This window comes from Rhipicephalus microplus, chromosome 8 (assembly GCF_043290135.1).
Source record: "Rhipicephalus microplus isolate Deutch F79 chromosome 8, USDA_Rmic, whole genome shotgun sequence".
NCBI classification, from domain to species: domain Eukaryota; kingdom Metazoa; phylum Arthropoda; class Arachnida; order Ixodida; family Ixodidae; genus Rhipicephalus; species Rhipicephalus microplus.
The window spans coordinates 82,676,785-82,748,873 of record NC_134707.1 but is presented as its reverse complement, the minus strand read 5'-3'; the positions used below and the strand labels follow the sequence as shown (position 1 = coordinate 82,748,873).

General features: G+C 45.4%; 1 protein-coding gene across 1 annotated transcript; it reads right to left on the bottom strand.

Annotated features, from left to right (window-relative positions):
* Positions 1 to 28,534: 28,534 nt before the first annotated feature.
* On the bottom strand, positions 28,535 to 58,091 carry LOC142769203 (uncharacterized). Its single transcript, XM_075872226.1, has 7 exons — positions 57,943 to 58,091; positions 52,379 to 52,519; positions 50,712 to 50,824; positions 47,127 to 47,195; positions 31,356 to 31,391; positions 30,548 to 30,613; positions 28,535 to 28,661 (listed from the first exon to the last, which is right to left on the bottom strand). Exons 2-7 carry the CDS (start codon positions 52,476 to 52,478, stop codon positions 28,557 to 28,559), a joined length of 489 nt encoding a protein of 162 aa, XP_075728341.1. The 5' UTR covers positions 52,479 to 52,519; positions 57,943 to 58,091; the 3' UTR covers positions 28,535 to 28,556.
* Between the last annotated feature and the right edge of the window lie 13,998 nt (positions 58,092 to 72,089).

Below are 72,089 nucleotides of genomic sequence, written 5' to 3'. Positions count from 1 at the left end.
TGACGCTACCTTAGAAACTTGTTTCACCTAGGGACCTTAAGGATCATAGCAGGCTGCTGGCAAATTCTGCAAAGCGCATCCGGCACGTGAGTGACGGTTTCCAAATCCGGGAAAACTGGGTAATCGTGCGATATCGACCACGTGACAAGCATAGAGTGGCGCCGCGAAAAAGAGGGTGATAAATGAGGAGGTTGAGGATGCAGCGAGGGTGTTGTGGCGACGATAAATGAGCACCGCTACTTTCCTACACCAAGAGGCTTTCCTACACCGAGAAGGGGGGAGGGGAGCCGGGGCAAAGTTTGTAGCGCCATCTCCCAGGCTCCTAGCGAAGCAGAACATTATCGCGCAGTGGATTGTCCCAGCGTTCGCTCACCTAAAGTATTCTTGCACTATGAGCTGGGCCCATGGTCTTTTTGGCTGTTCATTTGTGAGAACATCACCCTGCATTAACTCGCTTCAGATGATTTACGTTCACCAGCTTATCTCATGCATGGGGGCGTGTGACGTATCTGCGGGTTTCATTTCCTGGGTTGCTTGCTGATCTTCGAATAAACAATACGGACAAAACGCGCAGCCTATTCGTCTAAAACGAGTTCATGCGGGACGACGTTCCCACGAAGGAAAAGCCAAGCAAACTATGGACCCAGCTGAGCGCTTTTCCTGGGCATGTGCTATATCTAGCCCTGTTTGCAACTTGGCTCCGCTGTACGGCGCTGACGCACAGAAAAGTAGGCACTCGCGCACAGTAGCTGAAGTTTTGGGCAGCTGTACTATCGCAAGTTTGGTAACGCTGCATGAAAATGCGCACCATCCTGCGCGCTCTCAGGAAACGCCCTGGGCAGGCGCTGAGGATGACCAGTGTTGCTGTCGTGAAAGAACGTCGCTCATCAATCTTCCTACCCGACCTTGAGAGCGGCTATAGTTTTCTCATTGACAGAGATGTGGAAGTGAGGGCAATCCTAGCTTCGCCCCCGGATCACAGGCACCCAAACACGTCGCCTTTGAAAGCATTCAGCAACACGGCCATTGCCATGTGCGGCAACCACTCCGTAACCGTCAATTTGGGACTGTTATTAGACGTGCGTAACCCGAGGCTATGAGACCCTGTGTCAAAAGCCGATGTAAAAGCAGTCTTCAAGACATACGCTGCTCAGCCCAATGCTGATCAAGCCAGCGGGCCGTCTTCGTTTTACCTCCACACTCAGTGAATTTTCTGAGCTGCCTCGTTCAGCGTCCAGTCGAAGCCCGAGCAAAGGACGACGTTTTCCACCACATTACCACTACTGGGCCTACGGTTCACGTTCTACCAGGTGAATTATTGCCTGCTAAACTGGTAGAGGCTTGGAAAGAATTTGAGCACATGTTCCAACTGGGCGTCATTTGACCTTCTGGCAGTCCTCGAGTATCTCCCCTTCACATGGTCCAAAAAGCACTCAAAGGGAAACTGGTGCGCTTGCGGGGACTACCGAGCGCTTGACAGCGCCACAACGCCTGACTGGTAACCAGTGTCATATTGACGACATACTGGCAGGCCTGCAAGGGGCCACAATTTTTTTTTTGATCTCATAGGGCACACCACAAGGTACCTTTGTTGCCGGAAGACGCCCCCAAGACGGCTATCGCAACATCTTTTGGCTTATTCGAATTTGTGCGCATGCCATTCGACCTTTGCAACACATGTCAAACATTCAAAAAGTTTATCAACTGTGTTCTACGAGGCCTCACTTTCCACCATGCCTACCTGAATGACTCACTTGTCACGAGCACTAGCCCAGAATACGAAGAGCATCTGCAGACTGTTTATCGGTACCTATATGAACATAGCGTTATTCCCAACGTGGCCAAAAGTGAACTTGGCGTACCTGAGTAATTTTTTGGGCGACATAATTTTTTCTCAGGAGTGCGGCCACGCCCTTCTAATGTTCGACGTCAAGTTTTCGGATTGCTAAACATCGACAGCCAGCTCGTGTGTAAATGCGCCCTTATAATAAAGCTGCCTCGTGGAGTGCTTAAGGCGACGTCGATCTTTAAACGACCGCCCTTGGTGCGATGAAGCGAAAAGTGCTGCCAACCAAAGTAAGCAGGCTTTGACCAATGCGGCTCTTTTTGCATACCCATGGCCAATGGTTCCCCAGTATGTCCCTCACACATAGCTATCGAGAACCTACTGAAACCTATTCTGAGCACCACTACAACGTGATCGGGTGCGAGCTGCTCGAAGACTACTCAAGTATACACAACTTTTGGCATTTCTTGGAAGGCGTCCAGCTCTTCATTTTGCCTGATCGTAAGCCTTTCAACTATACTCGTCGCTCTTTGCGTTCGGACGGTGGCACACACACGGCCCGCGAACTTCACCTACTAGCGTGGATCACGAGAGATATACGCCACGTAAAATGTAGTGACAACATCGTTGTCGACGCCCTTTCGCGGTGTGCTATAATTGCCATGAACTATCCAAGAGGAGTTAACTTCGACGCACTGGCGGTAGCCCAAAGAAAAAACCAGGAGCTAAAAAGCCTCCCGAGAAGAAAAACGGCCCTCAGGCTGCAGTGTTTGCAGATTCCAGGATCAGGCGACCAGATTCTTGGTAATACTTCCAAAGGCAACACATGCCCCTTTGGACGTGCCAGTTTACGTCACCGCAATTTTTTTTCATTTCACAAGTTATACCGTCCTGGTATGAGCAAAGCTAGACAGAAGTTGCTCACAGCAAAGTTCATCTCGCCAGGTATCAACCGAGGCGTGTGTTACTAAGCAAGAGCATGCATGCCATGCCAGCGGGACAAATTTGTCCACATACCCTGAACCTGTTGGCAAAGTTCGCGCCTCTATACGGATGCTTCGACCGCATACACCTTGACATTGTCGAACATCTGCTGCCTTGCCATGAACATGCCTAATTACTGACGTGATTCACGTGCTGGGTAGAGGCCATAACCATAGCGGATATCACTGCTGACACAGTTGCCTCTGCCTTCCAGCACCATTGGTTGCTCGTTTCGATGCACCAGGCATAATAACAACAAGCCGTGGAAAGCAGTTTGAATCATCACGATTTGCCAGTATCACATGTTTCATTGGTGGTTATCGAATTTAAAAAACCACATACCACGTGAATAGCAATGACATGGTGGAGCGTATCCTACGCGAACTCAAACTTGCGCTTACCGCAAGAGAAGAGCGCAGCTGGATGGAGGCACTGCCACACATTTCCTTATGAATGCGGACAGCTGTCAAGGCATGCGTTCGCTGCCGCTTGAACGAACAGGTGTATGAACTCACACTGTGCCTTCCAGGAGAGTTTCTAACGGGCAGTCCGCAAGACGGTGGTGGAGACACCGCAGCCTACGCAACTAGGCTCACAGGCATAATGGAAAAACTTCCAACTACGCAACCGAGGCGGACAGCACCACGCGTGTTGCACATGCCACCAGAATTTGCTTCGTGCACGCACGTTTTGTACGCCATGACGTGGTTCATCCGCCACAACAACATTTTTACGACGAACTAATGAAAGTGCTACGTCAAACTCAACACCAGTTCACTATCACCGTGCGTAGTCTTCACAAAGTTGTGTCACTCGATTGATCAAAACCAGTGCGTATGAAAAATTAAAACACCTTTTCACATGTACCGTCATCTGTTATTCCCCCTTCGATACTCGGCGACAGCTTTTCTTGACAGCACTGTAGAAGCTATAGAGCCGAACCACCTGCATGCGTGCGCGCCAGGAAATAGTACCTAATTTATTTTCTGATTTTAATAGCTACTTGGCCCGGATAAATAAAACTTTCTTCATTATAAGGATAGAAAAAGTATGGGACGCTGTTCATGGAAAAGAAGTTATGGTTCGCCCTAGTTTTTTTTTCTTGGACGGCACCACGTTTTCCGCACGCCGGCTGCGTCTGCTGCTTGCTCTTTCAGCGGCGAGCACAGCATCGGCCGTGAAAAAGCTGCTCAGCGTTGGGACGCGCCGTCTTTTATACATCACGCATTGAACTTTCCAGCCTTATCACTGGTGGCCGCGCAAGCTCTGAAATAAGCTTCACTGTTCGCGTCTTGCGCGCAATCTTAACAACGATCTACAACAATTGTGAGGCTTCTCGAACACTGAGGCACAGTCTGCGCCGATCATTGCTGACAGCCTTTGAGGGCATAAACCGAATACAGCAAAACTGAAACAAGACAAGCTCGTGGCCGGATCGTGCCGCAACCGGCCTTCCATTTCGCCTGTACCAGGGCTCAATACCGTAAATGTTAACATTCGATCACGTGTGGCAAGTACCCGTATATACTGGGCTGAACACGGAACCTAAACTTCACTGTTATAAAGTCTGAATAATGCTGGGAAAACGTTCTGAACAACGGAAAATTTTATATGTACCAGTATATAAACAGCACAGTAACTAGCTGCATGTATGCACTCTCATCAAAGTTTAACTCTGACGTTCCCATTTTGCATGCATACATTTTGCTGAACACACAAGCGCAGCGAGCAAGCGAAAACCGAAACTGGAACAGTAATCGACTGCAAGCTGCCGGACTACTTGCGTAGTAACACAAATGTGCAGAGGCCCTGCCTCCGTAGCCTTCGCTCCAATGTCAAGAAAAGCTGTCACCGAGTATAAGAGAGTGCTCGTTCCAACATCCAGTGGACAAGTCTCCAAGGAACACCGCCGTATGAATTTGCCACAATGTGAATCGTACTATGAAATGATGATTTGATTGATATGTGGGGTTTAACGTCCCAAAACTACGATCTCATTATGAGAGACGCCGCAGTGGAGGACTCCGGAAATTTTGACCACTTGGGGTTCTTAAACGTGCACACAAATCTGAGCACACGGGCCTACAACATTTCCGCCTTCATCGGAAATGCAGTCGTCACAGCCGGGATTCGATCCCGCGACCTGCGGGTCAGCAGCCGAGTACCTTAGCCACTAGACTACCAAGGCGGGGCATATCGCACTATGAAGGAAGGAAGGAAAAATAGGAGGAAAAGAGCGGCAGGGAGTTTAACAAAGCTATCGGCAACCGGCTTGCTACCGTGAGGATGGGAGGGTGATTGGGGAGATGAAAGATAGAGGAGAGAGGGAAGAGAGATAAACAGCACTCTAAACATCACACGCGCACACAAATCGTCCTGTGAATATCTGCTGATTAACTAGGAGTGGAAGTTATGTGGCGACCTCGCGGTCCCGCCCCAGCAGCTAGACAACGTTTCCTGTCTCTTCGAGAAATATGATTGCACTAAATACCAGAAAAAGTAGCGGTGCAAGGGTACGCAAGCGATTCATAGTGTCTGCACAATCACAAAAATAAAGTTGTTGTTTCAGAGTCAGCTACTCACTACTCGCTTTTCTGTTCCGAATTTCAGCTACGTGCACTCGCGTCCGGCACAACGAATGCTTTGTGAAAAACTAGATCGAGGGCCCCATTTCAATTTCGTTTTTTTTTTCTTCTTGAAAATCTGAGAGTATATTAATGTGGCCGTGTGATTAATGTGTACAATCGGCATAGCCTTCACTTATGCATAATGCTGCATAATGTTTCGTGTCTCTTTTCAGCCGCTTCTACATTTGTGCATTCTCTTGGTGATGCCTTACAAAATCGTCTATACAACTCCCCAGCGAAGCCCATCGACTCAAAAAAGGCGCCAGAAACATCTGCTGTAAAGGTATTCATTCGCAACTGGACTGACATGCACACAGAAAGGATGGCTTGGCATAATAACTGAAGCTGAAGTGTAGGCAGTGTCGTAAGCTATCAATAGGCCTGTTATTTTAGCTACAGTCATTCCAATGGGTTTCAGCTACGGGGTGTACTTACGCACTACTGCTTTGGTCTACAACACCTCACTCGGCTCCAGTAACTGAGTGCTCCTGATAAAGAAAATGCAGTTGCCTCAACAGAGGCAAATATTTACTAATGTGCCATCACAATTTTTCGCTCCAGTAGCCCAACCATCATTTACATCCATTGTACGTGGTCAGTTTTATATGATGTAAAAGCGCCATGTTCATAGGAACGTGGCTTGGTCTAGAAGTATGCGATGTCCCTTGGTTTAGTATCAATTACCCTACTATCCTATGTTCTGGTTTCGAGGGTGGAGGCGATGATGTGTCCCGTGAAATGTCAGCACAATAACAGCCGAAGCGTTCGCTATCGCGATGTACGATAATACTACAGACTAGTCAAAGGCATAGAGTTGGACCACAATCTACAGAGGTAGATGAGAAAAAAAATGATATGTGACTTGCATTTATGTTAAAGCTATTAGGCACACATTATTGCACACAGTAGGCCTAGCGACCCAATCGGCCTTCAACAAGCGAGTTGCGTAAACATCTGCTGCCTTCGATGATCTTGATAAAAGTGTTTTTTTTTATTGTTCGTCCGTGAGCCATGTTTCGAACAGGCTATGTTTTCTGCCCTGTCCCCATCAATTTCAGTACCCTGTCACCGTTACTAACTCGACCGAAACACTGCCCTTTGCAGAGTAGTTTTACGAGGGGCTGTAAACATGCATAGCCAGTTTCGGATAGGATGCATGCGCATAGCAGGGCTGTTTGTTACGCATCGAGCACACTGCGAAAATTTGTAATCAAATCCACATTGTCCTCAAGAAGCATAACCAAATTAAATGAATTATAGAGAATAAGCTGCATTTTTTCAAGCTGCATTTCTTTCAGAGATGAAGGAACACTGTGACAAAATGTAAGCAAAATTATTAACTGGTTAGTCATATTGATGGTGAACTAGCAGCGTCTTGAGAGAAAACAAGAGTGGGTCATTTTTCTGAAAAGCAATCGTTTGTTTCAAGAAGCTATAACGCGGCAGCAGCTTTTATTCCGACAACCCTAAATGTCTTAGGCGTAATCAGATAAGCAGTGATTGCAGGTTACAAAACCCTTCAATTTTAAAATTTGTGGACATATATTCGTGTGCATGTATGTGTGCATGTATGTGTATGTTCATAAATATGCGTGTGTGTGTAGAGACGCAGCAAACTTGTATTTTATCTTTGCCCATTTAGTGTAATCAAGCAATGATTGAGAGGAAGAGTATGATGACAACGCATGAGTTTCAATAAAAAGTGACTTTTCGTACTTTTTAAGTTCTGGATAGTGAAAACGCAGATCTTTCCCATTTTTACACACTTCAATATTTTATTGTGTTTGCTGTCAACACTTTCACAGGGTATTGTTAATAGTGGAAGAGACGTTGTAGGTTCGAGTGTAAATTTATTATCTGGAATACTGCGAGCACCTGTGAAAATCATCAAGAGGGCAAGAGATCGCAGAATGTAATACCGTAAGTAGACGTTCTTTCATTTGAAATAATTTCTATTTAAAAAACGCAATAGTGAATCACAAACGATCACTCTGTTAACCGCGCATGCATTTTTCTGACTTGTTTAGCCAGTACATTTGGGTAAGCACTGCTAAGAAGTAATTTAAAGTGGTTGAGCGCTTTGAGCGCAGTTAAGTTTCAGTAGCAGGAGCGTCCAAACAATGTCGTTGGGTTTTTCGCCACAGGAGATGGGAAAATGGGTAACACTTTTCAAGAATTTTCGTCGAAACGTGGCCAAAAAGAAACACAGCTCTACAAATTTTCTCGTTGTTCTTCAGTTTACGCATGCTGTTTGGTTGTTCGAGCTATTCGTCGTAACACATAAATCATTTTCTGGCAACGCGCGTCCTCGTGGTAATAAAGAAAGAGTTTGAAGGAAATGGCATTCTTTAGTGAGCAGCTACCCTTCAGGACTGACACCGACTATATTTTATTATCTTCCGTCACTTTTTTATACTATATGTATTAGACTCGCTAACAGTTCTTGCACTCGTAGCTCTATAAAACGAAATATTTTGTCCTCTCATACTAAAGCCGATATTATCGGGGACATTGTTAGCTAGGCCATATAACTGAAAAATTTAACGAGGAAATGTTCTTCCAATGATGCTGCGTTACTTCTGTTGTAGGAAAATTATAGACGATATGCGACCTCCACTCTTTAAATAAATTCAGCAGGTGGTAGTAATAAATAGTATCACTTGAATTCTAAGCAGCTGTAATTTATTTGTATAGCAGTGGCGTGGTCACTCTGGCCCGCTATCTGGAGAAAAAATTGTACTCTACACGTGTTGGACAAAGTCGATGTTATATTAGCCCAGTTATAAACAAGAACTTTCAAGATTTCGATACGATGTTTCGGAATTTGTCGCAAACGAATCACATTGCGGTATCACTACTGAACTGCGGCACGCTACTTAACTGCACACTTACACGGCATGATAAATCTTTTTTTCTAGTTCAGCTCTATAGTTGCACGTATAACGTAAATCTTCCGGTGAAAACTGGTGTGCTACAGTAATTATAAAAAGACTACTTCACTGGAAATGGCTAATAAAATTGAAAAGTCCCATTCCACTAATAGCACAGGTAAAAAATAGCGTTATTTTTACAGTATAAAAAAGCTGGTTTGAACGCTTATGTAATATTCATGCAGTATGCTAAACGGTGTAACTGGATTGAAAAAAGAATCTCATTATATGACAAGTTTTTTTTGTATCTCAGTGGCAACTTTAAGCAATTCATTCTCGACACGCCAGACTTCAACACAACCCATATCCCCTTCCCCTAAATGCAGTGGAGTAAAACTGAAATTGTGTTGCTTATATTTTTTAGGACACATGTATTTGGAGCCGTCGAAGCGACTGCCGCAATTACGTCCACATCGTCAGAAGGAGAGCCCAGGTGTTACGCTTAAATCAGAGCTTTTCCACTGCGTTGCCTGGAAAGGAGGACGTTATTATTCGACTTCAAATGTTATGTCAGCACGTCTACATAAACTGCACGTGATGTTTTTGTTTTGATGATTATCTTCATAATCCTTTGATGACTAACTGACTCTGCTCTATTTTTGCTCTATTGCTGCAGTTTTCTTGGGAGAGATAAATTTTCTGCCATTATCTTTTCAAGCATCAATACGTGTATGCTATGTTCAGCTGAACATATTTTTGCACCATCTTCAATGTGTCCCTTTTATTATCTATATTCTGAGCGTTACAAAAACAGGTTTTTTTAAACCACCTTAGCGTGAATATAATCAAATTGTTTCGTGCGTTTTAGTCTTCCATTTGGTATGGCCTTCATCTTCGCGGGCGAAATTTCACTTTGCATATATTTCAGCTTATAATATTTCTGTATTTCAGTGTTTTCTTCGTTAGGACCATCGCAGAGAATTTAGTGAAAAATGCTGAACTTTTACTTATGCTTGTGTTTCAGTGTTATATTGTCATGGTGTAATGTTTACTTTGTTAAGCAAATTAAATACAAATTTTAAATGATTGACATCTTCGGACATTACTGCATAGTCTATTAAAAAAAGAGAAAAAAAACTTCTGGTACAACGCTTGAAGAAGGCGTATGATTTCAATATTTTTTTGTTGTGTTGTCAGAAATAAAAGGCCATCAACTACACCACCTTGTATATGAAATAGCCAATCAGCGATACAATCTATCGAAAAGAATTTAGACAACCACAAAACTTCTTTGGCGTAAATGCTTCCCGAGTTATATTCGTGATGTAAGTAAGAACATCGATGCGAAAGTCGGAAAGAAGACCCCCTATTTAGATGTAGATGTTCCCGTTGGATCGAACGGAAAAAGTGCGTTTGCACTTTGCGAATAATCAGAGAAATCATGAAAGTTAAATTAGACTGCTTGAAAGCCTTTTCATAGGGCCGCAGGACCCCGCAAACGTATCCGAAGATATAGCAGTTGAAATTGGGTGTGTGTTTTGGCTGTTTTGCTTGCTGTGTATTTTATTTTAGATTTTTTATGGGAAGTAGTGTTTGTATTAGAAAAACTCGAAATGAAGAGACCAGTAGTTGGCAATATAGGTTAATTATCCAGGATACAGGGCTCGCAACTTCACTGTTTATTATGAAAACTTTGGAAACAATTTTTGGAGCCAAAACGTCCGTCCGATTAAGAAACTATTAGTTCACACATCTCTCGAGGTGCACCTGCCGGTGAAGTTAGACGCCCTGTGCACCTCTTGCCAAAATCGTCACACCACGTTCATAAAGTCTGGGGTGAGCAAAATTCTTGCAGACCTGCTCCATGCATGGATCGGCGAGCAAACGCCCCGCCATGGTGGTCTAGTGGCTAGAGTACTCGGCTGCTGACCCGCAAGTCGCGGGATCAAATCCCGGCTGCGGCGGCTGCATTTTCAAAGGAGGCGGAACTGTTGTAGGCCCGTGTTCTCAGATTTGGGTGCACGTTAAAGAACCCCGGGTGGTCGCCCTTTCTGGAGCCCTCCACTACGGCGTCTCTCATAATCATATGGTTGTTTTGGGACGTTAAACCTTACATATCAATCAATCGGCGAGCAACAGCCCACTGAGTGAAAGCAGTGTTGAAACAGTTCAAAACAATTGTCCATTCTGCCGTTTTCTTCAGACTACTCCTCCTGAACGTTTATTACTTGAATCTATACAAAGAGCTGATTCTATTTGACCACGTCTCATAAAATATATGACGTTTTGGTGTGTCAAATGGAATGTAGACATTACTGACCTAACGTAGTACGATACAGAGTACTACACTTGCTGTATCGAGCCAGTTTGAGACTCACTTCTACCTTACAACGAAAAACAAACTGAAGTGAAGTAGAGCAGCCAGCATGTCTACATGATATAGCTTCACGTTTTCGCACATGTTCTCTCGTTACAGCTTCCGTACTATAATATACATTGCAACATGCCACCAAGCTATGTTTGATTGGTGCAGAAGCTATAGAGACAATTGTGCCTTGGACGGACGGACGGACGGACGGATGGATGGATGGATGGATGAATGGATGGATGGATGGATGGATGGATGGATGGATGGATGGATGGATGGATGGATGGATGGATGGATGGATGGATGGATGGATGGATGGATGGATGGATGGATGGATGAATGAATGGATGGATGAATGGATGAATGGTAAACTTTATTTATAGACAATTTTCGCAGTGGCGCACGGGCGCTGCCATCTTTGATTAATTGGCCGCAATCGGCTTTACCACGGCCAGTTGCCCAGCCAACTCAATGGGCCAGCGAAGCGAGCTTGGCCGTTAACGCCAGTAGCTGGGATTAGAGGACAACATGGCCACACCTTTGCAGACGCGACCGTCCACCTGAATCTGAACTTGCGCTTTGTACTCGCCCATCATCTTCACAACAGTAAATAAATCCTGAAATCATATATCATTTCCTCTCATCTCACACTGGCTACAAAGTATCAGGAATGTACAGTCTTTAATATAAGTTTAGTTTTGTCTATTTAGCCATGCCTGCTGGGCCTTGTCGTTAATGATTTGAGAGCTAATCGTGGAATTACTGCTGAGTACCGACAAATACATTGCTCGCAAAGCTTCAGGACGTATGTGTAGTGCAAATAGTTGTGTAGGTATGAACTTATGGGCCACACCCCGCAGTACGACGACATGTGAATCGCGAGGTGGAAGAAAACTGCATCCACAGGCACCGCCATGTGGACTTTTCCAACGTGTTCACGTGTGCGCAGACGCTACGGGGACACCGAGAAGACGCCACGACGTGGATGGAGACGCATAGAGTTTCCTAAAATTAACGAGATGGTACTCTGTCGCTGCAATCGTTCAGTGACCATGACAATGATGGCTAGTACTTAGATTTGCCTAGTGTTCGAGCTTGTCGGCTTCAAATAGACTTCGTGGCTTCGTTTTACACAGTGGTGATACAAACTGTAAAATACACAGTGTAAGATACACATTGGTGGTCCTTAGCTCACTAGTGAAAACTTTGTCAACTTCTTCTAGCGTCGCCCCGCCGTGGTGGTCTAGTGGCTAAGGTACTCGGCTGCTGACCCGCAGGGCACGGGTTTGAATCCCGGCTGCGGCGGCTACATTTCCGATGGAAGCGGAAATGTTGTAGGCCCGTGTGCTCAGATTTGGGTGCACGTTAAAGAACCCCAGGTGGTCTAAATTTCCGGAGCCCTCCTCTACGGCGTCTCTCATAATCCTATTGTGGTTTTGGGACGTTAAACCCCACATATCAATCAATTGCTTCTAGCGTTTCGCTGCGTGCCGCTGCTTCAAAAAGCCGCCAGCCTTCTTTTTCTAGTGGGAGGGCGCGCTGGTCGCCGAAGAGAACGGACGCGCATCACGTCGGCTCTGTCTTCCAAGAACTATTTGCCAGTGTTTTTCGGTCATTCAGCCCATGAAGTTTACACCAACGTGTGCGGAAAGTGACCAGGATTCCAGTGACACCAAAATTCAAGGTGGGAAAGTATTTTTTGCCGGATTTGAGAGGTTTTCAACCCGCGCCCCTTTGGCCCGACGCTCACGAAAGCCGGCCGTCCGACGAGACGCGCTGAGCGTCTCCTCTGACGCGGGCGCTTTCTTCGCCTAACAACGATGGAAGTCCAAGTGAACGGGGAGGATATCTCCTCCGAAGAGTTTCTGGAGGGCAAGGATTGGTGCACCATCGGATCTAAGACCCAAGTCAACCGCGCAAACGCGCAGAGCAACACCCAGAACGGAGCCCCCTCCTGCACCGGCGAGGGAGCGGACTGCAACCGACAGCGTTCGCGTCGACAACTGCGTAACATCAAGCAGCAAGTCATTAGAAAGAGCATAATGCCACTACTCCCACGGAGCGATTTCAAGATCGTGATACGACCACAAGGAGGCCTCGACGTGGCCACCACTGGAACCGTGCGCCTCGCATCGGCGATTTACTGCGCGGCCAACGTACCAGCTCATGAAGCAGGGGAGGACACGGTGTGTTCCAACAATCATCAAAACATCATCGTCGTGAGCACACCCCATGCCTCTCACGCCGATAAGTACAGACAGCTTCAAGCCATCACCATCAGCGACCGCCACCACGAGGTTAGTGCGTACGAGACGGCCCCCGACAACACGGTGAAGGGAATAATCAAGGGCATCCCGTTGGAAGAAGACGCCAAGTCCATTCATACCAGCATCGTTCACGCACGTAACCCTTACGCCCTGGCAGCCAAACGGCTCAGTAACACCACGACCGTCATAGCGGCGTTTGAAGGACCGCGAGTGCCCACTTACGTCAATTATGGTGGTGCTCTCCTTCGCTGCACCTTGTATCGCAAGCAAATCGACATGTGTCACTGCTGCGGGAGACTTGGTCACCGCATGGACGTGTGCCCAAAGCCCAAGGACAAAGTGTGTCGTGGTTGTGACGCCCCCAACCCAGGCCCCAACCACCAGTGTTCTCCCCATTGCAAGTTGTGCGGGGGCGCACACATGACGGCGGACCGCAACTGCCGTGCAAGGTACAAAACGCCCTACATCGTGACGAAAAGACAGTGGGAACGACGCAGGGCCAACGAGGAGGCAGAGGCCACTGCCACCAACTATTCCACCAGCAAGCCCCGCTCAAGATCCAGGACACCCAGTCGAAGCCACTCCCGATCTCGTAGCCGCACACCGGGACCCCGAAAGCAGCAGCAACGCCGAGCTCGCAGCCGAACACCCGGACGAACCCCAACGAGGGACGCGAAGGCAACTGATTCGGTGAGCTTTGCAGATGCGGTCAAAGGAAAACGCGCAACTAACGCGAAGGCTGGCGGCAAAACACACACTAAGATAGAGGCGGAGATAGCTCACTTAACACAGACGATACAAACGATGCAAAAACAAATTGAACGCATGCAGGCACAGATTCACGCAAAGGACGAACTCATGCAAAAGCTCCAGTCTGCCGCTCACAGCGAGACTGATCAACAGGCAATGCAGGAAACACAAGAAGAATTCTTAGAGGACGGTGAGGTCGAAGGCCCTGATACTAAACGCGGGCCGGCTATCTCCCTTAAAAAGTCAGTACGTTCCAAGCGTACGCGCGCAGCAACAGACGACACCCGAGTGAAGGCACTCGAGGCTCGCGTGAGCAGTCTCGAGGAAACTATCACCGCGACTATCACGCGTACGATTCAACAGAGCTTCGAGAGCATTTATCTCAGATTGTCTAGATTAGAAGCTGCCAACAGCGCGCTGGTGACGTCGCATAGCGAAGCGGCGCCACACATGTAGTACCACATAACCATGGCAAGACACCATTCGAAACAAAAACATACAATATGGCAGTGGAACTGTAGAAGTTACAAAAACAAACGAGCGCACCTACAACAATACCTGAAAACGATCCCCGAATGCCCAGACGTCATCATACTGCAGGAAACAAACGGCCCCGCCAAACTTTCAGGGTACCAGTCCATAACAGGCAAGGAGGAAAATCCAAACGTCACCACACTGGTCAAGCGAGAGCTCACGGTCATCGAACACGACACCCATGTCAAGGATATTGAAAACGTCCTCGTAGAGCTAATTCCACCGCGTAAGACGCCCGACAGCATCTTCGTACTCAACGTCTACAGCAGTCCGAGATGCCGCAAACACCGCTTTCACGTCCTCTTCAAACGAGCACTCGATATCGCCCAGGGGCAACAACTCTTCAGTGGAGGCGACTTCAACGCGGTGCATACGGCGTGGGGTTACAAACACGATCAGCCGAAAGGCAGGCATTTGTGGGAAACGGCGCAACTCGCCGGCCTCGAGCTGGTCACTGACCCAGCGGCACCAACTAGGCAGGGCAACAGCGTCAGCACTGACACCACGCCTGACCTTACCTTTACGTGCAATACACGAAAGGTGACTTGGAGAAACACCATGCAAGACTTGGGCAGTGACCATTACATTATCTCTATAGAAGCAGAAGGCGGCCCACAGGAACACAATGCCGGTCGCCAAATGAAGATCACCAATTGGGAACTACTACGAAAAAACCGAGACAAGCAACAGATTGAAGACATCAAAGACATTGAGCAATGGACCGAGCAACTTCGGCGCGACATCGAGAGGGCGACGCAAATGATGCCGTCAACAGCTGGGCTTGATAGAATAGACACCCGGTTACTACACATGTGGCAAGCTAAGACCCAACTGCATCGCCGTTGGAAACGACAACGACATTATAGGAGACTGCGAAAACGAATAGCACAGCTCAACAAAGAAATAGAAAAGCACGCACTTAACCTGCAACAACAGCAATGGGAAGAGAAATGCGCGCAGATGGAAGGTCAGCTCACTACGAGTCGCACATGGCAGATACTGCGGTACCTCATAAATCCCGTGAACACCAAGACCTCACAGAGGCAAGGCATATACAAAATCATACACGCTTACGGGGGAACGGAGCAAGATTTTCTACGAGAAGCGGAACTTCATTACATATCCCAAACACCCCCGCAAGTACATCCGGACTACAGGGGAGAAGGCAACGCCATCCTAGACGCAGAATTCTCAATTTCCGAAATCGAGGCGGCCCTCGTCAAACTCAATACCAAGTCAGCCCCAGGCCTAGATCGAATATCGAACAGGGCACTGCGCAACCTCGATTACAAATCGCTAGAGAAACTCAAAGATTATATTAACAAGTGTTGGGTGCGTGGAAAGTTACCCCAGCCATGGAAAAAAGCGCAGATCATACTTATACCGAAACCCGGCAAGAAATTGCAACTGCAGAACCTGCGCCCTATCTCCCTAACATCATGTGTAGGTACACTGATGGAGCATGCGTTCCTCAATAAACTAACAGATTACCTCGAGGACAACAACCCATTACTACACACAATGATTGGGTTCAGAAGACATCTCTCCACACAGGATGCTCTTCTGCAACTAAAACATCAAATCATTGAAAATCCTGGGTGCTCAACGAAAGCCATCCTTGGCCTGGACCTGAAGAAGGCCTTCGATAACGTTCGTCACGACGCCATATTGCGACAAATAGATTGAACCTCGGAATGCGAGTGTACAACTACGTCCGAAACTTCCTCACGGGAAGAACCGCACGCATGCGAGTGGGACAGCTAGAATCAAATCAAATCAACATTGGAAGCTCGGGTACACCGCAGGGCTCGGTGATCTCGCCGATGCTCTTCAACCTCGTCCTGCTGGGGTTACCCGAGCGATTACATCAAATTGATGGACTGCACCACACGCTATTCGCGGATGATATTACGATCTGGACGACAACTGGCAGTGACGGAGAGATCGAGGATCGCTTACAGGCGGCCATAGAATGTGTGGAACATTACCTCGTAGGCACGGGACTCACCTGCTCGGCCGAAAAATCCGAATTACTGCTATATAGACCGGTGAAAAAGGGACGCCCGCCCAAAAACTACGTACCTCCAGAAAAACAAGAAATCAAGCTAACATCATCAAACGGCTCACCAATCCCAATGCTAAAGAAGATCCGGGTACTGGGGATGATGATTGAGCAGAACGGCGGCAATGGGGAAGCACTGCGCAAGATAATGGCAAAGGCCACCAGCACGATGCAACTCATCCGACGCATCACGAACAAACATGCGGGCATGCGCGAAGGCAGCGTCATACGACTCATACAAGCCTTTGTTATTTCACAACTAATGTACACGGCACCGTTTCACAAATGGACAGTTGCGGAAAAAGACAAGCTAAACGCCCTGATACGCAAGACGTACAACTTCGCGTTGGGACTGGCGCCCGGAGTTAGCACCAGCAAACTCCTAGAGCTAGGGTTGCATAACACCCTAGAGGAACTCGTGGAGGCGCAACAAGTTTCCCAGCTCGAGCGCCTATCCAAGACCCGCCCAGGCCGACACCTACTCGAAAAACTTGGCATCACGTACCATACGCAGCACGGCATCAAAGTCGAAATTCCAAGATCGGTACGCGAGCAAGTATACGTACCCCCATTGCCTCGCAACATGCACCCCCAACACCATACGGGACGGCGTAAAGCCAGGGCACAACGCATTACTCAAAGCTACTCCAATGACACTGAAGCGTTTTTCACTGATGCTGCGCGTTATACCAATAAAAAGAGTTTCGTGGCGGTAGTTACCGGCCATCGTGGCAAGTACATCACAAGCCTCACTGTAAACACGGCACACGCTGAAGCGGCAGAGGAAGCGGCTATATCACTGGCCCTCACACAGACCAATGCCACATACGTGATTAGTGATTCGCAAACACCAATTCGCAATTTTGCCAACGGACGCATCTCGCAAGAGGCGTTTCACATACTCCAGCGACATCCCATACATCCAGGAGAGGTCGACTTCGATAACCGAAGGCACCTGTTATGGATCCCGGCACATACCGGACTGAGCACCCCCAACGAAGCGGCTCACCGCGTTGCTCGAGGCCTCACTCACCGAGCATCGCCGGAGGACGACGAGCCCCCGCGGGGAACTGCAGACATCTGGGCATGGGAGGATCGTATGACCAGGTTTCACGACATCACCACACATTATCAGCTACAAAGACGTATATACCCATCTCCTCACGAAAGGCTAAACAGAATGCAAGCGGTACACTTCAGACAATTACCAACAGATTCCTACAGAAACCCTAGACTCATGCACGCCATGTATCCAGACATATACACTACAAACAGATGCACGTCATGTGGCGAGGTAGCCACCCTTAGTCACATGCTGTGGGAGTGTCAGGGCCTAATAAAGAATTCGAACAGTGCCGATTCATCTCACTCTTCCACCGCCAGCCTCCGCTCACGTTGGAAGGCCGCACTGCTCAGCTCGAACCTGACAGCACAACTCTGGGCCGTCCAGCGTGCCGAGGAAGCCGCTTCGAGACAAGGTCTCGGAACCGCATCCGCGGTGGGTGCCCAGGCCCACTAAAAAACGCCAGACTCGAATCGCCTGGATTCGACAAATAAAGTTTATGTTCTTCTTCTTTTTCTAGTGCGCGCGGTGTGTTTACACGTGCTGTCCAGCGTTGCATAGCACGTTTCGCTTGACGCGTTTTGCTTGTCAGTTGGTGTGGTGGAATTCATAGGAGCTGAAAGGGACGCATGACTACAGCAAGTGTCTATCAACATGCAGTAATATTAGAAACCATAGACAAAACAGTGCTGAAGAGCCTGTTTATTTTTATAAGAGACTCAGAGTTTTTTGCACACAAGTAAACATTGCAGTTTACAAAGCTGAGTGCATGCTTCTTGAAGAAATGATTGTACAAAATGGTAAACATCACAAGCAATCGTGTAATGAAATATTTCCAGTACCGGTGATAGCAATCTCTTAGCGAAGCCATTTCATATGTTACTCAACCTAGCTAAGCACCTTACAGGCAGCGACGAGACGGCCTTATGAGGTATGCAAGTTTTTAATGTTTTACCACACATTATTATTTAACGTAGCATGCACAACAATTAAACGCGTTTTGGAAACGAACTACAATGACCAGTAGGTGTAATGCAGACATGCATATTCTAGTCCCGGCCATATCTTATAGAAGATGGTGCACATGGATCCAGAAATCTTATTTTGTTATGCAAGCACATATTAGTAAAGCAGATATTGAAAACAGGGTTGCAATACGTGGTACTTATTGCAGCTTTTAAAGAATACATGGTAACAATGAGCTCAGAAAACATGCTAATAAAGCTAGTTGGTATGAACTTGTGCTCATAAAATGAAGCTACACGGGTCCAAATTAAGCGACAAAGCCTAATGGATGATTATAATTATCACGAAGAGCACAATAGCTATAGTCGGGGGCCAGACACATGACGATGATGACGATAATGATGACGATTATGATGATGATAAAGATGGTGATGATGATGATTACGATGATGATCATTATGCTCTATGTTACTCTGGCGCACACCCATCAAAGGGATTGGTCAATAACCGGGTGGCAGGATCTTCAAGTAAAAGGCTTATGGTTTTACAAACACAGTATTTTTGGATTTACAAAAAATATAAAGAAAGAAAAGACAAAAATCAAATGAAGAGTATATCTGAGCAAGGATAGTTATTATTATTATTATTTATTTTTCTACACAGCTACACAAGGACACAGAGGAAAGAGGGAGAGAGCTAGCTGGCAACTGCCACCTTAAGGGGCACAACGCCTGCTCACTCTTTCAGGAGGAGAAAAGAAACAGAGGAAACAAAGATTAGGGGAAAGAAAGAGGAAAGAAGATGAAGAAAGGAAAAAATGACCAAGACTTTGACGAGTATGAGTAAAAAAAAACCCAAACAAAAAATAATAATAAAAATAAAAAAGAGACCGTCTATAAGCGGGTGGCCAGGTCCGTTTGGTTCAGAAATGTAAGGAGAGCTCGGTGGGCCTGGTCGTGTCGGGAAGCACTACCACTCGGAAAGAGGTGGTCGTCTAGAGTCGCACACTTGAGTCCCAGGAACTTATATTCCTTAATCAACAAAGACCACTGCGTAGCAAATGTGGGACAGTGCACTACGAGATGCTCAAGTGTTTCGCAGGAGCCACAAGCTGCGCACAACGGGCTGTCCACACGCCCTTGACAGTGTAATCATTCACGCACCAGCACAGAGCTTACTCTTGGTTTGTACAACAGCGCTCGGGAACCACGAGGCAAGCCACGGCCACGAACACGGGGAGGGAACGATCTATTTGCCGCACGCTAGTCTGGGTGCTGCTTTAGGAGGTGTCAGCGTATAAGCAGACGAGTGTTGTCCATCGTACATAGAATTCCCGGACCGTCACAACCATCAAGGTTGCATGACGATGCAAGGCGATCCGCTTCTCCATTGCCCGCAATACCCACGTGCGAAGGTACCCACTGTGCAGCTAGGCATACCCCACGTGACAGAATGTTAATGGATTCCATGATGCTGCTCAGATTTGGGCTGTGGGTCTCCTGGCTGGTGAGCCTGCTACGGGCACCACGACAGTCGGTGAGGATGACAGCCTTCGATGCTGGCAACCCTTCTTGTACGTACTTAAGGGCGACATAATTTGCTGATACCTCGGCCGTCACTGACGATGAGGGGTGCGGTATTTTAAATAACCGCCTGATATCAGTTGAAGCGCAGAAGAAAGCTGCAGAAGCACTCAGGCCATCGCTGTGTACAAAAGCGTCTGTTAACTCTTTTCCTTAGTCTTCGAAGTTTTCAAATAAGTGTGAATAGACTAATTGGTATAGTTCCGAAACAGATTGCTTACACTAATTGCGTATTCCTGGAATTGACAGATGGGTAGGAAAGGCACATGGCCTGTGCTCTGTCGATGTTGGCAACTGAATAGTTTCGCCGGAATTGCCAGTAATGTCATTGAACAAAGCCGCAATTTTACCCATCCGAGAAAGTGGGCGCTGTAAAAGCCTGTTAAGGAGTGTCCTGCCATGTGGGGCTCGGTTCACACCCTCTATATGATGTAGCGCTCTCTGGTCCACTTGCAGCCTTAGCAGCAACTGGTGTGCTTCAGTCAGTAGTAGAATGAATTGTGCTTCACGAGGTACTCCAAACAGTACTCAGAGGGCAACACTATGAACCCGTTCCGGCTGAGACAATAAAGTAGGTGGTACATTCGAGACTGCCAAAGCATACATCATGCTAGAGAGTACAGCTGATTGGTAAACCTGTAGCGTCGTCTTCTGATCAACGCCCTCACGCCAAGCAGTCAAGGTGGCTACATACTTGAACAGAGACACCAATTTTCGCCTCACAGTTTTAACAGCAGGGCGCCAAGAAAGGTGATCATCCATTGTTACACCCAGGTAGCGATGTTAGTGTACCCACTGTATCGGTGTGTCCGTGAGGTAAAGCCTGCTAAGGCTTCGACGAGCGCGTTGCCTTGGATGATACGCGATCGCAGCTGACTTCACAAGTGAAACTTGCAGGCCAACTTCCACCAAGTATTCTGAAGTTGCATTCAGGGCTCGCTGCAATATACCACGAAGACGTGGACCATGGTGTGATGGACCACTGACCCAGAGTGCGATGTCATCAGCATAAATCGCTATGGCTATAGGAAAGTCACATTCTTGTGGTAATCGGCCTGGAAGTCCACCAAGTACGCTGTTAAAGAGAAGCGGTGACAAGACGCTGCCTTGCAGGACGCCACATTTAACAGCGTGAGGTTGACTCTGTACTTCTCCAATGCGCACTTTCATTCTGCGCTCAGAAATAAAATCACGGAGAAAGTGTAACAGACGACCTGAAATTCCTCCATTCATCAGTGCACAAATAATCGCTTATGTGGCACCAAGTCAAACGCTTGCTGTATGTCGAGAAATAGAACATATGCGGAATGTCTACTTGCTCGAGCAGATTCAAGCGATGATACGAGATCTGCTACGCTGTCGAGAGCTGAACGGTGGCGACTAAATCCGCTCATGACATCAGGTAAGAAAGGGAGTTCTGGTAATCTGGCGTCCAGACAAAACAGCACCATACATTCAATCAGCTTCATAACATTAGAAGTTAGTGATATTGGCCAGTATGGCTTCAGTTGTGCAGGGCGACCAGGCTTGAAAAATGGCTTGACCACAGATGATTTCCATTCAAAAGTAGTCAGACTCGTTTGCCACACTTTTTTGTAGTCGTCTGGGATACTTTGATGAAAGACCTCATCTATGTTTCACAAGGCTTGGTATGTAACACCATCATCGCCTGGGGCAGTGCGACGGTAACAGAAGCTAAGTGCATGACGCAGCTCGGCCAGGGTAAATTCTGCCTCATCCATCTCACATGGAGGCCCATATAAAATTTTTACGGAACGATGACTGGCGTTGTCTTTTGACATAGGACACGTGAAAATGTTGGCAAAATCTTCCGCAAGAATTTTTGGAAACCGTCCAGTCGCGATGCACAATGCTGTAGTTGGGTTCTCGCAGACCTCGGGTGTTCGGAGAGCCGTCTATATGCGCTATACACACCAAAAACTACACGCCATATGCAACAAACTACACAATGCGGCCCAGCTTCTTCGACGAAGTTGTTATGTGTGCCACCTAATGGCTGCATCTAAGTGGTTATATAGGGTCCAATCAGAACTTCTTTTGGAACGCTGTGCCCTCCTGTAAGCCCGTCGTCGACAAGCACGTAGTCTCAAGAGCTTTAGGTCAGGGTTTGGCTTGTCTACCCTTTGCAGTCGTCGTACTGTAGCTTGCTGCAGACATTCACTCACTAGTTTGAACAGGTTATCGTGTGATGGCGGCCCCGCAATCAGCTGATGGAACTTGTCCCAGTTTGTCACTTTGTATGCCGCACTCTGGCTGCTAGGAGAATTTTCTGGAACCAGCAAAATGAGCAGATGATCTGAAGCCCATGGGTCAGCTTCGCTTGACCAAGTAACACGCACATCTCTCGTTGATATGGCAAGATCAATGGTGGATTGTTCCTTTCCTCTGCCGACAAATGTGGATGAGCCGTCATTAAGAGTCTGCAGATCATGTTTACCAATACGTTCATTGATTTCCACTCCACGATTGTTTTGTGGGCGACTACACCAACGAGCATGATGGGCATTGAAATCTCCACACAACAGAAATGACGAGCCACATCGAGATAGCAAGCACTTCAGCAATGTGATGTCCGAAGATCGCGTTGGCCGAAAATATATGCTTGCCACAGTCTAGTTATGTTCCTGAGTATAATGGTGTTACGTGGAAAATAACAGTTGTCAGTCCGCAGCCACAACGCAGCTCACCATTTGTTTGTTTGTTTGTTTGTTTGTTTGCTTGTTTGTTTGTTTGTTTGTTTGTTTGTTTGTTTGTTTGTTTGTTTGTTTGTTTGTTTGTTTGTTTGTTTGTTTGTATCCTCTAATTCATGGCTCGTACCCACTCTGGGGGATTGGCCAAGAGAACATATAGTCTCATATGGACGAAACTGCATTATTGCTTACAACGAAAAAAAAGGAAAGGGGGAGTTGTATAGTGAATTCTTAAAAAAAGAAAGAAACCAAAGATTTAGATTGGGAGAAAAAAAATCAACAACAAAGTAGACACTAATAGCTACAACTTGATTTTTGGAGCCGACCAGACAGCTGGTTTTGCCAAACACGATTAATTTGGTATGTCACGGATTTAGCCAGAATTGAAAATCACTTTTCAACCCATTTTTTGAGTATCTGTTAACGTGGGTTTTATGTTGAAAAACGTTTAGAGTCTTGAATAAAATTACACACCGCATCGAATGCATCTCTGTGGCAATTTCCCAAAACAGAGGCACCAAAACGTAGAACATTTTCTGTGGTTAAATTTAAACCTAGCTTCGCAAATGGAATATCTAAAAGTCGTTTCCTAATTAATGCATAGTTACGACATGAGCCAAAATAATGTTGAATAGTTCAATAATGTTCAATACTTATCAGGGGTGAGATATAGGAAATTCGCTATTTTTACAGATAGTTTAGAAAATATCACACAATAGACAGATTATCAGCACCTCAAATTTCCATGGAAAGCCCAGTGGAGTCCGTCAAAAAAACTTGAAATTATATTCTTCAGATTCCGGTGCCGTGTCCCCCCATTAAACTTTTATTTACACAGAGCTGGTCTGACACTTTCCCCCCTTTGTCCGTTCTGCGAAGAATCAGCTCACCGACAACGTCCACTTCTTCACTCTCAGTCTGAGGCACCTTTCTTGGGTGTACCCCATTATGCCCTCTTTCAGTCAGACGAAATCACGTAACACGACCCCCGGCGGCAAAAGCGCCGACCCGGCGAGTTTACGGGGCCACAGCAGGAGCAGTGTGGTAACGTTTGAGCCTTGATACGTGGACGATGTCCCTTGACAGGAGAGCGGAAGAGGTTGATGAATTATCAGGGACAATTTCATATGTATTGTTGGTCACTCGTCTAAGCACGCGGTATGGGCCCGTGAAACGAGAGAGAAGTTTTTCTGAAAGGCCTGCATGTCGCGTAGGGGACCAAAGAAGAACGAGGGAACCTGTTGGAAAGTGTTCACCGCGATGCCGCTCGTCGTAACGATGCTTCTGCGAGTCTTGGGACGCCATTAATCTGCTGCGGGCAAGCTGACGAGCATGGTCAGCTCGGTTAATAGCGTCGCGTGCATATTCAGAAGTAGACTGCGCAGCGGCTGGCAGGAAGGTATCCAACGGCAATGTTGGTTCACGTCCAATCAGAAGGTAAAATGGCGAGTACCCAGCAGTGTCATGCCGGGAGGAATTGTATGCGAACGTCACGAAGGGTAGTGCAAGGTCCCAATCACGATGGTTGGCCGAGACGTATTTCAATAGCATGTCTGTCAGGGTGTGGTTTAAACGTCCTGTAAACCCGTTTGTCTGGGGGTGGTACGATGTCATGAGCTTATGTTGGGTAGAGCTGGAACGCAGGATATCGTCAACCACTTTCGAAAGGAACGTACGGCCTCGGTCTGTCAGCAGTTGACGAGGGGCTCCATGCACTAAAATGAGATCGCTTAGTAGAAAATCGGCGACGTCTGTAGCGCAGCTTGTTGGCATGGCTCGCGTAACTGCATAACGGGTCGCGTAATCCGTAGCCACCGTGACCCACTTGTTTCCGGAGGCAGATGTTGGGAAGGGACCGAGAAGGTCCAAACCAACACGGAAGAATGGCTCCAATGGGATGTCGATGGGCTGAAGATATCCGGAAGGGAGTCCCGACGGCTTTTTGCGACGCTGGCAAATTTCACAAGCGTTGACATAGCGACGTGCAGAGCGTAAAAGTCAAGGCCAGCAGAAGCGGCGGCGGACACGTTCATATGTGCGAGAGACACCAAGGTGACCCACGGTTGGCACGTCATGGAGCTCGCGTAGGACTGTGGAACGCAGGTGCTTTGGTATGACCAGAAGTAGGTTGTGACCATTGGGCGATAAATCACGCCGATATAAGCTGCGGTCCTTTAAGGTAAACATGCGAACAGAAGCGTCTTGCGGTGAAGATTCGAGCTGTTGTATTAGGCGGCTGATATCCGGATCGCGACGCTGCTCGTCCCCAAGATGAAGCAGCTGGGAGATGGAAACGACGCAGCCCACAGAATCAGTGCTCGTAGGATCGCAGTCGGCCACAGGGTAGCGTAACAAACAATCCACATCTTTGTGCAGTTTTCCTTACTTATACACTACGGTGTAAAAATACTTCTGGAGGCGGAGTTCCCAGCGGGCGAGACGACTTGTGAGATCTTTGAAGGAGGTGAGCCAGCAGAGAGCGTGGTGGTCGGTGAGAACTGTAAATGGTCGGCCGTATAAGTAAGGGCGAAATTTCACGACTGCCCACACCAGCGCTAGGCATTCTCGCTCTGTGATGGAATAATTACGCTCCAAGGTGGACAGCAGCCTGCTGGCATAAGCTATCACGCGATGCTGCCCACGTTGTCGCTGAGCCAACACAGCGCCTATTCCGTAACCGCTGGCATCGGTGCGCACTTCGGCCGGTGCCGCAGGGTCGAAGTGAGCCAGCACAGGAGAAGAAGTGAGCAAAGTGGTCAGGTCGGAAAATGCTGCTGCTTGCGAGGGACGCCAGGCAAACGTCTCATCTGGTTTGAGTAAATCTGTTATCGGCCGAGCGATTTCCACGAAGTTCTTGATGAACCGCTGAAAATAGGAGCAGAGCCCCACAAAGCTGTGGATATCTTTGGCGGTTTTCGGCACAGAAAAGTCCTTCACAGCTCGAACTTTTTCTGGGTCAGGCTGTACGCCGTAAGCGTTAACAATATGTCCAAGTACTGTAATGCGACGGCGACCAAACCGGCACTTGGATGAATTCAGCTGATGGACGGCGAGACGGAATACATCAAGAATTTTCGACAGTCTCTCAAGGTGTACTTCAAAAGTGGGAGCAAACACAATCACGTCATCCAGATAACAAAGGCACGTAGACCACTTGAATCTATGGAGCAGGGAGTCCATCATTCGTTCAAAGGTGGCGAGGGCATTACATAAGCCGAAAGGCATGACTTTGAATTGGTAGAGGCCATCGGGTGTTACAAAAGCCGTCTTCTCTTGGTCCATGGGATCCACGGCAATCTGCCAATAACCAGAACGAAGATCGATGGAAGAAAAGTAGGCGACACCATGGAGGCAATCAAGGACGTCATTAATGCGGGGCAGAGGGTATGCGTCTTTCTTGGTGATGTTGTTAAGGTGACGATATTCCACACAAAATCGCCACGATCCGTCCTTCTTTTTAACTAATACCACCGGGGATGCCCAGGGACTGGAGGATGGTTCAATAATGTCCTTCGCTAGCATCTTGTTCACCTCCTTCTGAATTATTCTCCGCTCAAAAGCAGACACTCTGTAGGGACGGCGGTGAACAGGGTTGGCATCACCTGTGTGTATGCGATGCTGGACAAAGGACGTCTGCCCAAGAGGTCGGTCGCCAAAATCGAAAATATCCTGGTAGGCCTCGAGAAGATGTTGTAGGGCTTCAACTTGCGGAGGCGGATCAGTGGCGATCATGTCTAGAATTTGACGGCTGCCCGAAATTTGACGAAATCACGTAACACTAGTACCTGCTACACATTCAAAGTCTGCGTCGCAGAGGTTACTTGCGTCGATCACTGCGAAATGAACATCAGATCGTATGTACAATGACGCTTTGGTAGCATTTCGTGGATGTGTGGTGTCTGTACACTGGAAAGATGCACACGCCATCACCTTGCATCAGGTATTGCTGTGAACGCCCACGTAACCCGGAAGTCTGAGCTCATCATTTCTCCCATTGGTATCTTGCAGAGCTATAACATCCGGCGGATTCTTCATTGCAGGGAGCCTAAGAACGAGATCAGAATGGCGCGGTCGTAGAGACCTGACGTTCCATTGCAGCACATAGGGACGGGGCTTGCAACAGGTGTTCATGTTGCTTCTAGTGAAGACTGTTGAGAACTGGAGCGAGAGCCTCCAAGAGCTGTTGTGCCGTTAATCCTGCTGGCTATCAGATGCGATTTGAGACAGAGGTAATGTTGGGTCTAAAACGAATGATATATAGATATATATCAAAAGGCACGTTAACATGGCAATCGCTTTGTTTGAATTATGTAGTCAAATACCGCAGAGCAGACGTCCTTGTCGCTATACCCAAATTTAATGCTTCAAAGTTATAAAATTACTGCCACATTTAATTCTAATCCCAATTTTTTAAGTGGAGCTACAAGGTATCTTTTCCGCTGATAAGAATATTGGCAACACAATAAAAAGAAATGATCTATCGTTTCCATTTCTTCACAAAACTGACATAAAGGTGACGCCTTTAGACCAACTTTATGCAAATAATAGTTTAGTTATAAAATTCTACAACGCAATCTTGTATGAGTAGCTTCCAATTGCCATTTTGCGCACCACTGTCTATTTTAGCAGCATATTAGAAGTGCGAAATCTCGAAATTTATCCAAGGAGTAGCAGTTCAATTCATGCAATTCATGTAAGTTTCGAAACCTTATTGCTGTCGCGTAAGCTGTATCAGGCGAAATCGGGATAAGCGGACCACTAAGAGATACTGTGGCTAGTGCATCCGCCATCTCATTGAGACACATGAAATACGCAGGCGATACTTGTAGACCTGTGCTGCCCAGTCTTTATCCTCCTCGAACAAGTTATATCCCCTCATTTGGTATCATCGTATGTGACCACTTTGAATTCAGAGTCGACAATACTACAACAGGATGTGAGAAGCTACCATGACTGGAAGAGGAACATCATTTCTGCTGTTACCTCGTAACCTTTCCTCGCGATCAGCAGGTTTTGCGCGGTGGTAGAGCGTGGGTGTGCTTTCGCTCTACAGACATATGTCTCTGTATGCTGTGGGTTAGTACGCATGCAATCTGTGGGTAAAGCTTATGTATGCATTAGTTTGAAATCGGCGTACCGTCGCAGAATCCACGGCCGAAAGGTTCTTGTGTGGTGCTGGGTAATGGCTCCGCAAATCTCTCTAATATTGCAGGATCGTTTTCTGACTGGGATCGATGGATGTCAGGTCAAACCACAGAAAGCATGGAGAGGGAACACAACCGGCACCAAATGATGTTCACTTTTTTTATTACAGCTTTCTTACATTGCCTGCCTCTTTGCGACGATGAATGCCTTTTGGATCCCCCACAGTCACATTGGTGTCCCAGCCTACCATTGTATTGTCTTAGTGCGTATGCCTTAATGAAATCAGAAGACATCTTGAAAACATACCAGCTCGAATAACAATAATGCGTTTCTTCAATGTCCTTGCAATATGCACAATGTTGGCTTCCTTTTTTATCTGGTGCACTTATGTTTGCACTTATTTGCCGCACACCAGAAGACACGCTTCCTGCATTACGTACGCCTGAGGGTTCAAGCAATTCGTTTACGTGAATAACGTCCGCAATGACTTGTAGTTAACCTTTTTGTTAATTCGCAAGTATGCTTTTCTGTACAGCATACTTGAACAAGTGATAGCGGCACCTGTCGGGATTCAAGCGTAGATGCTGTCCTAGTTGATGGTACTGCAGCTTGTATCTTATGAGTGTATATCAAGAGAGCCGACTCACTTTTTGCACGTCATTTCGTAAGCGAACCACGCTTAAACAGGCTATTTGCACTAAACGACAATACTTTACTTTTTTCAAATGCATAGCAGGAAAGCTAACTTTATTATTTGGAATAGTGTATATTAAACCAAACTTGTCCTTAGGCTAAGATGTATTGTAAGTGTGCACAACTTCTCCGATGATGCTTCTTTATTTATTTCCATCCGAATGACAACATTCCCTTTGTGCCGACGGCAACGGCGTCATCCACAGCCTCTCGCTTCAAGCCGACTTTATTTGCCACTTCGTACATGCACCGCTGAAACAAGCAAAATCAAAAAAGACAGATGTAAACCAAAACAAGTTCCACTAATAAAAATACGGTAGCTTGTGTTGGCGAAGTCACCCCTCTGTTTCTTCGTATTACGTCCAAACATAAACAGCAAGACTACAGAAGAACTGATTACTATACGCGAAAGAATGAATATATATAGCTTTACGTTTGCCTCCAATATACTAAAAAGTTCTTATGAAAGTACTCATATTGTGGGTCATTGTGCTATAAAAATTGTCTTTTTCTTTTAGGGAAATAAAAATATTTTTATAGTATATCATTTCATTATTATTTCCTGTAAAGATCATCTGTTTCATTTAAGGAAAACAATTATTAAGGATATCATTTCTACACTTGTCTCTGAGTGTGACCCTTATCATCGAACGGAAAGCTGTACAGCTGATTGTAAATTCTTCAACTAAAAGCGTATTATTTATTGCTCTCTGAAAAGTACTAAGGAACCCAGTAGAGTGCTACAGAAAGCAAAGTGATGTTTTCAATACAAAAAAATGAATATTGTCATTCCGTAAACGCGTGAATTCCGAAATGGCGCAATAAATATGCGCTCAGAGCCATACTTTAAAGCATAATGTTTCGCACATTGATGATCACTGATACCGACCAACTGTAAAGACTACATAGGACTACACTATAAGCCACCAATGCAGGCAGGAAGGCAATAAACTGCTTGATATTTGCCAAAGGCGAGCTGCACAAGTGAATACCGGTTGTATTTACGGGTCAGTGTAGCTATATAACGTCCAAGTTGTTCGATTTTCCCAAATGATAGAATTTAAACTAACCAGCTCTAGCAATATTTACATTTGTGTAATGGTGATGTGCCGACAATATTTTTCGCAGGAAGATCATGCTGCCATTCAGAGATTTGAGACTCACTCGCGAGTACATAATTCGTAGCATGTTTAGATAACCCCATTAGGTGTACATTTAAGCAGGTGCATAGATTATTATTTAAGAGATGCATATACTCTTAAGCATAAATACTAATAAACAGTTGTATGAAAATATATGTGTTCTATATCTTCAGTGTGCACACGAAAACCTCTTCAAATTTTCTGTATAAGTTACATTGCTTTTTCAATCTGTTTTGAGTATGCGTATAAGTTAAATGTTTTTTTCGAATTGTGCTGCTAAGATGTCATTTATTTGACACTTCTGACATCCTGTTTCAACACGAATAACTGCAAATGTTTGTGTTCAAACAGCACGTCACAAGTGTCAGTTACCTAGAACGACTAGCCAGACTCTGGCCGTTTTAGATGTCGTTTACTAACTTAAAGTTCAATTCATTAAAAATTACCGTGATGTTTTATAAAAATCTTAATCGCTTGACAACGCTCACAATCTTGGGTAGACTGTGCAATATTTATTGTCCTCTGTGTTGTAACAGTCGACAGCACAGCGTCTGTGTCTGAGATGAAATGCTTCGTTTGTATACGTATTTCACCGAAGGTGCTATTCTGGGGACTGTCAAATTACACCATATTGTGAACCTTCGCAACGGTAACATTTTATCCACTTATAGTGGTGTAGCAGCCTGCTGGTCAAATAAGCGCTCACCAACAGGCAGAACTTGAAAATATCCAGAACGTTATCACGGACGCCAAGTCGGCATTTCTGCAGGTCTTTCTAGGACACTATATTTGCAAGCATGTTCACACTGTTCTGTGGATGAACACTTAGTTGGATATTCAAGAACGTGTACACGTATAACCGCAGAAGGCCTCATTATGACACTGTGACAAAGTTATGTAGCACTATGCGAACCTTTTATTCATTTGTATCATAGTGTGGGATATAATCCGGCTAGTTTATATTCGAAATTTCTGACGCCTTCAAGTAAAACTCACCAAACCGTCTCTGGCCGCCAGTCCGTGTTCCCGAGGCAACTTCAGCTTCGCATAAAGATCTGAACTCTGCCCGCAAGAGTTAATGTGGAAAAAAAATTGTCAGCTGCCAATAAACCACAATGGTAGTGCAATTCATCGCAATGCACATCAGATGATGTGAGAGTTTTCGGTGGTCATTCGTACTAATATCATCGCGTCGTTTTGGCTGTAATCCTGGCATGGTGGCAAAGCAAAATCAGTGAATGCTCAATTAGGCTCGTGGCAACGAGTTAAAATACCGACCAAGAGGCTGGGGTTAGGTGGCGTTTCACTGCAATGAACTTCTTTTACTTACAGTTACCACCACGTCAAGGCACCCCCGGCAGCCGACGTTAATGCCAGTTGCCTTAGCACTGCGCGCCTCCAAATAATATCGTGTTTTGAAAGTTAAAATGCCCCCCCCCCAACAAAAACGCTATATTAGTATGTTTTAGCTATGTAGCAATGGGCGCCACAACAAGTGCATTTGCTCTGCCTCAACTTCGTGTGGTGCTTACTGCCGCTATCGTCCTCATTGCTTTTGCTTCTTTTTTTACTCTTTTCATTGAATAAATTTCACTTTTTTCATTCAATTCTTGCCTTGCTTCTAAGGCAAGAATTGTGCCGCAGTATATATTTGTTCTTAGTAACTAACACGCGCGAACAGATCGTGGTAGCAACGAACGTCAAACGTGGTCGTGAAGGGATTCAAAGATTGTAAGTACTTAGCCACTTCTCTTGTTTTGATTTAGCATTTCTCACTTTCTTATCGAATAAGCATCAAACATACCTCATTCAGGGCGATCCCAGTGATACAGTCAAGAGCCTATAATCAGCAAAGACGTAAAAACAGTTTTGAAATTTGTCGAAGTACACGCATTTTCACATGATATTCAATCCGGCAACATTTTAGCAACGGTTGCTATTGTACATCCATTTATTTTAGTCAGCGCAAGCTACAAAATAATAAAAGGTAAAGAAAGACTCTGGCGAATTTTTTCGCAGCGTGTTTTTTTTTTTGGTGATCTGCACATTTATCACTTTCTCCTAATTAAATTTTCAAGAACTTGTTTCTTTTATTTGTTGTCTGAGTGCCTGTCAGTGCAAGTAAAAGTACACTACGAGCTGAAAATTTTCAGACTTATCACCTAGAGAATGTTCATATTCACATCATCGGTTAGCGTATGTAGCTCGTATTATGATTCCTGTCTGCGTTTTTCGAACTATTGCTTTCTGAGCAGTGACAAATTGCTAAAAAACACGAAACAGTATCTTTGTCATCATTTGTTCAAAGAAAATATGATGAAATAAAAAGAAGCGTAAATGGGAGTAGAGAGAGAAATAAATAAAAGCAAGAGACAGGGAGGTTAACCTAAAATATTTGGTTTGCTACCCTGTACAAGGTTGGGAAAAGGGTCCGAAAGAGGATAGAATAGAGAGATGTAAAATAAATTAGAAAAAAATTCCCATGCGCACACATTTAGGGAGCTCCAATCGCAGTCGTTTGGACAGGCCAGTTGAACGCAAGAAGCGCAGGAGTGCCTTCACAGCCTTCTTCTGCGACATAAAGTCCTGTCGGTAGCGCTGGATTCTTTCTTCTGAAAGAGTCTGCTTGTCCAGTTCATCTCGTGCATTGCAGAGTGACTGTCTCTGCGAGGAGTATTGTGGGCATTCACACAGAATGTGCCAAGTTCTTTCGTCACTGCCGGAATGGTCGCATGCAGCAGTGTCAGCCATTCATATGCGGAACGCGTACGCATAGGTAAATGCGACGCCCAACCATAATCTGCACGGCATAGTAGCGTCGCGTAGGCGTAATTCCAGAGGAATTCGAAGACTGAGAGTTGGGTCTACGGTGTATAACCCTGCATGGATGAAATGTGACTCGTTCCATTGTGATGTTGTGCGCTTGCGAGCAAGCGTGCGGAGTTTCCATGCAGCGTCAGTTCTGGAGAGCGGAATTGATATGTGATCGCTTTCAGTATGGGCAGAACAAGTAGCTCGATCAGCCGGTTCATTGCCAATTATTCCACAAAAACTTGGAAGCCATTAAAAGGCTATTTTATGTCCTTTCTCAATGAATCGGTGAATCTTTTCTGCAATCTCGAATACCAGCTGATCGTACGGGCCGTGGCGTAAAGGTTATAGAAGGGTTTGCAGTGCCGCCTTTGAGTCACGGAAAATTGTCCTATTTTGTGGCTGTTGATCGCTGATGAATTGCAATGCGGCATGAAAAGCTGTGAGCTCTGCTCCCGTTGATGTCGTAAGGTGGGAGGTCTTGAATTTTCTTGTCGTGTCTCTATTGGTATAACAAATGATACCGTCGAACTCTTCTCTAAAACAGAGCCTTCGGTGTATACGTGTAAAGAGCTTTGATACATCTCGTATAACAAGAGCAGAGCAAGCTGCCTAAGAGAAGGTGACGACATATCTGCTTTTTTCTGAATGTCACGTATAGGCACCATGGAGGAGTCAAAATCTTGGCGGCGGGTGTGAAGCATGTTGGCAAAGAATCGCGATATGTGGTTACCGGTCGGCAAAATGACGAATGTGGTCTGTCTGCTAGTAAAGAGGCTAGGTGGTGGCAGGGTGTCTGAACAATATGCCTTATATGTGTCCCGAGTGCCTCAACGTCGATATGTCTCGTGATGAAGTGGTCACCGGCGATTGCTATAGTAGCCATTGTCGACGCACTACAAGGCAAGCCGAGGCAAATCCGGAGTGTCTAGGACTGAACACTCTGTAGACTTCGAAGGCTTGTTTTGCTTGCATTGGTCAATGCCGGTAAGCTTTACCACAGGAAACCGAGAAAAAGTACCCTGTACAGCTGTAGCATTGCAGTGGGAGACATTCCTCAAGTCTTCCCTGCAAAGAACTTCAGTATATTACAGATGGCTATTAACCATTTCTTCATGTACGAAACGTGATTGCTCTGATAGATTCCTGTCAATTATGACGCCCAAAAACTTGTGCGATAGAAAGTATCGTACAGTTTGACCATTGACGCTTATGGTGCACTTATTCGTAGGCTTTTGTGTAAAAGCTACGAGGGCGAATTTTTTGGAAGAGATTTCCAAGCCTCGAGTTCGGAGATAACGTAATGTTTCAGTGGCAGCTTTTTGAATTATTCCTCGTAACTGCAGGCGTGTTATAGCCGATGCCCAAACGCAGATATCATCTGTGCACATTGATAGCCTTACCGTGCTTGGCAGATGCTCAGTGAGAGCAATCAGCGCGAGATTGAACAGCACAGGGCTGAGTACGCCACCCTGGAGGACGCCATGGTAGCTGTAATTTGGAGAGGTTTGACCGTCTTCAGTGCTCACAAAGAAGGATCGCATTGACAAATAACTACGTATCCAGCGATACATCCAACCACCTACTCTTACATCTTCGAGAGTGGTGAGAACAGCTTCATGCGTGACGTTGTCATACGCCCCTTTGGCGTCTAAGAACAAATATGCGCAGAGACACTTACGGCATTTCTCGTGTTGTACATAAGTGACCAGGTCGACTACGTTGTCAATCGATGATCGACCGCGCTGAAATTCTGCCATGGCATCTGGGTAGATGTTGTTACACTCCAAGTACCACTCCAGGCGTCCCAAGATCATCCCCTCCATAATATTGCCCACACAACTGGCCAATGCGATCGGGCAATAAGATGAGAGCTCCAACGGTGACTTGCTTGGCTTCAGAAGTGAAACTAGGTGACTTGTCTTCCAGCTTGTCGGGAGCGTTCCATCTTGCCAGGATTTGCTGTACAACTCCAGGAGCAGGGTTCTCGCGCGTACACCCAGATGACACAGGGCCCTGTAAGAAATTCTATCGGGCCCTGGTGCCGACGTGCGTCCACACAAAGCTAGTGCCGCTCTTTGTTCAACGATAGAAAAAGACATATCCATGCGGGAATCCAGTGTTTGTGGACAGTTGGTCAAAGACAATTTGGCCCTGTGAGTGGCCCAGATACTTTGGCGCAGAAGTCTTCTGCCACGTCAATACCGCGTCTCTGTTCAGAAAGTGCGAGAGCCCTGAATGGGGACTACTGAGGGGGTTTTGTGTGGAGACCTCGTACCGTCTTCCACAATTGGGATAAATGTTTTCGTGGGTCAAGCGACTCAGAAAAAGCAGTTCAACATTGTGATTCAAGTTTTTTTATCCGGCGCTGATTCTTCTTTTGTATACGTCGAGCGACTCGTAAGTCTTCTATTGCCTCTGTGCGTTGGTATCTTCGTTCAGCACGTCGTCGGACTGCTCGAAGTCGTTCTAACTCGATGTCAAATTCCGTTACTTTGGGAGAGCATGTGAGGGTACACGTAGTGTCGTGTATTGTGCTTTTAATTATCTCCTCTATGTCGAGGTATCTGTTTGCTTCACATAGCTCTTCCATGCGAGACTGAAATTTCAACCAGTCCACTCTCTGAACGCTATCGCGTATCTTAGCATGGGACAATCCTTCGATTTTGACGTAAGTGATAATGCGGTCACTTCCATGCGTTTTTATGTCTGAAAACCACTCAGCATGCCTGACGAGGCTTCGTGAGACAAAGGCCAGGTCAAGGCAGCTGCTATACCTTCAACCACGCAAGAGCGTTGAACTACCGTCATTTAGCAAGAAAAGTTCCTTGTCGGAGGCGAAGGGCACCAACTTTCTCACTTTAACGTTGGTGTTCGAACTTCCCCACATTGTATGATGAGCGTTGAATTTGCCGATAATGATGCATGGGTTAGGACTTGCTGACAGTATACCTTGTAGTCTTGTATGGTCGAAACGGCTTGACGGAGAGAGGTAGGCACCCACAACTATGATGGTCATTTTCTTCTTCACTGTTATACTTATATATTGATTGTCGTCGTAGTGTGACACCGGATGATGAGTGTAGGTGAGGTCGCGGCGAATAAACATCAGACCTACGTTATTGTCTGCAGTTGTAGGCGACATGAATGACTCATAACCAGAAAGTCTGATTTCTTTCTGCAAATAAGGCTCGCAGATGACAATGATGGGGAACTTATTCGTGTACACGAACCAATCGAAATCGGCGATGCGTGATCTCAGTCTCCGGGCATTCCATTGAAGAATAGCTGCCTTTTGGACCTCTTCTCTGAAATTCAGTGGCTGTTAAGCCATTATTTATTCAAGCGCTGCGAGTACTGGACTCAAAGTGCCCAGTAGTTGCAATTCACTTCTTGCTGACGTTGTGTGCATGTTCTTCAACAACAAGCGAATGTCGTTAATTAAGGATCGCAGAAGAGCTATCGCTTGCTGATCTGTGTTCCGCAAGTCCTCCATTGCAGCAGCTTGGTCTGATGAAGACGGCTTCTGCTACGGCTCTTCTGCGCGTTATGTACGTGTAAGTGATGGCCACTTATCTGTAGAGACCAATCTGCCCCTGTGTTCCTTTCGAACGTCTCTGTTTGCCGTGCTGGAAACTGCAGCTGGCGATCTTTCCTGATGCATCGACTTATTACCTGAAGTTGGCGCTCTCTGACGTGAAGACCTTCGACGGTGACGTCGTCGTCGCGAGATTTTCTCAGCAGATTCCTTGTGGGTTGAGCTGTCTCGTACCATTTGCTTCAGAATAGAAAATTCTTTCTTTATGGGCTGGCATTATTTGGAAGAAGCCTTGTGAGCACCCTGACAGTTAAGACACTTCAGCGTGGTTGCGCTACAGTTGTCTTCTGCGTGTGGTTTGGAGCAGTGGGGGCAGGCTGCGGAGCTCCTGCAAACACCCTTTACATGGCCGATCTTCTGACAGTTGAAGCATTGAACGGGTTTAGGAATAAACGGCCGAACTTGTTGATGGAAGTGACCAACCTCCATGTATGCGGGAAGACAGACACCTTTGAACGTTACTCGCACACAGCGTGTGTTACCAAGGCGTCTAACGCTGACAATGACGTTGTCTTGACTCGCTGGTTTTATAAGTATAGGAAGGTCTGCGTTTCAGATTCCCGTGTTAATATTGTAAATGACTCCTGATGTGGTCGCACCATCAGCTGGTATAATAGATCTAACTGCAATGTTTCCCAGTTGTGTTACTTGATGCAGCGCGCTCAGCACACTCGGATGCAGCTGAGTGCGCTGTTTAGAGAGTATCAAGTCAAGAAGACGGCCACGAAAGCACCCAGACTTAGGCGGCTAAGAAATACATCGCAGTTAAAAACGTCTCGCACTAAGTCACGCCAGGCTGCGTGGTAGCCGAGCTGGTAGACATCTTTCTGGTACTGGCATGGACAGGCTTCGGCCCTCTCACTTTTCTTTCTCCGGGCTTGCGTTATAACATATTATACATCACTATACCGGCTTTCTTTCACAAGCGAAGCTTTGTACCGAGTCCTTCCTGGTCAGTCGACCACAAAAAATTGTGACCATAATAACGGTTACGTGCAACGTAAAGTTCATAGATTCCGCTTCTCACCACCAAATCACTAAAGATGAAGGTGACCGCGAGCCCAACATCAAATGCTTGCAAAGCAAAGGCAGTGAGTCAAAGATCCCGAGTACGTACAGCCATGGAGGTTTTTTTTTTTTTAGCTAGACCTGGCCCTGGTGCTGCTATCGTTCAGTGACCATGGGATTTATAGGTATGACACGAATTTGCCTAGCCTTTGTGCTTGTTGGCGGTGAATGCACTTGTGGCTTCGTTTATTGCTGTGTTATGGTTTTCTTTCGCATAAAAAACAAACTGTTTTTGACTTAGTGACCCGATTTGAAGTGGTATGCCTAAAAATCTGAGGTGTTGAAACGTAACTACTAAAAATTTTGCTAATTCTTGTTTCACGACAAAGCAGCTTCAAGCCGCGCGAGGCCAGAAGGAACGTAAAGTAGGAAGATTAGGCAAATTCATGTAATATTCATGATTCTCACACACGCTGAAGGGCCATGCGTTGCAGCTCCCATCGACACTAGCACCGGAGTTCATTCTAGTGTATATTTAGGAAACTCTCTGTATTGCTAGGGGATACTACGGAACGGGAAGTGCAGCATCGACTTCGAGGAGACCCCCGAAACCAATGCGCATGACTACGTGCTTGTAGGCTTATGAGAAGTGGGAATGCTTGCTTACTGTACGTGATTTTGTTATCTCTAGAGCACCAAAATCTGCCCGCACAGCCACCTGATCCGCCGTGAAGGTGGCTGTGCGCGTATGCGTGTATGGAGTGGTTGTGAGCGCATATCTGATGTGATGAATATTGGAAGCCGTGACATGAAGAAAAGTGGGTGAAAAGTGGGGGAAGAAAAGTGAAATTATCTTTTCACCCACTTTTCTTCATATTTACTTTACAGTTTGGTCTATTATCTTCCCCTATACATTCCTTAGCATTATTGTTTGTTAGATCTCATATATATATATATATATATATATATATATATATATATATATATATATATATATATATATATATATATATAATTTGAAAGGAAGGCACGACAGGTCCGGGTATTTTCTATATTGAATGAACTTGCAGATAGCACATTTGAAAAGAAAATTGTCTTTACTAACGTTTCAGCCGTGGCATGGCCTTCGTCAGAGTAAGTAGGTATGATACAATGCAGCCGCTTTTATAAGCTCACGTCATGAACTCTCAGTTCAGCAGCTAGGACAATAAAAGTGAAAAAAACGGTAATCTGTCAGAACCTTGTGTTGACATCACTGACATGCGACGGGTGCATGAATATACAAGTTTCAAATTTCTTTGCGCATCAACACGTGCGGCACAGTATGGTTGGCAGGACATGTAAAACAGCTCTGATGTAAAGAAATCACGGTTGACTAATATACATTTTAATATACACTAAAATATTTTACTAATCTAAGAAGTCGTGTGCGAGGCAGGTGAGCTTTCCTACGTTTTGATTGATACCCGAACGAATAGTGTTAAATTTGTGGATCAAGAAGGATTCCCTCACTTCCCTATCGTGATTTGTCTTGAAAGCAGACTGAATAATAGTGGCCCTAATTTTGTCGAAACCGTGGCCAGGCATACTGACGTGCTTCGACAGCGGTAGATTAGGCAGGCTTACGGCATGTGCACAGTGATTATTAAAACGAATTCTGCAACTTGTCTCAGACCTATGTACTGAGCTTTGCATGTTGAACACTCGAGAAGATAGATGGCGTTGATATTATCACATGTGTAGTTCCCATTTATTTTTAAAGAAAAGCTGGACGATGTAATTAAAGCTGTTTTAGATGTCGTCATGTACGCGCATACTTTGCAACGTGGTTTGTTGCAGGGATGACAGCCTTCATGATGTGAACACGTGGTTTTAGATGAGGTTGGTAAATCACGAAGGTTCCGCGATCATCGGCAGACCACGCGTGGTTGTTCTGTAAAGATTCTTTGAGCCGCTCGCTCTGTATTAAAATGTTGATATGTTTCTTTAAAATATGGTTCACATTTGGAGCTGAGGCCACATGTGTGAAAATTAGGCTAGTCCACGAACAATCTTTGGGTCTTTTGTTAGTACTCAGCAGATCTGAACGGTTGAGCTCTTCTGCACGTTTGATGGCGTCTGTGATTATGCCGGCCGGATAGCTCTGTTTTTCGAGCGCGCTCCAAAGTTGCTCGCAGTGGCGGGAAAATTCACTGCTATCAGAGCATATTCTTTAAAACGGAATGCCTGGTTGTAGGGAATACTAACTTTATTGTGTTTCACGTGACTACTACTAAAGTGAAGATATTGCTGCCTATCTGTGGGTTTCCTGTAAAGATTAGTTATCAGCTTCCTGTTACGTAGAGTGACCATGACATCAAAGAAGCTTATGTTCACAGGTGAATACGAGTGCGAAAAAGAAATCGCCGAATGAGTGTTGTTAAGATCTGCTATGAAAGGGAAAAGTTGCGATTCACTATGGCGCCAGATTAGGAAAATGTCGTTGATGAACCACTTATAGTAAAATGGCTTATATTCACAATTTGCAAGATATTTGCTTTCAAGGAGCCCTATAAATATGTTTGCGTAGTTTGGTCCGATTCTTGTGCCCATAGATGTACCGCTAACTTGAACATAATGTGTCCCATCGAATTCGCAATTGTTAAGTTCGAGAATAAGCTTAAGCAACGTAGCTAACATAGATGCGGAAACAGGTTTGTCGGCATCGCAATAATTGTACGTGCAGATAACTGCCTCGGTGCCATCTGAGTGAATGATATTAGTGTATAGTGACGTGACATCTAAGGTAACGAGAAACAAATTTTGAGGACCTGTAGGTTAAGAATATCTGTTAGAAAGTGATTGGTATCTTTAATGTAAGAAGAAAAGCTGGACGGAATGGTGTTGCTGAGGCTATCTACATAACGGGAAAGGTGCTCAGTCACTGTTCCAATTCCACAAATTATTGGTCTACCGGGATTACCTTTCTTATAAATTTTGGGAAGAAGGTAAAACCTGCCAGCTACTGGGCTCAAGGTATTAGGGATTTTAGAGTGCTGTAGCTCATTTCTTTATCATTAAAGAGCGCAGTCAGACTATCACGGACAATAGCTTCGAACTCGTTTGTTGGGTCATGATCTTGCCCCTTGTAATATGATGCATCACTGAGCTGCCTATGGCCTTCGCTGATATAAGTGCTTCTGTCCATTACAACAATGGCGCCTCCTTTATCTTCAGGTTTTAAAATCACGTCATTATGACTAACGAGGGATTCAATTCCTTGTTGCTCTCTGTCAGTAAGGTTGCGGTGCAATGGTGGACGTTCTTTATATACCTGCATGTCATCGCGTTGTACAGCTCTGATATAAAGGTCCAGACATTTGTCTCTTTAGGAGGGAGGTGTGCAATGCTTGTAAGATGGCAATGATGAGCTATCGGTATTGTGAGCTGAGGACCGATCATAAAAGTACTCATGGAGGCGCATGTTACGTTCGAAATTGTGAAGATCCTTCACCAACTGAAATTCACTATAGCCTCCTGTTGCAGGGCAAAAATTATGTCCTCGAGATAAGACACAACGTTCCTCAATTGATAGATCGTACCATGACAAATTTATAGGGTTATCCTGTCCAGGTGATTTACTTTCCAGCTTGGCGCATTTAAGCTGTAGTTAGAATGCTTCCTCGTCGGCAGCATTCCTTCTTTTTTAAATTGTCACGGGCAACCTTCGACTTTTAAGCATCCAGCTCAGGTAACTTCAGTGACAGGTATAATTAGAGAGTTTTGAATTCTTCAGTCGTAAACTGAGAGGATTGCACAAGCTGTTTTTCCTGATTCCACAGACCCTTTTCTGGTGAATTATAATGGCTAATAAGTATGCTGGTTAGTTCAACAGACGCCCGATTTAAGGTGTTATTCCACCTTGACAGGTTTTTCTATGACATCTCTGATGTGGCCGGCTGCAGTTTTGGTTGCAAACCTTTAGGTGCACTTGTTGCCGCGGCATACATTCTACGCATAGAAATAAGCGCTTCACAACGAGTCCGTTTTTGCATAACCTTCCTGGTCCTTAAAAAGTTCATTGAGCCAGCAGACAAAGTACTCTCACCCAGCTGGCATTGTGTTAGTCTGTTCGTTCCTCTCGTGGTTGTGCCCCTGTTCCGGAGTCCGTAGCGTGGTTGAGACGGCAAAAGTGATGCAACGACCGCAGGCGGTGGTAGGCCAGACGCAGACTGTGTAGATTGCGACTTATTCATGTGGGCGCGCGATGGTTTCGAGGTGACGTTCTCTGCTACGGAAGGCTTGCTGGTCAGGGTGAGGGATGCTGTCGGCGCGGTGCTGTTTCTTGAGTTCGGCTGTGCTGTAGGATGACTGGGTGCTGAAGGTCGCCCAGCTCGATTCACTCGATGCGGAGAGTCATTCGTTGATGAATCGCACCAGGCAGCTGATGTCGCATCCACCGGTCTCCTGAAGCACAGGTGGCGGATGTGGCTTGCAAGCAGCGACACACCCTCGAAGCTCATATGAAGGCCGTCTGCTGCGAGGACGCGTGTGGGTGGTAACCATTCGATTTCATGATCGAGGTAGCAAACTAGCCAGGAATAGTGACGAAAATTCCGAAGCATGTTGTTGAAGACTGTTGCTTCTTTGTTGCAGCGTCAGACGAATGTCAGGTTACGGTTCCTTTGTCGACGGTTTCCACTTCTAGGCAGTATCAGCGTGGCGTAAATTCGAAGAATTTCTGGGCGGTCTTTCGCAGTGCTTTCCAGTAGATCGCGGTATTTTGCAAACGCCCCTCGTGTCCCGAACTCGAAGCCACATCGACCGTCCCTACATATATATATATATATATATATATATATATATATATATATATATATATATATATATATATATATATATATATATATATATATATATATATATAGCTATCTATCTAGCCGCCTATGCCTACGACTTTTAGCTCTCCTGGCGGTTTCTTTCATTGATGTGATGGTATTGGAACCAAGTTTGGTATGGCAACATGACTACATGCCACGCTCATATCGTGCTTGCGGCCATTTTGCCAGCTCCCCATGTACCAAATTTGGTATGGCGTAACGTGAATAGACGACCAAGGTAAATGACACATCCAAATATGATATTCATGACATGCGCGTCATGTAAAACATGACTACATTCCATGCTCATTGCGTGCTCGCGATCATTTAGCAAGCTCCACGCATACCAAATTTCGTATGGTGTAACTTAAATAGACGACCAAGGTAAATGACATGTCCAAATATGATAATCATGATATGCGTATCATATTGCCACGATGTAAAAACACAGGTCTTGCCGCAGAGATTGAGACACCAGAAGCAGGATTGTCCTTTTATTAGAACGCGCAAGAGAGTTCTTCTTCTTGATCCATTTCATTGTCCTTCATGGCACATGCACAACTGTCATTGTCTTTCTTTTTGACAAGCACGTGACATTTGCCTCCCTCCGAAAGAGGCATCGTCCCGATGCGCAACTTAGGCGCTCTACCAGCCGTATGAAGTGGTCGCGTCAACACAGTAACCGGGAGCTAATTACCTCGATGAATGCTGTTTCATACGCACGACATGCACGTCTTCGGGTAAATGCTTTTGGCGCTTAGAACTACAGTCAGTGTGAGACACAACTTCGTAGTTCACGCTGTTTAAGCGTCGTGTGACGCTGTATGGGCCAAAGTACCGTCTTTGCAGTTTTTCAGACAGTCCACGTCGACGTATCGTAATCCACACCCAGAGCTTGTCACCTGGTGTGTAGCTAATGAACTTGTGTCGGGGGGTCGTACCGTTGTGTATCTTGATGCTGTTGATGACAGATGTGCACACGCGGGAGCTTTCTGTCTTCTTCGGCGCGCTGAGTCAATTCTTCGGCGTCTACATGGATGTCGTCACACTCATGCCGCAACATGGCGTGTCATTCCAGTCGTGTCATTTCAGCGGTTTCTTGTCAAGTGGTATTTTAGCCAAAGGTCACGTACGGCAATATCTGATTGCAGTTTTTATGTTGCGAGGCAAAGTACATGCTGATCATGTCTATGAGGGTTCTATTGAGGCGCTCCGTCAGTCCGTTTGTCTGTGGATGGTAAGCAGTTGTTCTCCGGTGAGCTGTACCGCTGAGTCTGAAAACCAACTCCAAAAGCTCTGGGGTGAAGCCAGGTCCCCTCTCTGTGATCACTGCTGTCGGAGCGCCATGCCTAAGGACGATGTTTTTGATGAACTTAGCGGCTTCTGCTGCTGTGCAGCGCTGCATAGCTTTAGTCTCCGCATAACGGGACAAGTAATCGATGGCCACAATAATCCATCTGTTCCCTGTTGTGAAAGTTAGAAAGAGACCCAGGAAATCCATTCCAATCTGAGTGAACGACTTCACTGGTGCTTCGACTGGATGTAAAAGACCGGCTGGCTTGCTGGGAAGTGCTTTGCGTCTTTGGCAGTCGGTGCAAGTTCGCACGTGATGGTTAACAGCAGCAGGTAACTTTGGCCAGTAGTACTTGCATCGTAGTCGGCAATGTTCGGGTGTAGCCTAGCTGACCAGAAGTTGCTTCATCATGGCACGCTTCCATAATTTCTTTTTGAAGAGAGGCAGGCAGAACGAGCTAGTGCGAGTTGCCGGTTGGTGAGTTTTTCTTATAGATAACACCGTTTCGAAAGCAAAAAGATGGCAGTCCCTTGGCAAATAACCATGGAACGTCTTTACATCGTCCTTCTAAATATTACATGAGTGGTAACAGCGCGGGGTCACGGCGCTGCTCCCGTGCAATAGTGGCCATGTTGACAACTCCCAAGAATGCCACGTCGATGTTTTTGTCATCACAAGCGACGGTCTCTACTGGCAACCGTGGGAGACAGTCGGCGTCGGTGTGCCTCTTCCCAGATTTATAGACGATGGTCATGTCGAACACTTGAAGCCTTAGGCTCCAGCGCGCCCAACGGCCAGATGGATCTTTAAGGTTGGTGAGCCAGCACAATGAATGATGGTCGCTAACAACCTTGAAAGAGCGGCCGTAGAAATATGGGCGAAATTGGATGACCGCCCACACTACGGTGAGACACTCCTTCCCGGTATTCGAGTAGTTCTCCTCCGTGCGAGAGAGAGTTCTGCTGGCGGAGGCTATTACTCTTTCACAGCCACCTTGCCTCTGCACCAGAACGGCACCCAGACCTACATTTTTGGCGTCGGTGTGAAGTGCTGTAGGGGCTTCCTCGTCGAAGTGCGCAAGGAATGGACATGTCTGCAGGTGTGGTCCTAGTTCATTAAATGCCATTTGCTCTTGTTCAACCCAAAAGAAGGGGACGTCCTCACATGTGAGTCGTGTCAATGGCGCCGCAATAGAATAAAAGTCCTCGATAAATCGCCGGTAATAGGCGCACAACCCAAAGGAGCGTCTCACGGCCTTTTTGTTGCGTGGTGCAGGAAATTGCGATATTGCGTATATTTTAGCCGGGTCAGGTTAAACACCTTCATGACTTATGACGTGGCATAGAAGCTGAATTAGTTGAAACGAAAATGACATTTTCCTGGTTTTAAAGTAAGGCAGGCCGATCGTATCGCTTCGAGGACGGTGAATAAAAGACTGAGCTTTTCCTCGAATGTTGCTGAGAATACAATAACATCGTCCAGATAGACCAAGCATGTTTGCCACTTCAGGGCTTATAGTACGGTGTCCATGAGACGCTGAAAAGTGGCTGGCGCCGAGCGCAACCCAAAAGGAAGCACCCTAAATTCGTAAAGGCCATCGGGCTTCACAAAGGCCGTTTTTTCACGATCTCCCTCGTCGACTTCTATCTGCCAATAGCCACTTCGGAGGTCCATTGAAGAGAAATAGCGCCCATGACGCAGCGGATCGAGTGAATCGTCTATGCGGGGCAGTGAATAGACGTCTTTCTTTGTGACTTGGCTCAACTTGCGATAATCAATACAGAAGCGCAAACTGCCGTCTTTTTCATTGACGAAAACCACCGGGGACGCCCAAGGACTTTTCGAAGGTTGTATGACGTCATCCGCGAGCATCTTGTGTTCTTGCTTCTGAATCGCCTCGCACTCTTTCGGAGCCACATGGTAGTGGTTCTGCCGAAACGGTCGTGTGATGTCTTCAGTAATGATGCGGTGCTTGTTCAATGGTGTTTGCTGGACCTTTGATATACGCGAAAAGCAGTCTTCGAATCGATGTATAAGTTCAAGCAGGCGATTCCTATCAGAGGGTGGTACCGTGAAGCAGATGTCAACCGACAAAGTTGTCGAGGCGGGGACAGTCGCGTCATCTGGTTGCAAAGCAAAACAATCCCCGGCTTGGTCTACATCGCCGCAGTAGGCGATTTCGGTACCCTTCCGATTTTGACGGCGCTCGTTGCTGAAGTTTGTGAGGGGCGCCTCTGCCTGTCCACCAGTAAGTGCCAGGACGCCCCTCGCGATAGAAGTGCCTTACGTGAACAAAAGAGCGACTATATGCTCCGCTATCGCATCTTTATAGCAAGGCCACCCGCTGGACACCGACACAAGGCAGCAGGATCTCGGTGGGAGTGTCACATTATCTGCAATTCGCAAACGGCCGCGTAGTTCGTCGCTGCTGTTGTCGGCACCATTGTTGCAGTGCACGCTCGATGACAAACGCCTCTCTTATGAATTCATCTACTGTTGTAGGTGGATTTCGTACGAGGCCCGGAAACACTGGTTCCTTAACACCTGCATTAGGTGACGCACCTTCTACACCTCGGGCATGTCAGGGTAAACTCGTCGAAACAGACGGATCATACCACCTGCGTACATGGCAGCTGTTTCATTGGGTTTATGCACGCGGGCCTCAATCAGTTGCTGTGAGCGATCCCGTCGGTTCGAGTTAAAATACGTAGCGAAGAGCTTTCGACGGAAATCTTATCAAGATAGGAATGTAGCTTCGCTGTTCTCGTACCACGTGCAAATGCTATCTTCCAGTGCGAAATATGCTCGGCCAAGTTTATGCTGTTAACTCCATTGGTTGGATACAGTGACCCGTTCGAACTGTTGGACCCAGTTCTCGACATCCTCGTACACTTCCCCACAGAAAACTTCAGGAACGCGAGGATGCTCAAGAGCCACCTGCGAGGGAAGAATGGTCTGCGATGACAGAATAACCGTGGATGTCGTAGGAGCTGCCATGCTGGAAACAGGCGGAACGGGTGCGGACTCTGGATTTAGGCCTAGTTGGCGCCGACTGAATCGGTGCACTGGAGCCATGAAGAGGGACTGAGTCTCTGCACTAGGTGAACGGGTCCGAGCAAGACTGTCCTGCATCAAGTTGTAGGCTCCACCACCTCCACCAGTGTCACGACGTCAAAGCAGAGGTCTTGCTGCAGAGATTTAGACACCAGAAGCAGGTCGGTCTTTTGATGAAACGTGCAAGAGAGTTCTTCTTTTTCATTCATTTCATTGTCCTTCATAGCACATGCACGACTGTCATTGTTTTTCTTTTTGACAAACACGTGACAATATAAATCATTGCATGCTACGCTCATAGCGTGCTCGCGGTCATTTCGCTAACTTCACATATACCTAATTTGGTGTTATTTCACGTCAATAGACGATGAAGGCAAACGACACGTCTAAACATGACAATCAAGACGTAGACGTCAAGGCCGGCATAATTTACGTCTGCCTCGTAACGTTGTGCGGAATTTAGAGTGATGTATCGCCGTTCATCAATCGTGCTTCACACATCATCGATTCCGACTGAACGTGGGATCTGCCATTCTTTCATTTTATTTGTATCTGCCTCGAATCGTCTGTCAGGGACAAGTTGATATTTTTTCCCTAAGAACCAGTGACGCTTATCTCGATGTGGACGCCCAAATTTCTGCGAAACAAGCTTTGTAACGCTATGACAATAAAATGAACGTGCTGATCTGATACTGATAGACAAAACTATTTGGTCGTCTCAAGCAGCTTTTTGCACACACTTCAGTGTCCACTTGTCGGTTCCGTCGGCAGAATTTTGGCCGACGCTGAACTAAATTAGTGCAAGGCCTTTCTTGGGGTAATGTAGATACATGAGCATCGGCCGGGAATATGCCAGCGCGTTATATCATTATTATCATCAGCAATGAAGCTGTAACATCTAGTACCTGCCACACTCAGTGATCTGTACTGCAAAGCAGCCATATGACCTACCGGCTTACGGTCATTGTCGTCCCATAAATGCATGCAGGAAAAGTACGCAGCGCATGACACCTTGACAACCTGAAAATAAAACGTCGCCAACAATAAAAAGACGCTGCTTCATTGGCGTAACTTCCGCGTGAAAGTACTTACACTCAACAATAAGGGAAGTAGAAAGTTTTCCCAAAAGTTTGTTCAGCTACCTAATTCTTTTGAATTCCGTTTTTTTTTATTATTCGCATTGACTGAAACAAGAATTTCTATAAATGCCTTGGTAGCTGGCTTTTGTTTCATTTCTTACCTCTATGTCTAACTCCAAAAGCAGTTATCACTAAACGAACTATGGTATGCGTACACGCCACTCACAATTATATAGGATTGATGCGATTGACCAAGATTGTCTTAATTGTCAAGTCACAAAAAGTCGCATCTTCGCCACAAAGACGAAGCAATGAATGTGATAGCAACTTATTGGAAGGTCGCGCGCAGAATGGCAAGCAGTTCGAAGCGCGCCCCGCGTTTCTCACGCACAAATAACGTACAAAACATACTTACAGGTACAAATGAACGCGAATAAGAGTCTCAGTTGTTATTTCTGTGTCTTGAAAGCGCGCCCTTTTCACAAACGGAGACTGTCCAGCGACTGCAGTGACCTTTGTGTGCTCGGTAACTACAACAGAATTGTTCCAGTGAAAGCTCAAGGCATGCGGTTGTTTCCACAGCGAGATAAGCAAGCGCACGCGTGGAAGATGAGAGTGCGCACTCCCACGTCGTGACGATGTGGCGATGCGCACTCATCACGCCATCTCGCTGGTAATTCCAAAAACCCGAAATTCTAATCACTAGCATAAAGGGGTAGACATAGATAGCTTGCCATTTGAACGTTCAAGGAGGTGTTTCTTCGTCGTTCAGCGGCTAACGCCTCGCGCTCACAATTCAGAGGTCCGACGTTCGATTCTGTGCGCCACAGTCTTTTTGTGAAATATTAGTTTTCTCTTACGTTTTAATAATATAGAGACGTATACATATACGGTGAATGACGGCGACGCCGACACCCGTGGCAGAATGCAGCCGAGAGTGTCCATATAATTGCTATCGCAACAAAAGTTTCTTCCCTGTATTCATAGGAAGTGATAAAGCGACCCAGTTGGGTCATACGGAAAGCTGCTAAATCTTCCATATGCACAACTTTCACGAAAGAATAGTCATTTAGAAAATAGGCGATGGCGTCTAGATAGAGAGGGCGAGGGGTGGAGAATGGCAGTAACGACTTGTTTTCTGAGCCGTGCTCTCTCTTAAAGCTCAAGTAAATAAGCTGCGACTGTCTTGTTAGACGTCTCATAGTAGCCAGCTAATGGCGGATCCGAAGGCCATGGCAACTAGGTTTTGTGCACATGTCAGCTCTTGTGCGCTGAAAAGAATTCCGATTCCTTCCTTCAGCGCCTGTCCATATTTGCCCTCGTATCTGAAGTGAGGTATACTTGCCCATAAGCTACATTGCGCCGCATTACTTTCGCCGATTAGTTTTTTTGAACTACGAAGTGCCCTCTTGGCACAATGTTGATGCAATTTTGGTCGTTTAGACCACGCAGTTTGAATTTTCAGTTTCATGTGCTTCCTTCCGCCGTTTTTTGTAGAACCCCAAATCGACCGTAACCAGTGGCTTTTACTAGAACGAAAGTCCTCAAGAATACGAGTCGCTCGCGACTTCACCGCTAGGGGAAAGGTGCATGCCTCGGCAGTGCCTCGTACCTCTCACACCACGCAACCACGCATCTTCCCCTCGCTGTCATGACACGAATAACATCTGGAGGAAGCCTTGATTGGCTGCTGGCAGCACGCCAATGACGTTAACACTGGCGCTTAATGCTATTAAAGTAAGCGTCGTCACAATTAAGTGCTACACCTACCACTCTCGTCAGCTGAGAAGCACGGTAAGACCGAGAAAGAAAATGGGACAAGCCAAACCAGCTTCTTCTACACCCTGTATTTTTTTTTATTACAGCACGACGAGAAGTTCTTGCGGCCGCATGTTGATGTCGTTCAAGTGCGTTAATACTTCTCTATCATACATCTCACACCGCGAAGTTGTTTACTGATGCTTCATGGCTGTTCACCAAAAGCGCAGGTTCGGCTTAAAACATTACGCCTATGAGTATAGCACAAATATTCTGAAACTCAATAAACTGTAAACTTCCCGTACATGCACTTTTAGTACGCTGTTGACAATGTGAGACGTAGCTTCACGCCATATTTGCCGTCAAAGTGTCAGGTATCGCCATTATTATATTTTAACTCAAATAGCTACGCCCCGCTGTACGGTATACAACTCGTGCAAAAAATGACAGAAGCCAGTGTAAAACGTCACGGTATTTATATCTACTTGTAGTCTGATTAGAAAGCTCACTTCAACTTCAATCGGCATGGCAGCCAATTTCACGTTATCGCACACCACTTACCTAGCTTTTATTGATTCACAGAGCGGATTTCTCATTTTACCCAACCATTTCATGTATTTATTCGTTTTACTCATGATGGTGACATTTTCGAGGGTTCGTAGACCCTTGTTTTTAATGTACCTGGTCCAGTTGGAGGCCTACTCAAGGTTCAAGCTTTTTGCTTGTTTTGATACCAAGCGTACATACAAAGACGTCGACAAATTTCAAGTTCTAGGCAATTCAATGTGTCCAGTAGCGAGCACAATAAAGCTATATTGTTAGAAATTATATTTTGATTGAATGATTGACTGATCGATTGATTGATTGAGTTCCTTGTAATGTGCGAGAGTTTTTCTTCAAAATTGCGATGCGACGATTAGCGCACTTTGCCATCCAGTGAGATTTTTTCAGGTTACATTGCTCACGCTGGGCAGTATACGCTAGTGGATTGCTCATAGGATGGCTTCTTCAAATAATACAAAAATCAGAACTATGCAAAGCTTTATTCGAGCAGTTCTTCACTGCTGTCCAGACAACAGTAGCTACTTCTGACAACCATTCAATAGCTATGGACTGGCATTATTGACAACAACGATATGACAATGAACCAGCGCAACTTCCTCTGAATTACACTAAACATATGGCGTAGAATGATTGAAGCATGCATGAGCGTAAGGCAGGAATAAAAATCTTGCGATACACTAATGAACTGTAAATGAAAATTGTTAAGCACTTAACACGCACCTCTAATACACCATAAAAACATTCGAGACTCAAATAAGCAATTTAGAGTTTACATGCAACAATTTGGTGGCATCAAAAGTTGACCAAGAAATCGTCAAGTAGCTAGGCAAAACATGACTGAACTAAGGACATGACTTGTAAGAGCCATAGTAGTCTCTGTTGCTCTTAGAGATTTGTGCATGGCTCAGAGCCATACAGTGATCGGTATGGTTAGAGCCACCTGCACATCGGCCTGGAAGAACTGTTTGTGAAGGCAGAGGTTCCAATTAACGCTTGTATGCTGCAGCCACTCAATACTATAAGCTCGCTGCCAAGCTGCGTTAATGAATGCTCCTAGAAATGTGCAAATTCAGGCCAACGTGTAGCTGTCGTGATACGGGGCATTGGGGGCCTTATGAAGAAAGTGCGTACTTACCTGTTGCAGCTTATGTGGTGGGATAGTTTTGGCGTACACTACTAGTTCCTTCATGCAATCCTGTGCCATTTGACCGAACAGAGCCTTCGCACGCATAAGACGAGGTCCAAAAGCTGCATTGAAAGTTTTCGACCATTGAACAGGCTTACTGCAGCGAGGGAATGCGAAACGCTACGCTATTTCAAGAGTAAAATCTGTTGAGAACAGCGCAGATGCAGTCATCGCGTGAACAGGAGCACGGACAACCAATCGATGTGCTCAACCCGCCTAATTGCGGCATCCAAAGTTGATCAACCCCACAAGGTCCCCTACGGTTGACAAAGGAACAACATAGGATGTATGGAAACTTCGCTAAAACTGCTGCTTGGGGGAGTTGGTTCATGATTATTTACAAGATTTATCAGCGCAAAATGAGAGAACTTTTAGAAAAGAAAAGCCCACACAGCACTGTGTGTGTGTTTCTTTTTTAAAAGTTCCGTGTTTTCTAGCTGATAAATCTGTCTACATAAGTACGAAAACTAATGAAACTCAATTTAGGCAGACTTCGTGGCGCTCGGAAAACTACTCCGCGAGTGGCCGAGCGAATGCCCGAGCTCCATGAACGGACAGCTAGCACATCAGATTCATAACATACGACTGTGCGGGCAAACCCGCTCTGGAAACATTTTATTAGGTGAAATATTATTTCAACACCATTCACTTTTGAACTGCTGAAAGAACGCCAGCACATACAAAGTCATTTGCAACGGCGATTCGTGGCAGACGCTGTTGAAAACGACGCTGCTACGTGAAAACAATAGTCTTAACACTTTATCCTGCTAGCCCTTGCATGAACGTGTCCTTGCGAGGCATAACTGCGCTCGCATTGCTTCATCTTTTAGTTGACTCCGCGCACTGCCACAGTTTACCTCTTCAAACACGTTTCACTACACTGTCATGACGTCAATATTTACATCACTTTTGCTCAGATGTAGTGAGCAGAATTTGAGGCTGTCACACTGCATTCTCACTTGGTCATCTTACATCCCTAAACTCTTACCTGACTCTGTGGTGTTTGGCTACCACTGGCACTTGCACTAAAACACCCAACGTACATTCATCATCGCCTTAATCATCATCATCAGTAGGAGCAGCAGAACTGTCATGATCAGCACAGCAAACAGGAGAGACCTTTCACGGCCATATATGGACGAGGTCCGTCTACGTTCGTCAGATATGTGACAGGGAATGCCAGGAAAAATACACCAAACAAAACTTTGAAATTGTAATTGAAAATTTAGTACCAATAAGCAGGTTTTACGAGGACGGTAGGTCAAAACTGTTAGGTCCGCTCAAGGAGCCGCGACGCTCTCGTAAACAGAACAGCAAATAAGGTTCGGCCATAAACAACTTAATAAGAAAATAATGCATGTTTTCTAATGCGGTTTAGAAGGAAACAACATGGCATACATATAAAAAATGGTAGTCAGTACGTCATATTACTTTAAAGTTAATCAGAGGCGACTATATTGTGAGTAACTTTTGACATATATGCGAAACGCCTGTTGGAGTAGATTTTACCAGGTGGCTGTAGCAATTCCCGCCATACGTCATTCCACAGCCTTTTTTTTTTGTGTTCAACGAAAATATTAGCTAGACTATTCACAAAGAAATCAGACGTTTCTTACGTGGAAGCTGTGTGTGGCAGGGCGACCCGTGCTTGATGATATAAAGCACAGTTCCCAAGGTGAATAATAAATATACTTTTCCGAAAGTTGACACATTCATGGTTATCGGCTACAATGTCCAGAAGTGTCCGCTATGGGAGCCTGAAAGTAAAGTTCATAGCGTGAAAATCGAAAACGATTCTTAGCCTATAAAAAATTGGTCTTACTGAAACGTGTTCTGGGGCAAGTCAGTTCATGCTCAAGTAAGGTTGAGGACGCAAACCACGTAGACAAAAGAAGTCTCATTTTGTCTTTTGTTGTTCAACAGTGAAAGCTGTTATGACAATAAAACTCGGGTCACGCGCGATTCCGTAGTTGTCCGCCGCCGCCGGTGCCCGTAACCTCTACCGTGAAATAGGGAACTAAAGCTAGTTCCAGGAACACACTGGGCCTCGAACCCGGGTCAGCCTCGTGCCAGCCCAGTATTCTACCACTGAGCCTCTCTGGTGCTTGGGACTTGTTTGCAAACTTGTCTTAGGCAGGCTTCATGTCGGAAAAAAAATTGCGTTAATATGAGTAATAAAGCGTTTTAGAACAGCAAAGGAACAACGAGGCTTCACATAACGCGAATCGCGTAATTATTGGGTTATTAAATACTCCAACCCATTACAAAAGCTTGTTTTTGATCACCTAGTACCTGTGGTACATACCCACTTCAGGCATCATTCCTCATCGTCATCAGCCACTGCATGAACAATTGGCACTGAATTCCTTGCAAGTGTTCAGTATATACAGTGTTTCTCAGAAGAATGGTGAAGTTCCGCCGCGTTGGTCTAATGGCTAAGGTACTCGGCTGCTGACTGACCAGCAGGTCACAGGATCAGCTCCCGGCTGCGGCGGCTGCTTTTCCGAAGCAGGCGGAAATGTTGTAGGCCTGTGTGCTCAGATTCAGGCGCACGTTAATGAACCGGAGGTCGTCGAAATTTCCGGTGCCATGCACTACGACGTCTCTCATAACCATTTGGTGGTTTTGGGACGTCAATCTCCACATATCAGAATAATGGCGAAAATAGCATAGCGAATGCTGGTCTACTACCTAGAAATTATTATTATAATGCCGTAGTGGGTACCCAGAAAGTGTGCTTGCAACAGTTACCCACTCACTGTTTAGGAAAGGCTTTGGAAGGCCGCTTTTCAAGCTTTCGCTGTGACTGTGCTGTGCCTTCCGCGCAGGCCTGGCGGGGCTTTTTCGTTTTTTGTTTTGTTCACGTGGATTGCGTCCTTAAACTCACTTCAGCCAGAATCGGTCATTCAGGCTTAACAAAAAATATTGCAATTATTCGGTTCAAGTCATACTAGTAAACCCATCGCTGTATAATGTAAAACTGCCCCACCGCCGTGGTCTATAGTGGCTCAAGTACACGGCTGCTGACCCGCAGGTCGCGGGATCGAATTCTGGCAGCGGCGGCTGCATTTACGATGGAGGCGGAAATGTTGTGGACCCGTGTGCTCAGATTTGAGTGCACGTTAAAGAACCCCAGGTGGTCAAAATTTCCGGAGCCCTCCACTACGGCGTCTCTCATAATTATATGGTGTTTTTGGGACGTTAAACCCCACGTATCATCATAATGTAAACCTTTACAGCCTTAGTAAGCAACTATAAGCATCAAACTTTGAGCGGTATTGAACGTGTGACTGCCATATTTTTTTCTTCTTTTCACAAAATACCAGCTGGTGCCGCAAACATTCACTGACGTTTATTAATTGGGTGCGTTTACTGCACTGCTAAAGCTTATGCAAAATGGTGGTGCATTGCTTCGACGCCGGAGCAGTTAGGAACAGTACCTGCTTTCGGGAAATTGTTTTTTTTTACAACACCTTCATAGCAAAAGTAAGCAACTGTTAAATAGGAACTTCATCGACTGTTCTGAGTGTTTTAGCATTTTTTAATGTATACAAGATCACTGAAAGCTGCATCAAGAATGCAGCACCAACTTTCTTGGAGTCTAATTTGTGGCCCCCTGGAAGAGACACGCCAAGTGATACTCTGAAAATAACACTGAGGACAAGTCTATGTAGGCGCCACTGCGCGGACATTATTGTAGCGCAGAGAAGCTGCATTGTACGTTTCGCAACTCAACATTAGAGGCTACCTTAGTACGACACCTAATGTATGCTGTGGAGGTTTACTGGCTTGAAACGTATTTGAAATAACCTAAATAAATATAGATTAGGCTAACGCTTAGTCTTCAAAATGATGTATGATATTCCTTTTCGCGCAGTTTATAAATTATTCGTAATATCTGGTGAAAATATTTACGTGTCGTTGCTAGTTCTTCTGGTTTAATGCTAAATTTTAAGCCAAATCTAATAAGCGAATGGCACAGTGGTCTAATCTAAGCAGAGCGTGCAGTACAAAATGATAAAAGGAACCTATTCCAGCGTACTTGTGAAGTGGTGGCAGTTCTGATAATACACAAGGCACTTATACTCCGCGCAGCTGTTTCTCTTCAACTTCTCATGCTACAGCTGCGTTTATCTGTTGCTAATAGGCGTGTCACGTGACCCCATCTATGTTGAAAAATCAGCAATTGTTTTTGCTTTCGCAAGCCTTTTTCACACCGCGCACACAGAGTCAAGTGAAGCTGCAGGGACAAACTATTTCGCGACACCCGAAATCACGGATCTTTTGAAGTAATCATTCATTTCTATTACTTCTGAAAATGTGGGCAGTTGTAAGTTCTTGCAGAAAACGAACGGCTCTTTGTAGAGGCATGAGAATGAAGGCATTGTGATGAAGGCATCCAAAAGATGCACAGGTGAACTTTTGGGGGGACGCTGTTTGCATACGATGGTCAGTAGAGACCGCAAGAATTAAGGCAGAAGCCTCTACCCTTATCTGCTCGAGTATTTATCAGCTTTCCCCCGTTTCTACCAGGCATGTAGCCCGCGATGAATACGCTCCTCTGCCTCTTTACCCAAAAATGAAACCTTTTTAGCACAAGCTATGAAGGACTGTGTATGATTGAGTCCCATTGATACCACGTTATTTACGAACACTCAATAGTCTTTTGTAACAAAAACAAAACAATGCCGTAATATGGGAATTTATATGTTTTACGCGTAATGATTTTGACTAAAGTGCCTACAAATCTTTATCATGACGTCATTGAAGTTCTGCATCTTATGGACAATAAAATACCTCTTCAGTGAGCTTCAAGCGACCCCAGCGAAAAGTTCGTCAAAGTTAATATTCGCTACTCTGAAGCAGTCATGTTCTAACTTGCTATTAGAAACTAAAACAAAATTATCAGTTGTCTAAATAAAATGTGAACACTTCAATTTGCAATGCTGCTTTCTTAACTGTGAATTTCTGCTTATTTCGGCATTGTCCAGTAAGTGATGCCACTCTTTCTTGTCGTGTATGAAATAAGAGTGACTTTCACGAAGTCATTCTTCTTTCGATTCCTAATGGCTAACAACCCTGTTTGTGGCTCCTGTAGTAGCGAGGAGACACTACTGCTGGTCTTCTGCGACTGTCCTCGCTGCAATATTTGGAGAAGACCAATCGCAGTTTCTCTAGCTCCCACAGATCACAGGTCAACAAGAGACGAAACCATTCTGCAACGTAGTCTTAAAAGTCATTGTGGGTTAAAGTTATGAAGGCAGCGCTCAACTTTTTGAACTCATCTGAGTTTCGCAAGTGGCTTTAGGGCAATGGACTTATCTTGATGAGGTGTGGTTTGTGCATGTTTCCCATCTCTCTACCTCTGTAGTTATACCCCACCATTTTCCCCTGTGGTAGAGTAGTATACCTGCCGTCTAGATTTCTTAACATTCATACTTTACTCTCCTATTCTTTCCATCTGTCTATCTAGCATGTTTCGAGAAATGTTGTAATTCTTTGCTGAAGCTGTGTGCTTATGCCTGGACAGGTAAGGAATTGTGTGACCGACATTAAGCTTTCATAAAATCTATCCGACTCAACTGTCTGCTAGGCCACAGCGTACTTTGGTTTCCTAGATAGATAAACGTCTTTAGTTCAAAGTTTTTGTGCTTTGTTTACAAGAGTTGCCTCTTACTCTATTTAATTTTTTTTCTTATTCCTCAGGTTGGACTCTTGACGTAACATCTTGTGTAGATGTTATGTCACATTTCTGAAAGCAAAAGTCCAAATCGGCAAAATCTTCCAAATGCAAAGTGCTGCCTCTACCCACTTTTTAGGACAACACATGACCAATATGACCTGAGAGACATTGGATGGTGTCCGAATGTATGTTCGTAGAAATGAAGGGTGGCCTGCAATGATTTGAACGGAAGCGCGCTGGCATCGGGTACTCAAATAGATATTGTGGGGTATTAAAAAAAAGGTCCGTACAACTGGACAGTTATATTAGTGACGTTCATTCAGGTAGCATTTTAGTGTATGTGTATTCTATTTCTAAATATAAGTTTGTTCCCGAACTACGAAAGCGTGACTGGTATTAGCCTTTTTTGTGTGTGTAAATAACCCGATGTTTTTGTCCTGTGTTAAAACACAACCGTGAATTTTCCAAAAGTTTAAATTGCAGGGTGAGCACCAAAACTTTCAGTCACTATGAATATTACCATCATCCAGATTTTTCCTATAGCATGACATTACACCCAATTTCAACCCTAAATGACTCATTGATGAGATTTGGGGTACTGTTAACGCATTTTAAATGGCTCCGCTAGCTAAAAGTTGTTCAAACGATCTCACCCCGCCACTCTACCCCCATCTGGCCTTCATCACTGACAGGCCCCATCGGGAGGCTAAATTTTAAGACTGCTGCCCACCAGTGGAAGTCAGCATGAAAGATTTGCTTTATAGCCATGAGTGCGGTCATATTCAGTGAAGAAAAGCATCTCGTGAGACCATCTGTTTTACGTCATTACTTGCACGGAACGTACAACGCGTATGATGCCTTTCAGGATATGCTGATATCTACGTCAGGACATGTCGCTCGTTGTCGCACGTGTCTGTACTAATTAACCACATATTTGACATCAAAGGAAATGAATGGTGACCTTACAAAAGTTCCAACAGTGATGCAGTACAGTGAAAGGAAAATTTAATTACGGCTTGACAAAGGCCTCTATTCCAAGCGTAGCCACATCAACATGAAATCATTACGCACTATACAATATCGCAATATGTCTGTCAGGATTATGCTAATCTGAATTTTCAAACATATAGAAATTGTTCAAACAAAAGAACAGTATTTCGCCCAACCCTGCTTTCTTCTTATGAATGGGAATAGTTTATATATCCTAAAAAAGTGCTTACTGTGTTGATAAATCGCTACAATAAATAAACTTTACTGTCTAATGTGCTGTGCGGAGTATCTCGTCCCGATTTGCCGAAGCTCTGCAGTCAATTTTTTTTTACGCTTCTGGAAACGTAATTCGTTGAAACAAGGGCGATAGTTGGGTGTGTCACCTTTTCTGTGTCCTTTAATTGTTCATGCTTTTTTATCTACCATTCGAATAGTGTAATGATTGGAATGGGACATATTTAAAATACTTTCGTGAACGCCCATAGTTTAAAATGGGTTACTACTTACAGTATATCGAAAACGCACTCTTCGTTATTTCTAGCAGTTTCCTTATGCGATGAAGTCGTTCAGGGCAGAATCATGCGATGCGGCACCAGTGCACTTGTGAGTGTTTCCGGTGTATGCGTATTCCTTGCAAGTGGAGTGAAACACATACATTCCGACATACTAGCACTACTGATACGCTCCTACATTACTAAGAAGCAACAAACTACGTTTTGTTTTATCTACAGCTGCAAGAACCTCACGCTAGATTGTATAGCAGAGGACCAAATTTTCGTCGTGATAGATGGAGTTTATGGCTTTTTTTGTAGAATTTTCCTGCTGTGTGTACTTATTCCCTCAAAGTGCAAGTGCGAATCGCGCGACTGGCGTTCAGAGAGACGTAGATGACCGGAACGATATATTACGAGTGTCTCTCGTGCCGTTTCAAGCATAAATATTGCTCCTAAGCAGGCGTTCAAATTGACGTGGATGATCGGTATTATATATTATGAATGTCTCTCGTAGTGCGTCAAGCACAAATATTCCTACTTAGTGTGGATAAATGACGGTTTCCTGAGCACGAATTCAAGCAAGGTGAACAAATAAGTTTAGGAAACCTTTCGCGACATCAAATTCGAGCGAGTAGTCTAAGATGGCACTGAGTATAGCATACTCTATCCATCCTTACAAGGAATCAATATGCCTGGAAATAATAAAAATTCCTAAGGTTCCATGTCCCAAAACAACAATATGATCATGAGACGCTGTAGAGATGGACCCCGGAAATGTCAATTATGTGGTGTTCTTTAACGCGCTTGGACATCCCACAGTGCATCCCACAAAGAGTCTCACAGATAGCAGCACATTATCTGGCATTCGCTGTTCGGTTGATCAACGCCTGTGGTAAGGCATGATAAGTTTTCCGCTAGATGGACGTAGTTGTTCATTTTTAGAGCTATTTGAAACTTTCTGTCTGTTTTTAGCGGCGATGGCTGCACTATACCCCGGCCTTTTTTCGACGTAGTTTGAGGCTTCTCAAACGCGCCTAAAAATCGCCGAGTGGGCTCATTTTCGTCCAGAAACCTGTCAAACGAATTGCGTTACAGGGATCCTGAAACACTTTTTAGGTAACCATGAATTGAATTCACTAGAAGAGGTTATCGCCTCACGAATTCAGCGCCGCAAAAGTTTTAAGAATCCATCCAGTGCGAGTGGAGTTACAAAAGTTTGTCGCATGCAGCACCGGCATTATCTCTTCTCTCGTCCCGACGAGAGCGTTGGAAGCTAAGGAGGTAAGGGTGGCAGGGCCAAAGGAACTATCATACCTCGTGACCTTGAGCACTTTTTTTTCTTCGAATGCGCGGCTTTTCAGCGTGATCACACGCGCACGCGTGGACAAGTAGCGGCCTCCCACGGTAATCTCGGTAACTTTATTTTTCGGTCACAGACACACAGACAATTTTTCGCTCACAACCAACGGGGCTTACACCGATGGCGAGATTTCTGCGACATGAGCTCTCTAACGCTATCACGTTAACATAAATATGGTGGCACCACCCCTTCAATGCATTTCAACGTGAGAGCGTTAAAGAGCCCGTGTCGCAGAAAACCCACCGCTGGCGTCGGCCCCGGCGGTTGTGAGCGAAACATTCGCCGCTGGTGTCGGCGTCTTGCACTGTATATGTATACGTATCTATAATATGAAACTCAAGAAAATAAAATCCGGAAAATGACTCCAGTGCGTGGAATCGAACGTCACCCTCCGTGTCATGAAGGTGAGGCAGGCGTTAACGACTGAGCCGCCGAGGGGTACCTCCTCCAACAATCAAACGGCAAGCTATTCATATCTACCACTTACCAATGTCGACGGCCATCTCGGGGGGGGGGGGGGGGGGTTGACTATCGTTTTTTTTTTCAGCATTATCAGCAAGATGGGGCAATGAGCGCGCGGCGGCTCTCATCTCTCACGCGTACGTTGGCACGCGTAGAGGAGGGGAGTAGACTGTAGAGAGTTTTAGTACTGCGGAATGGTGCTACGTACCCATCACGCAAGCGCCTTGCGTTACGTGGCGTCGTTTGCCACTAATCGGCTTTTAGTACGCCGTAGCACCCGCGTACGTAACGAGCGTGAAACGTGTTGCGTCATCTGGTAGATAAAAATAGAAGCACGTGTTGTTGACAGCCAATGTGAGCCAATCTAAGTGTTATAGCCAGATTATGGCCATATTTTGAGCCACTTCGCCGGTCGGTGCTTGCCTTCGATACCACCATTTCGCAAAACGAAGTCTCGCGCTATCGCGAACTTGTTCGAGAGCGGCGCGATCACCTCACACGTACGCACGCACGCATCTCATGCGTGCGTACGTAGCGGCTGCGTACGTAATTCGATACGTGCGCGTTGCGGTCTGCGCATGCACACTACGCAGAACGTGGCGTCCTCACGTACGCAACGCCGCCACGTACGCAGCGTACGCAGTACTAAAACTCTCTTATTTCTCGCGCGCCCTTATCTCCCGGTGGGAAGGATCATACATCTTGGCTGGCGTTGGGCTTGCACTGGAACGATTCTGTTGTAGTTACGGCATGCACAAAGGTCACTGCAATTGTTGTACTGCCTGTGTTTGCTAAAAGGGCACACTTTCCAGACATACCGAAGTAACAACTCAGACGCTTATTCGTGTTCATCTGTACCTGTGAGTACATTTCGTGCGTCATTTCTGCGTCGAAAACGCGGGGCACGTTTCAATCTGCTTGCCATTCTGCGCGTCACCTTCCAATTTGTTGCTATCGTGTTCATTGCTTCGCCTTTGTGGCAAAGCTGTCACTTTTTTTTTCGCGTACTCACTCTGATGTCCGTCATTAGATTTGACACCTAACGTTCCAAAAAAGCGGAGAGTGCTTGCCGGTTGAGCAGTCGCTGGTTTCCCCAGGACTTTTTTGGCAAAAAGATGATGACGTGCAGAGAGCACTCATGCCTTTATCTCATAGTCGCTGTACTCACAGAAGTGGAGGAGGTTGTGTTGACAATCTTCCTCTTCACCCTCTCAATCCAGATGGGAATGAAATCATCGTCGGATTAGTTGTCTTCCGAAACGGCTGAGTACAGCTCTGTGTCCTTAGTGTCACAGGGCAAGTTTCCTCTCATCCTCGCAGTGGTCGGCCGAGATGACTGCTGGTCAGGTGGTCCTCTGAAATGCCCCGCGTCCATGGTTGCAAGACGTAGAAGTGAGGCTCCAGGAAAATCTGAAGGTTTCACCAAAACATTAAGAGAGCATAGATAAGAGCGTTTGGATACCCAAACCCTTCATCGTCGTCGTCTGATAAAAAGGATGAAGCCTCAAGAGGTCCAGGTGCTGAGGCGTACCTGCTGAACCTTCGCTGAACATTGTTTTGGGGCAAAGCTTCGGATTCTGGCCACACGAAGACAAACATAGCTGAAAAAACGAAGATTAGATAAACCCATGTGCTACCCGAAATTTTCATGCTGGCTGAAGCATCATGGGTTCCAGCTTCCTTAAACGTCAGCGCCAGAGTTCTCTCTAGTGTTATGCAGAAAACTCTATGGATCTGGCTACTCTGCTTTTCTTACTCAGTAATTTTTATCTTGACTTTATTAAAAACAAACAGTTAATTAATGCAAAACTCGCGCACGGAAGGTCTCCATTCACAAAAGCAATATTGACACTTCACTGAAATGTCTGCGTGCCAACAAGTATGTTCACCGTCAGAAAAACTGAGAAGTTGGACGAGACACAATGGAAAAAATCACGAAAAGGAGCGAATGTTCTCGTCATTTCTTTGTTTGCGTCTCGCACTGCTGCGCAGTTTTTTTGTTTTTTTTTGAAGCTGTTCTGGCACCAACTCGTCCAAATTTCACTGCTTTGCACAGGACAATGTTCACGCGCATGAAACAGAAGAAACTTTAAGCATTTACAGACCGCATCTTGCAGTTCTTTTTTTTAAATGTACCTCAATGTTCAATAGGAATGTATTCTGGAGTGCTTATAAACAGAATGCATATAATAATAGGCTACAGTCACAAAATACTCACAGGTGTACTCTACACAAAGAAATTTTCGCAGTGTCTTTTATCAGCATGCAGTTGATATTTCACTGCTGCCATCATTTAGTTTTTCTTCATTACTAGTGCAATGTTGATTATGCCTCTGGCTACAACGGCAGTTCAGAACAATTACTAATATACTACCTTGCTTTTCATATTCTCGCTAGAACGCTTGTTTGAGCATTAGTTCCGAAAGTTGCATCTTCCATGTCAAGCTTCCCGGGATTTCTTTTCACAGTGGTCGCCTATTTACACCATCAGGTACTTATGCACATTTTCTCTTTTCAGGAACGTCTCGTTGAACTGGCATCCGAGTTGACTTACGAACTTCAGGCTCTGGTTGATGCGATGACGTTTCGAATGCTAACAATAATGACGTTTGGGTGGACCTATGTATTAATGAGGACGTGAACTCATTTGATGTATAAGTGGACGCGCAACTGACTAAGCAATATTTTGGAAGTTATGTCAATTGATGAACCTGAGTAAAAAGAAGGACACGGAAGCATATCCTCTATATGTGGATGAGCGCATGACTAAGCGAGAATAGAGCACATATGCCAGTCGAATAGAACATATAAAAACAAGGACATGACCGTATTTTATTTATATCTGTATGCGGGTTAGACTAAGCACGATTCGCGCCCTTATGCCGTTCAAATGAGCCTAAACAATGATGATGATGATGATGATGATGATGATGATGATGATGATGATGATGATGGTGATGATGTGTGGGGTTGAACGTCCCAAAACCACCATATTATTATGAGAGACGCCGTGGTGGAGGGCTCCGGAAATTTCGACCACCTGGGGTTCTTTAACGTGCACCCAAATCTGAGCACACGGGCCTACAACATTTCCGCCTCCATCGGAAATGCAGCCGCCGCAGTCATGATTTGATCCCATGACCTGCGGGTCAGCAGCCGAGTACCTTAGCCACTAGACCACCACAGCGGGGCATGGGCCTAAACAAAAATAACCACATGAAAGCATTTCATGTAAATGGGGATGTATACTAGACTAGACTAGTCAGAATTAGCAGAGTTATGTCTTTCAGGTGGCCCTAATTATAAACGAGGACATCAACGCATTTCATGTATATGTGAATGGGTACTTTACTAAGCAAGATTTGAGCAGGTATGCCACTCGGATGGACCTAAATAAAAAATATTCAGCAGATTCTATGGTACCCAGAAAATCGATGTTTTGCAAAGCATGCGGATTAAACGTGAACTAAAATGTACGTTAGCCCGACATGACGGCTTTATTAGAGGAGTACATATGAAATGTGTATCAATTGAATAGCGAGCACTGCAAGTCGAATTGACGCTTCAGGAACATAAGGGTCTATTTGAAAAGTGGTTCCGAGACCAGGCATGGCTCTCTGGTACTGTACTTGGTTTCCACGCTGGGGTTTTGTTTTTGTTGAGACCTTTACATTTATTTTTTGCATTGATGAAATGAACGCTGCCGATGTCAGCTTTTCGTTAACGCTCACGCATTGAAATTGCTCATGTGTCTTCCCACCTTTCCTGGGTAAAATGTATTTTACCTGTGGCACACACCCGCATACGTGTGCTATATACCCGCGTGCGGATATGTGGCACTGTCTAGTGGTAAGTGTTTGGCGATGTACGCGACGCTATTTTGACATTATTCACGCCGTGACCAATTAGCTGTGCTTGTCAACCGTTTTTAACCTCCGGTTTTAATTTTGGTCAACCCCAAGTTCAGGGTGTGATCACGAGATCACCCAGATGAAGGCAGCTAAACAGACAGACAGACAGACAGACAGATAGATAGACAGACAGACAGACAGACAGACAGACAGACAGACAGATAGATAGATAGATAGATAGATAGATAGATAGATAGATAGATAGATAGATAGATAGATAGATAGATAGATAGATAGATAGATAGATAGATAGATAGATAGATAGATAGATAGATAGATAGATAGATAGATAGATAGATAGATAGATAGATAGATAGATAGATAGATAGATAGATAGATAGATAGATAGATAGATAGATAGATAGATAGATAGATAGATAGATAGATAGATAGATAGATAGATAGATAGATAGATAGATAGATAGATATTTAAAGACCCGAGCCAACGGGGGGGGGGGGGGGGTCGACTACCTGCCACACCTAACCGTGCGTGGCAGAGCCTTGTCCGGGAAAAAGGGATCCTGAGGATTGAGCTGTCGCCGGGCGATTGGCCCCCCGGCAGAAGAAATACGCCCCTTTGGCCCCGGCTTCATGTAGGCAGCACTCCTGGGAGGACGCACCCAGGGAAAACCGGCAGTCACATTTCCTATCCCCCTGTCTGATCTTTTTCTTTCCTGTCCTCTTTCCCATCTGTCCTGACTCCTGATCTCTTCTGTTACTTCCCCATTTTGATAAGTGGCTTGGGTTAACCTTGTGCACCTATCCAACCTTGGCCTACGCGCATTGGGTTATGATAGCTGTGTATGGCTGGCATCTGCATGATTCTCATATCGCGAATTTCGCGGCGTCTTCTCAAGTTTCAAGTTTCAAGTTTTATTATTTCCAAAAACAAGGTACAAAATCTAAGATATACAGACGAGGGTCCCAGAGCCAGAGACTTTAGTGAGACCCTCGGTTTGTCCATACAAATCGACGGTAAAATTTATACAGAGCAACAGAAAATTCTTACAATATACAGATATCAAAATGCACTTTTATATCACAAATCAAGCCAAAATACGCAACATGGTATAAAAAAACGAAGAACAAACGAGTCAAACAGGTAAACGATCACAAGTAAGGTTATTCGAGAGAATAATTTTTGACGATGGCGGCCACCCCTCGTTGGACTCCGCGGAGGGTGGTCGCCCTCGTTACCGAATCATATTTTGTTATCATGCATGGAGCGTTTCCCCTCCTGACTGATCGCGCCGCTTCAAAGCGCGTACGCACCGATGAACTGACTTTTTTCAGCCAATCGAAAGCAGTATTTCTTCATTATCATGTTGTACATAGTGAGAAGCCCGACAAGACAGCCAGAACAGTGTCTCCTCTTATTGTATCGCGATCACTGACCGCACGTTAGGTGATGGCTATAAAGTTAAGAAAATGGCTAGCACAGACCTTTTTTTTAGAAGTCCGTGATAAAACTAGATTTTACAAACTTAGCAAATTTGCAACATTCTGTGACATTTCTTTTCGTGTAACACCCCATTTATCTATAAACTCCGCACGTTGAGTTGTTTCCCACACAGACCTCCTCTGTATAACAGAGGCTGAACTCCTTGAAGGCTGCAAATAATGGAATGTGAATAGTGTGAAACGAATCATCATTCGAAGAAACAATAAGGAGATTCCCACGAAACACTTGGTACTGACCTTTGCCACCAGTGAACTACTGCATATAATACACACTGGCTACACTAAGACACCGATCATATCGTATATACCAAACCCTCGCCGATGTTACCAGTGTGAAAGGTTCAGCCATGGTTCTCAGAGCTGTCGTGGTCGACCTGTATACTTGCGCAAAATGTGGTGCCCAAGGCCATGCCTCGGACAAATGTAATGAAACTCCACACTGTGTAAACTGTGACAGAGACCACGTGGTATATTCGCGTTCTTGTACACAGTGGATAAAAGAAAAAAATATTACACTGAAGATCCACGAAAAATATCTCTTTCACAAAAGCACTCCGAAGGTGTTAAGCCTATTACGGCACTACCTATGCTGATGTGGCGCGTCAGGGAGCAGCATCGCATCACCCTCTGCCACTACCCAGGCCAACACAAAGTGATCCACCAGGTGTGGCAGCCGCCCTCGTGGTGGAAGCAGCCAAGTCTGCTCCTCCTGCGAAGCCACAGACTCAGGCGATTTCGGGGTCGTCGGATTTATCGACCACGTCTCGCTAGGCGAGGTCGCAAATACGTAACAGCAGCTCGCGTATGCGGGTGTCTAGTGCCCCACATGAGGTAATGGACGCAAACACGGTACCTCAGGTGCCGGAAGTGTAGCATGGCTCCCTGAAGCACACTAAGAAAACCAAAAACCCAATAACAGGGCCTGATGACGGCCCTGCTACTTAAGCGACAACTTACCACTTAAACAGCCACTTCATTTTCGTAAACACAGTACTACTTTCCACCCAATATGGAAACACAGATTGTACAATGGAACGTCAGAGGGCTTCTTACAAACTTCGACGACGTCCAAGAACTTCTACACACTCTCTCACAAAAAGTGCTGGGTGTACAGTAAACAACCTAAAATCTAAACACACCAACTTTCTACGTAGTTGCATCATTTTCCGAAAGGATCACGATAACGCCTTGGCATCATCCGGAGGTGTAGCTGTTATAATTAAGCAATGAATAGCATGTAAACTCCTAAAACTCCAAACGTCTCTTGAAGCAGTGGCTGTTCGAGTGGTGCTTCTAAATAAACTCGTTACCATTTGCTCTGTATAAATACCTCAACATTTCCAACTGCACAAACAATTCTAGTCATTGATAGATGAACTTCCCGAACCCCATCTTGTCCTAGGGGACCTCAATGCACATAGTAGCCTATGTGGTGATTCTCAATGCAACGTGCGAGGTCGCCTAATTGAACAGTTCCTTTTCTATTCCGGCACCTGTATCCTGAATCGCAAAGAGCCCACATATCACAACCTCGTCAACAAAACCTACTCCTCAGTAGATATAAGCATCGCATCAACATCGCTTCTGCCTTTACTTCAATGAAAAACCATAAAAGAGCCTTAAAGAAGTGACCATTTCTCGGTAGTTCTCAGTACACCACTATCATATGAATGTACTTCACAGGTTCCCAAATGGCTCACCGGAAAAGCCGATTGGGAACAGTTTCGAGAAGATACCCTCTTAAACTGGACTGACTTGTGAGCGTTAAGCCTAGAGGCTCTGATGACTACTTCACAGTTTTTTTTTTAATTGACATTGCCACCAAATGTATTCCTCAAACAAGTAAACTATACGGCAAACGACTTGTCACTTGGTGGAAGAACGAGTGTCGCAAAGCGCGTAAAAAACAAAACAAAGCGTGGAGATTACTCCGAGAATCACCGATGGCCGAGAATGTCACAAATTTTAGGAACATGAAATCCCAGGTCAGGAGGACGCGCACACAGAAAAAAAGAAAAATTTGGCAAAATTTTTTATCTGGTGTAACATCATATACACAAGATGGTAAGGTCTGGAACAGGGTGAGAAGGGTGGAAGAAAAACAAGCATATGCGCTCCCTCTGGTGGGCGCACAAGGCGAAAGCTTGGAAGGCCAGGCTAATCACCTTGGAGCATACTTCGAGCAAGTTTCCAGCTCGTCACACTACTCTCAAGAGTTTCAATGGTATAGGACTAGAGTGTAAAGCAGAAACTAGATACCAAATGTACAAAATAAGAGGCATACAACAAACATTTCTCCGTAGCTCAACTACAGGCATCTCTAAACTGCTGCAGCACTTCCACTCCGAGATCTGACCGTGTGGTCTATGAAATGTTGAAGAACCTAGCTTTTGAAACGCAAAAAACCTGACTTTACCTCTACACTGCTATCTGGGTTGCCGGCGACATCCCTTCTAGCTCGAAAGAGGCCATTACTATTCCAATTTTCAAAGAAGGCAAGGATCCATCTTCCGTTACGAGTTACAGGTCCATCGCACTGAGAAGCTGCCTATGCAAACTTTTTGAAAAATTGATAAATCCCTAACTCGTAAGCTTCGTTGAAACTAACAGCCTACTTGATTTGTACCAGTGTGGGTTCCGCGAAGACAGATCCACCATTGGCCACCTGGCACGCATCGAGGCAAAGATCCGAGATGCTTTCGTCCACAAACGATTTTTCCTATCTGTCTTTTTCGATATGGAAAAAGCCTACGACACCACACGGCGCTTTGGGATTTTGCGAGACCTCTCACGCTTAGGTGCCCGAGGTAATATGCTATGCTCAACATAATTCAAAGTTATCTGTCCAATCGCACTTTCCGTGTCCGAGTGGGAAACGTCTTGTCTTAAACTTTCGTGCAGAAAACAGGAGTGCCCCAAGGCAATGTCCTGAGCAGCACACTTTGTCATTATAAAAATGAATACCTTGCATACTACCTGTACTCCGCGAAACTTGTTATACTGCACATACGTTGACGACGTGCAGATAGGTTACAAATCATGCAACTTCGCAATGTGCGAGCAGCAGATTCAGCTTGGCTCGAATAAGGTAACCAAGTGGACAGATGAGAATGGATTCATTATTAACCCACAAAAGAGCACCTGTGTTTTATTTTCAAAAAATAGAGGTCTGCATCCAGATCCGGACATCGACTTGCATAGTCAGAGCCTACCAGTGAAATCCGAGCAAACATTTTAGGCATCGTATTAGACAAGAAGCTAACATTCATTCCTCACATTAAACATTTCAAAAAAAGTTTCTGTAAGCAATTAATGTACTCAAAGTTTCATCGAGAACGTCATGGGGCATGCAGGGATGAAAAATGCCTGATGAACCTTCATGAAATCGTCATATTCACACGCCTTGATCACAGGGCGATAATTTATCAGTCTGCAGCACCAAGTGCCCTGTAATGGCTTTACCCTGTCCACCATTTGGGCATCCGCGTTTCTACGGGTGCTTTTCGCACCAGCCCCGTAGAAAGCTTCTATATTGAGTCTAATGAGTGGTCGCTTCATGTGCAAAGTCTTTTGTGTATTTTCTTAAGGTTAACGCTGACAAGAAGCACCCCTAATACTCCACTTTTAAGGATTTGTCGAGTTCCACTCTATTTCAAAACAGGCCTTCAATGAGGCAGCCCTACTTAGTTTGCCTGAAGGGTCTAGCTGAGAAAACTGGTGTGTCACTGGAACACAGATTAATCGCTCTTGAAGTATACCCTCCACCATAGCAGTTGCAGACTATAGATAGCGATCTGTCTTTCCTAGGAGTTACAAACACGCGCCAATTGCCCATATCCGATCACACTTCCTGGAACTTCAACACTAATACACACGTCCTGAGTTCTTTAGAAATGCGTCTAGATCTAACTCTTCTGTGTCCTACGCTGCTTTCGTCCCATCCTTTTCGGAGGCTGCCCTTTTGCATACAGATACAAGCATCGTCACATGGAAGCTTACGCGATACTTGTGGCCGCTAAACACATCAAACAATTACAACTACAAAAAGCAGTACTTTACATGAACTCCATTTGTGTGGCAAATGCTCTGCAAACCCTTAAAAACAAAAACCACCCTCGTCTCACTTTACTGCACTTTATGCACACTCTACACACTCAAACACCATGTTGTAGTGTGCTGGGTGCCAGCGCACCGTGAGATCCAAGGCAATGTGATGGCGGACCAGCTCGCTGCAGCCGTCCACGAAAGCAGCGGCCGCCACACCCACCCATATCTATCCCGGCCCTTCACCTTGAACCATCTCTCAAACGAAATCTCAGGGATTGCTGGCAGAGTAAGTGGGATAGACAAACACACAAAACTACATGTTGTTAAGCCACCCCTTGGTCATTGGCCGCCAGTATCGAAATCGCGTCGTACAGAGGTAACGTAAACAAGGCTCAGAATAGGGCACACACACACGACACACTCATATCTTTTGTGTGGTGGCGATCCACTATTGTGTAAAAGATGCAGTGAGCACTAACAGTTGTTCGCATTTCAATCCAGTGTCAACAATAAGACACTCTAAGAAGACAACACTTTTCATTACCATTGCGACCACAGATACCAATACACCCTGCAATGTCCGTCGGCAGGAAACCAATTTTCACTCATAAATCTGTGCTAGCTTTTTTTAAGAGATGTCCACTTCTATCATGTAATATACACAGGCATTGCGTAGCGCGACTTCTCAAAAGAGGTTGCTGCTGTGATGGCTACACTGAAAAGCACTTGCCTCGCGGCCTTTGGACACAAGGACGCTGATGATGCACTTGTGCTAGTGCCAAATATCTTCACTATGCTTTTATTGTGAGAACCTTTCGCCACCCATTCTTACTATACATTCCACGTCACTGTCATTATTTTATTACTTCTATGGTATGCCCAGTTTAGCGCGAGAAATTTTATGGCTTTTATTTTGGGATTGATTAGTTCGCAACGATGGCCTACTGTTCGTACACACTACAGCGGACAAACCTTCACATACGCATGGAGTTGAGCATGGTGTGGCCAACTGCCAACTCTCGCCCATAATATGTTGGGATGCAAATCGTATCTCTAAATTTTTCAATTCTCGTCTATCGGGGACAAAATCTCGACAGAGGCAGCGGGAGACCTAGATTGCTAACAAGGATCGGGAAGTCTAGCTGGCTTTGCTCGACCAAGCCCTGCGAGCCGCAAAGGGCAGTGGAGCCCTCGACTGAGGATCCTACTCATTTGCGCCGAAAAATTTTTGGAAACGAAGAGAAAATTCCTTGATGCTTATCACTCCAAAAATAATGCCATATCAAAGTTTCTATCAATACGTTCTTATACAATGTTCTCCATATAAATACAACAAATAAATTCGACTTATCTCATTAAGATGAACCACTTCTATAATTTCGCTTTTATCGTGATATTGCGTGATTACATACTTTTTTAAGAAACTTTATCGCACTTTGTGTGTGTGTGTGTGTGTGTGTGTTTTCGCAAGAAGATCATCCGAGAAGGAAGCTATACTGCTCATAAATTCGCAGCTGCTTGCCTAAAAGCAGCTGTGCGATTTCCAGCTCTAGTAGCAGTGTCACCTCCCAGAACTATGAAGATGCGCAGGTTTGCCTATAAGAGCTGGACAAACAACATTTATTACCTCCTGAAATGCCATTCTCCGTTCACGGGAAAGACACGGACGTCAAAAAAAAAAACTGTACTGTCACGACGCTGTTTAATCGCATTCACAGACTGGCAATCTATAATGCTGACCAAAGAGATTTCCGCTTACACCTGTCCAACTAAAACAACTGTACGGCGAACACGAAACGCTTGCACAGGGTAATGATCGAAACATGAATCGCTTTTAGTTTAGAGTGAGCCAGCTAGAAATATATTCTCGCAGTATTTCTATTTCTTTTGTGAAGACTACCTATTCTTCAGCACGTAGCACCGCTGTGTCCATGTGTCCTGAGAGAGTGAGAAAAAATATTGATAGAAAGGTGGAGAGCCTGAATTACAGTTTGCTCTGGCATGCTACTCTGGACTGGGTGGTGGCACATGTCGATGTACCACCACTCATTGCGAGAAACGCGGAAGCGGGAAAGGCACACCATGCCATATCTGCCTTCAGCCACGACAGCCACATTGTTTAGTGCGCAACGATGGCCTACTGACCCAATCATTAGCTGGGGCAGTTGCGCCACCCAAAGTTGAAAAGTTTACGCGCCTTGCTGTGGGCCTATAGCAGCCCCCTGGATAGCGGAGCGGTGGTCTGGAGAGAAATAATGAGAGGCGGCATGTGCCTACAACGACTCGGGAGCGTCAAATGGACGCCAACGAAGAAAACTCTTTGTGTCCTATTAGTAAATTTTTCGATGACTATATATATACCAAAATCAGCACGCTTCCACGCTAAGGCACTAGGTAAAATAAAAGACGCATAGGAGAAAATTTGGAAGTCACCGCCACTTTTGAGTTTCTGTACCAATGGTCGTGACGTCATAGCTCCTAAATATGTCTAATAGGGCTCACGAAGTTTCTAATTGCTGAAATTGCGAACGTTGTATGCAGTGGGGGCCATACATTTAACACATCAATTTCGGAAAGTTTTCTATCAGCAAACCGATTGCATAAATATTTAAAAAAATACACTTTGCCCCGCCACGGTGGTCCAGTGGCTAAGGTACTTGGCTGCTGACCTGTAGGTCACGGGTTCGAATCCCAGCTGCGGCGGCTGCATTTCCGATGGAGGCGGAAATGTTGTAGGCCCGTGTGCTCAGATTTCGGTGCACGGTAAAGAACCTTAGGTGGTCGAAATTTCCAAACCCAGCCCTCCACTACGGCGTCTCTTATAATCATATAGTGGTTTTGGGACGTTAAACCCCCCTTGTCAATCAATTAAAAACTACATCTTGAAATATGTGACGTCCTGCGCAGAGATTTAAGCGT

Excerpts from the sequence above, each read along its gene's own strand:
- LOC142769203 (XM_075872226.1), bottom strand. The coding sequence starts at position 52,478 with ATGAATGTGTCAACTTTCGGAAAAGTATATTTATTATTCACCTTGGGA. Across the intron at positions 31,392-47,126 it reads ACGACAATGACCGTAAGCCG|GCTCTTGACTGTATCACTGG; the intron begins GTAGGTCATATG and ends TGCTGATTATAG. Across the intron at positions 28,662-30,547 it reads TGGCGGCCAGAGACGGTTTG|CGGTGCATGTACGAAGTGGC; the intron begins GTGAGTTTTACT and ends TGCTTGTTTCAG.